The 72,089-nt window shown below is 41.8% G+C and overlaps 1 long non-coding RNA gene across 3 annotated transcripts; it reads left to right on the forward strand.

The window, feature by feature from the left end:
- The first annotated feature begins 6,302 nt into the window (after window positions 1–6,302).
- LOC114013038 (uncharacterized) lies at window positions 6,303–59,616 on the forward strand. Of its 3 annotated transcripts, none has more exons than XR_008744905.1 (4): window positions 6,303–6,644; window positions 31,143–31,192; window positions 47,936–48,098; window positions 58,529–59,616. It is a non-coding gene; the product is annotated as an uncharacterized LOC114013038 (long non-coding RNA). The 3 variants fall into 3 exon arrangements; XR_008744906.1 differs by lacking the exon at window positions 47,936–48,098 and adding an exon at window positions 7,969–8,124 and having other exon boundaries at window positions 58,529–59,615; XR_003555878.2 differs by lacking the exon at window positions 47,936–48,098 and having other exon boundaries at window positions 58,529–59,611.
- The last annotated feature ends 12,473 nt before the right edge of the window (window positions 59,617–72,089 follow it).

Below are 72,089 nucleotides of genomic sequence, written 5' to 3' on the forward strand. Positions count from 1 at the left end.
GATGTTAGCAGTGATGGGATCCCAGAAGCAGCTTCAACTACCACCAGCTGAGGGACTTTAGTGACTGGAGTATCCTTGCACATTAGCAAATGAGGCACCCACCTGAAGTGTCAGGACCTGCAGCTGTGAATATTGCATCACAAGGGAGTGAAAAGGAGACCTGTACACCCTCCTATCACCCAGTGTCACTGATTAGAGCAGACAATGATTTAGAAACAAGGTTATCTTAGTCCCTGAAGTATTATTCAGTATGGAGGCCCTGCAGCTAATGTCTACCAAAGTGTGATTTATGTAATAGGGCACAACTAGTACTCAATATGCCAAGGGCAGATTTCTGCTAACACATGTGAGGTAAAGGTAAAATATTGAAATACTGAAAAGCCCTGTGATTTTACCACAACAAACCAAAACCAGGGAGAAAATATCATATCATGACATTATCAGGAACAATCAGCAGAGATTTGTGAAGTTTATCTTCACTGACATCTGCTCCCAAGCAGCACCCTTCCTAGGTCATTTGCATTCAGTAATTATCTTACCGCTTCTTAGCTAGATTCAGAAGTTATGCAAATCAGCGTAGAGAAGATACACAATTTTATCAGGTGCTAATTAAGCACCTAGGGTTTACTCCATGGGAATTTTGGCATCAGTGCAGAAGGAACAGAATCAGACTCACTGTTTTTTGTGCTGATGACCTCTGATGAACTGCCTGTGTCAAAATCCCACATTCAGCTACAATAATTAGTATTCTAGATGATCTTTTTGGATCAAGTGTTCATCAGAATAAAATACTGTATCATGTTTCATTATTATGTTTTTAATAAAGGATAGTGTACTATACTAGGTAATACTTTTGTTTGAGACAATGTTTTAGTTGTATCAACACTGGGAGAAGCCTAGCCTCAACTACGGTTCCTAATTCCTGTTTCACCCTTCCTGGCCCCTCAGACAGGTCAGGAACTGGTGCTGGCTGACTGGGCTTGCACTCAGTTACCCACAAACTTTTGCTCTTCAGGTCTGAAGTAAAAGCATCCTTCTAACTGGTGTTAACAACAACCTATGTCAGCTCATAATCACAGACATGGTTACAACATGCGTTAAGCATTCATATTTCCAGTTCAGCACAAAGAACAATCACAGGATTTTATACAGTGAGATGCAGAGAGCTGAAACAATAGGAACACCATATGAGGCAACAGGCAGAAGGGCTTTCTCATTGCAAACGGGCATTAGAGGATTATTTGGCAAGCTGTGTATGCACAGCAAAAAAATGAGGGGAAGAAGCCAGCAGGCAGAAGGAAACAGTTTGGTCCAGGAGGGAAACAGTAAGTGTGCTCCCCAGGGAACAAAATCATGTGGGTGTAGTAAACCACCTACTGATGTTTGTTCCTCTTGTGTTGGAGAGAACTGGGACTTCTGTTTGATCTAGATGCTGGATTTATAGCTGCTCCCCTGTCTCCACCTATGACTGATCACACCTGTATAGACATGGAGCTCCAAAGTGTCTGTAGAAGAGGAAAAGAACTAAATTTCAGCATTTCTGTGCTGTCCAGACTGAATCCACTCATGGCTTCCCTTGTCTATACTTGTACAATCAATTTGTCTTTATAGTTCAGATTATCAGCATCTTGGGGAAGGAGCTGTCAGAGGTATTTTTTTAACAAGCACTATGCCTGCCCATATCACCATGCCAATAATTATAGTTCTGGATTGCTTTCTGTGGGTTGTGTGTCTCAGGCAAAAGTGAAAAGAAATAAATTAGAGGTATTATAGTAGCCGAGATCACAGATTTTGAATGAAGCTGTTGGGCACAGTAATTTAGATTTACATTTCTTAAAAATAGCTGTCAAAGTTATATGTCATTCTGTTAGCACAATGTTTAATTTATCTTTCTGCTCAGCAAGGTTGCCTGGAAACAGGGAAATAGGCTGAGAAATCCCTTTGTGAAAGTGTGGTATCACTTGAGAAATCAATATGACCACTTTATGGCTGCTATTTTTATTCAAAGATTTAGAACCTTTGAGATTAAAAAAACCCAACCAACTTGTAGTAATTTTAAATATACCTGGTACAACTAGCAACTTGGAAGTAGGACTTTGTTCAGCCCCAGCAGTCTGTCACTTTCACAATTATAGTGCACACTGGTATCTCTCCTGGCACAAGTAACAATCACATGCAAGGCAGAGCTTCTCTTGCAATATGCAAACCTAGGACTGAAGGCTGAGTGGCTTCACAGAGAGAAAGCAAGCAAATTATTTTTAATCACAGGCCATGAAATTGCAGCATGAAGTGCAGTAAAAGCATGGAAATATCTATACTTACAGTGTCTGTCCCTAGCAGACAAACTCATTCAAACAATGCTACCGAAGAGACATCCATCTAGGTTTGCTGTCAGCTCATATACTGTTCCGCATTGTGCATGGCTGAGAAGGGCAAGGAGGCAAGGAGAGACAGCAACAGAGAGATGACTGGGGCAGTTATATTAACTGGTCAAGGGGAGAAATGATCATGCAAGATTTTTCAGAAATACAGCTCCATGCTGCAAATCTCTTTATCTGCCTGTGCTGAACTCAATGCTGATGGAAAACACTTGCAAAACACGTGCATCAGTCACTGTAAAAAGCTTTTTGAGATAAACAGCTAGGTTGCAGGATTTCTTCTAATGCAGGGGATTTATCAAAGCTTTTGAATTTTTTCTTTATTGGATTATACAGAAGTTTAAGAACCCAATATACCCGTACTTGTGTGAAAAAACTTCATCTCCCTGGTTATTCCCTTGAAATTCTTGGGACACATGTACAGGTTTAAATGGACTACTTGATTAGGCTCTGTGATGCTTTGCCAGCTGCACCTTGCTACAGGTTTTGCAGACCTACAGGTGACCCCACACCTTGCACCTCCTCTGCCGTGCCCCCCCCCCAAGTTGTACTCTTCTATTTTCCACATTTCTCAGCATCTTGCCTTTGCAGCACAAAACCCGCTGAACTATGAGTACACTGAATATTAAGTTGTGAATGCAATAAGCAGAGGTGGCTGGAAAAGGTTTCAGCAGAGTCTGTTGCACCGTTGTACAGTCTGGACTTGAGACAGATGCAGGCAGAGCAAAAAAGAGTAGAAGACAGTGCCCGCTGGAAGAGCAGGGTGAAAAGTTATATTAAATAATTAATATGATGTGCTTCACCATTCTCATTCTTCAGACTGTCTGTCAGCAGGCTTGTAATTTTCCTGTTAATTTTCTGTGGGGGAAAAAAAACATCCAGGTTGATTTCTGCCAGTGATGTTGTTTGTTATCTGTGGGGACAGAGTGGGCATTCAGTATGCAAACTCAAGGGTTGCACTGGTTGCTTTTGGCTGTTTAAACATGGCATTATTTTCCTGCCACCTTACCTGGAGAATGACATTCGTTAAAGTCTGGTTCTGCTACAACCGAATTTACTCCAGGATACCCTTTGACTTTAATGATATAACAATATCCTGCAGTCATATGCTCAAATCAAATCAGTGCAGCACAGGTACTCACAGTGAAAATCAAAACAAAGCCCCAGAGTAGTTTATTCTCTACATAAATGGATTTTCCTGTCCAAAAGGTTACTTATGCAAAGAAGACATGAAAATAAAATGCATAGGTCATTTCCTGTTCTTTGTTAGATCTGAGTATGAGAAGTATCATTCACTTGTAGCCAAAAGTCCTTTTACAGTTATATATTTAACAGAAAAATCTGACACAACACAGGAAGGCCAAGAGCTGGTATCAAGCAACCTTGAGTTTTGTGGCCTTCAGCTAGAGCTAAGATGACTCAAATAACATAACATGTAATTCCAATAACCCTACAGGGATGCTGTTCAAGAGCAAATGTAAATTATTATGAACTTATGCATCCCTGGAGATTTACTCAAAGAGAATACAGAGATGATTGCCTTTGGGATGAATGAAGGCTGTAGTACTCACTGTGCTATACCCACATGAGCTTCTGTGAGCAAGACATGAAGAATGATGACAACAGAAAGCAGAGAATTGTTCTCAGGAGGGTTCCAAAAAAGCTGCTCCACAGGTGATGCATCGAAGAGGGGTGTTTCCAGGGCAACTTGATTCTATGATGCTCTTGCCACAAACATAAAGTACAGCCCTATAGATGTAGACCTTGGACTTCGGCAGTCTTTTAGTATAGTCTCTGACTGTACACTGCTGTAGCATGGTTTTCAAGAGCAGTTCATTCATAAAGAAAATTCAGCAGCACTAATATGGATACCAGTACATGCACTCTGATGGATGTGGCTTCACTACTGATGCAGTTGTTCGTAAGCTAAGGCGTGCAGGCATACAGGGGAAATTTAAGCATAGGCAGGGCAAGAAACAGACATCAGGAAATGAGTATCATGTCAACAAAACACATGGATTAGAATGTGGGATCTTTTCCAGCAAAATAACCTTAATGGTATTTCATTTACAATTTACGAGTGTGAGGATCACTCTAGGCCTGTATCTTAATAATGTATAATAGAAATGCTAGTACTTCAGGAAGTGGGGTGGGGGTGACAATTATAGTCCTGGCCACCCGAGTTCCACCTCACCCCTGATCAGCTAATACCTTTTAAAACCACACTGTATAGTCTGATTCATTTCTAAAAGCTGGTGTGACTGTATGCTGTAGTTTTACTCCCTGATAGCTCCATTCACTTCACCACAGGGTTACACTCGGAAATCAAGGAGTGCTAATGAAATCCATTCCCTTATTTTGAGACAGAGACAAGAGAAATGGCTACAAAGTAAAACTCAGTGTTTTTTCTATAGTGCCTTGTCTTTATTGCGGTCCACAAGAAGATGGTCACCCACAAAAGCGGCTTTTCAGAGGAGCATTCTAACTATTCAAGCAGAAGGCTTTATTCAGAGGGATCTTTAATTAGCAGTTGTAAAGAAATAGTGGTGTGGAAACTTGCACAAAACACACTCACTCAGGGTTATGATACTGAAAGCAAGGGAGGGACTTGAACAGGAACTTGAACAGTAGGGCAAAAAAAAGGAACGGGGTTAAGAGTAGGAAATTACTGATGAATTTTCAAGATGGCTTGGTTGAGCATTCACTGAAACTAATCTTTGTACGGCCTGCTTAGCCTTCCTAGCCCAGGCATTTTAAGTTGCACACTAGCAGGAAACAGTTTCCTGGCCTGCCTTGCATTTGCAAGTATTTGTTAAGTAGCACAACAGGTGCTTTGCTAATGGCTAAGAACTGCTAAACTTCAGTATCAGTATTAGGTTCTGAACTGATAATTTGTTGTTTGTAAATAAGATGAGGTCTAAGACCTTACTGTGAATTCTCACTGGGCCGATGTTTGCTTGGCCATGTGGCTTTGTCATGTGTGTAGACCATACAGACCACAGAGCCTAAAACTCCCTGGGGGAAAAAAAAATAATCTTACACAAAGAGAAGATGGGTTTCACTGACTTCTTAACCCTCTCTTACATACCTAAGAACAACTTGTCACTGCATTCAGAGTAATTATAGTTGGCCACGTTAACAAAAAATTGCTTTTCTACCTGAGGAAGCCCGATCAAAAAAAACGTTTCAGAGTGCAGGAAGGGTCTTCTTCCTCATTGTGCTTCACAGATACCCCCAAATCTTACTCAACACATTGCTGTAACACAACAACTCTGCAGAAACATAAACTGGTCAGGTTTGAGCTGTGTTTTTTTCACGGGAGGAGGAAAATTAACTACATTTATAGAATTTTCTTCATGTTTTCATCCTTAAAACAGGAGGGAGTCCAGAGGATCTATAAAATAACCTGGAGGGTGATTTATGTGGGGAAGTTCAGAAAGCTGGTACCTCCCTGTGCTTTTCCCCCTTGCTGTTTTATTAAGAAATAGAGAAAACCGAAGGGAAAGCCAAAGACGATGACACCACTTGTGCGGGATGCGCTGCCCTCCTCAGGCAACCTGCCTTGAAAAGCTCGCTGCTGCCTTCAGAACAACCATTACAGCGGGAAAGGCGCCACTCCAAGAAATAACATGAATTTATTTTACCTTGCCAAGACACGACTCGGGACAAAAAGCCGGCCAGCACTGCCACCAGGCCGGTGACGGCTCCTCGCCCCCTGTGAGGACACCTCTACCACAGGGCGGCGGCCTTTGCCGCTCCTCTCGCGGGCGCTAAAATGGCGGCGGGCCAGCCGCGGGGGGGAGCTGCCCTCGCGCGGGCGCCCCCCCGCCCCCCCCGCCCCCCCCCGCCCCCCCCCGCAGGGCGCAGCCCGCGCCACCACGGCGGGCGCGCGGAGGCGGGGCTGTGGAGCTGCCGGGGCGGCGGTCGCGGAGGGTGGTGGCCGTGGCAGCCGCCCCCGCCGCCCCCGCTCCCCCGCCCCTGTGAGCGCCGCTCGGAGCGGCGCCTCCGTCCTTGTGGTGCCGCAGCCACGGACGGGGAGCCTCTTGTGTGTCGGGAAAAGCGCCGCCGAGGCAGCGGTGCTTCACAGTTTGAACCCAGTGCCGTCTGAGAGTCGGTGACTGCGTTTGGCCTGGCCTCAGAAAACCGGTCGCTCCCCAGCCGCTCCCTTGCAGCAGTGAGGGGTTCGACCTGGCCTCAGGAGGGGCTTTGGTGACCCCGGTGGAGCTGCACAGGGACGTCGCTGGTGGGGCAGGTGGGAACGATGGGGTAAAAGTCACGTTAGGATGACTAAAGGGAGTGGGTGGCTTGGTGACGGTACTGAGGCCCTTCTTTTTTTACACCTGGTGGTGTGGCTGGTGTTGCTTTTTCATGCTTGAATGCAAATCTTCTCATGAGCAGGTAGAGCTGCGGGTAACGAATTGCATCACCGGTAAAGAGATGCGCTGCCTTTGCACAGCAATGCATCTCAGAGCCAGGAGAGGTCAGCTCTGTGCCCCTGTAAAAGATGCTGCCTTCAGGTTTTCCTCGGAGAGAAAGGTGAGCTTTGTATTTATGCTTGGAAAAATAATAAATAGGCCAGGGAGATGGCAAAAGGATTCCTCAACTGTTTCATTCGTGCCCCAGATATTTATCCTCCCAGCCCTTTATTACTTTTAATTTTTCTGGACTAGAAAAATCTGTAGCAACTTTTACTTCAAAGTGCAGGGTAAAGCAAATAGTGTAATACCTTGGACAAAATTTGGACCAAACGCTCACCTTGATGAGAGCTGTTGTTATTCTGTACGTATCCTCAGTTAACGCGAGGCATTTTGTCTCTTTGATATAATGCCTTAGCCTGCAGATACATCAGGAGAGGTGCTTATGGGGTGCAAAAGCTAGTATAACTTTTGTTTTTGTATCAGAGGAGCAGAGACAAGCTGAAATACAAGTGGCCACTTTCCCCCAGACTGCAGCCAAAATCAATCATGGTTTTGGACTTTTTGTTTTGTTTTTTGCCTCTTTCCTTCCTATTTATGGGGAGAAACTAATACGCCATATACAATCTAGTGTTGCAATGGCTTTCCCTTGCTGTCTTTTCTGCCTGTGATCTTGGGACCTTGGAAGGTAGTGGTGCACCTCAAATGGTATACGACTATACCCTGTGCATAACAGACAGAATCTTGAGGCACAGAAGAACCCTTATTTTGGACCTGAATTATCAGGCTAGTTGAGCCATATGAACTCAAGTTGTGCATGACACAAATGGTAAGATTTACTTGCAAAAGCACAGCCTTGCAACACTGGCAGCCACCTGCTCTTTTGCAGGCCAAAGGCCCCATGGGACTCACAAGAGACTGCAGCATGTCAGCAGACAGTCCTGCAGTCTTTTCTGGTGGACTCAGCACTTGAGGCTGCTGTAGCAAGAGATGGGAAAGTAGGAAATAGTTTTTATATCCCACTGAGCTCCATCAGATGGGATTACCGGCTGACATCTGCATCCCAACTCAATTGAGTCCAGCCAGCTGGCTGTCAGGCTGTGTCCAACGTGGGGGACAGCCAGTTTGCATGGAAGATTTTGAAGCTCCTCATGTTGTTGCTGTTTCGCCTCCAGGCCTCATCTCTGATTTCTTGCCAGAGCAGGAAGCAAAGCTTCTTCTAGCCCAGTTTTGCAGACCCAAAGAATTCAGGTGAAGATTTCTGATTTTCTCCAGAACTTTGAACTGCCTGTCATGGATTCTGGTGAAGCTACCATTAATGAAAGCTACAGGTATAAATCAAAGATGTGATTCAGAGAGTCAAGTTCTCATTTTGATGCAGTGTAAAGCATCTGTTGTGAATTCAGCACATGTAACCTCTCACTGATGCTAAAAGAAATTAAGTATGTGAAATGGAGAGGGCATGCCACATACATGAACTGAGCAAGCCAACTTATAGTCTCAGTTACACTGATGCAAATGTAAGGTAGTTCATTAACTCTTAGTGGTGTTAGGTTTATACCACTGATATACTCATTTAGTCTACTTTAATAATATATATAAAAATGTGTTTCCATTTCTTGTTAGTGGTTGATCTGAGGCTTGGGAAGCCACCACGTGAGTTTACAGAGCAATCACTACTAATCCACAGAGTGGTGCTGTTGTATTTTGGATGTACTGCAACAGAGTACAGATGTTTCTTTAGCCTGTTTAATTTAGCTAAGCTTTTGTCCAGGTGGCATTGTAACTAAGGACAGAATTTAAACAAAATACTTCACATTTCTTTTCCAGGCATTTAGCCTCTGAACAATAAGGGTTCTGTCCTAATTGCAATTTCATGTATCTGGATTAGTTTTCATGTTTTTCAACTGTGCTCTTGTCATTGTTTGCTATAAGTGAGTATTAGTGTTCTTTGACCTGGTGCAGGATGGGAGAGGGATGTCTGTCCTTCTCAGGTCTTTTGTCCCTCAGCGTATGAGGTAGTGTGGCCACAGATGACAGCTGTGGACTATGCCATATAGCAGGGCTTCCCTCAGTGTGAGGCTTAGCATACAGGACAGCCTAAGTGCAGGAGCCAGGGTAACACCGCTTGCTCACCAAGTAGTGTGTGATAGTCACAGGTGTCCTCTACTATATGCCTGAGTAGAAACAACACAGTTGATACTGGGTCAGACTTCTCTACATTATGCCACCACACGCTCTTGTCTACATTACTCCATGACAGTTTAACTCTGAGAAGAGACTATTTTGATTCCCATGCCCATAAACTCGTAGCCTTTCTGAGGTGATTGCCAGCGACTCCTATCTATACCATTTTGTGCCACTAAATAAATTGGTCTTACTCCATTAGAATTTACTGCAGTCTTGGTTATTGTGGAGAATTAGGCTACTTTTATCTGAATTGTTTATTCATCAGCTACAGGTCACAAAAGTCAGGTTCTTAACTTCTCAGACAAATCATCCCTTGCAGGCCTTTTTGCGCTTTCCTGAATTCTCTCTTCTGTCTTCTTTGACTCCTTGACTGTCGTGCCAAAAAAGCGGGAACTAACTGCTGCTTCACAAAATGATAGGTCTCTTGATTTTTTTTTTTGAGCCTCACTGGTGATCTAGCTTGAATCTTGCCTAGTTACAAAATAACAGAGGAAGTGGAGATATTTTATCTTAGCTATAAGGTACGATTTCAGACAGTTTGGATTTGAGATCTCAATTGATGTGGCCAGCCCTATGGGAATGGCTTTGACCTGGTTTCTAACCAGTGCTCCCTTGGATAGTTTAAAATAATTAGAAGATATTTGTGTAAATGTACTCTGATGGATACATAATATATTATACTGGGGAAAAATAATTGCAATTCGACGAAGGATAAAGGATGAAATGAGACTAGCTCTGCTAAGAACAGAGATAGTTTATCCTTGTTTGAGAAATCAAGAGCAGATTCTGTACAGAGAATCTATATCGTTTCACAGGAGAATTGTCTTGTTTAATGTCTGCATGTGCAGCTTTAATACATAAGAGGCTTTCAGGGTATATTGCAAAACATTGATGAAAATAGAACACATTGCTAATAGAACACTTGGTTAATGTGGATGATGGTCTGGTAATCTCTTATCTCTGCATGCAGCATATACAAGGCTTAATTCATAAAGGCTGATTCTGTCATTCTTTCTCTGCTTAAACTTATTTTAATATATACTTCCATATCCAATTCTTGACCGTTTTACCTATGTAGCTTAAAGTGTGTGTCACAGATTTATTACAACACGCATTACAGAAATTTTGTCAGCAGCAAGTTGTGAAAAAGCTTTATTTTGAACAGTAGTTTCTTTAGCTACATGCTCGCAAGATGCCTGCCACTGCTCCGTGAGATGCTGTTTTCAGTTGCCAGAAAGTTCACAGCTTTCAGAGGAAACATTTTCCATGTTATGTATCTGCTTTGGGCTGATATGTATCTATACAGTTTAAGCTCAAATAGTTCTGCCATTTCTGGGAACGTGTACAGGAAGATAAACAAATTCTTTGTTGTTGTTGAGAAGACCTGTGTGCTTTGTAGAAAAGTTTTTGATGTGATGGGGAGATTGCTCTTTTGCCAGCTGGTGCTTTTTCTAGCCTGCACAAACATACCTCTGTCTGGCCAGGCTGCAACTTTTGAAAAACTTGATTTGTAGGTGCTCAGTAAAAGATTTTCCAGAGCACAGAGATAGATTTAGCCTAGATATCTTGCTTGTAGGATGCTACATCCTCTCTCACTCCTTTCCAGCTGCCCTGTACACCAGTCCCACAGAATGGCAGGGAATACTTATTTCAGGATGAGCATTTTTCAGTATTTGTTCCCACTGTGTATGTGGAGGGCCTCTTCCAGGTTAGGTATTAGAAGAGGTGGTAGACTGGGGCAGGGACAACCCTCACCACTGTTTGAGAAAGGGAGAGCTTCAAGGCAAAGCAGCATAAAGAGCTTGTTAACCACTTGCCCAGGTAGAAAATGCTTCCTACCAGAACTTGCAATAGAATGTGGGACTTCCAGTCAGCATCTTCCTCCACAGCCAGGAAACAGCTTTGAAATCCACTGGCAAAATATGTTTCATATTTTCCTTCACTGACTAATCCAGTTTAAGGTTAACAATTCACATGAATAAGCAAGTGCTCATTTAGCTCAAACTAAGTATCTGTATAGCCTGGAATTTCTGCTTTTTCAGTAAAAAAGTAAAGTTAATAACATTAAAATAAATTTAATGCTCTGAAGTTAAGCACTCCAGATTTGTGATGTGAAGTCATTAGTCTCCTTGCCTTATTTCCTATGAGTCCTCCAGATTCTATAACAAATAATCCAGGGATTCTGGAGACAGCAGTGTTATTTACTGGATAGCTTTCCTACGCTCTCAGACTGTCTGTTCTCCACAAGCATTTTGCAGAGGCTGTTTGGAAAAATAGGACGTACTCATGTACTTAAAAACAGCAGGATAGCATATGCACAAAGGGGCCAAGTTTCAACAACCATAGTATTCTTAGCTCCTAACTGAAGTTTTAGACCGCACAGTGATTTTGCTTAGCTTAATACAGCTTCAGAAAGGGAGAAGCTGTAAGATTAACTGAAGAAACCAAAACACTGAAACAGGATAAATCTTACCTTGTTTGAAGAGAAAGTAAGCCAAGTATCAGAGCCTTCTTAGCTGGGGAAATGGTGAGATTTGAACAGTTTTCTGCCTTTAAATGTTTATTCAGTTTCCTGTAAGTTCCATTTTGTTTTCTTTTTCCCTTGGTTGCATATCATGAACTCAACAGTTGCAATTTTACAGAAAGTTAAGGACCGAATTGTTTGTAAGTACTTAAGTTTAGGAAATGGCCAGTGCAAAAAAGCGTGCATCTGTTTCAAGTGACAACAAGGCATTTGGCACTGACCAGTTCCTGGAGGTTTGGGGCTACAGTTTTTGCAGACACAACTCCATTGACTCCCCTGAATAAGCCAAATACACTCCAACTGTTTTTACTTGCTTTCCCTTCATGATGGAATTTGGCGTGCCTGTGTCTCTGTTCCTGTGGGGCTCTGACACATACTGGTGCGAAGCCCAAGGATTGCAGGTGTAGAGTGTTGTACATAATTGAGCAGGGTTAAACAGTGACAGCAATTCTCTGTAAGCTGTTACATTTCTTAATTTTATGGTCATCTCTTGAATTGGGTAAATATATCTATGATTGTGTTCCATGTAGCCTTTTAACAAAGACGTAAAGAAAGAACTATTTTCTGGCCTTTTAAGCATTCCCACTTTCCCATTCCTAAACACTACTCGGAATCAGTGAGAGTATCTTTGGAACCATTTAATCTATGCAGCAATTAGGCTTTGTTATTAGTGAATGGCTAAATTTACATGCCCACCAGCATTCTTTTTAACACTGGTAGCCTGAATTAGAGAAAGCCTGACAGTTCTGCAATGTAAAACTCATGGTTTAGTGTCCCCCTTCTAAAGAAAAAGGCCCCATGGCCTCTTCTTCCTTGTGCGCCTTTTCTGTCTGCATGTTAGCCAGGTGACATTTGTTTGAAAACAGAGTCCTTTGGGGAAAATTCCCATTTTTGCATAGGACAGGACAGCAAATAAGGAAGTGGCTGGAGATCAGTCTGTTTTGCTTCACTGTTTTTCACAAATTGTTAATTCTTTTTTTGGATGATTTTGCATAAGTATTAACATTTGCTGTGGAAATTTAGTGAGCTTGTCTGAGGATAAAGGGCAATACTCTGTATGTTCTGCTTTGTTGGTTTTTTTGCAGAAGAATGTGCCCAGTTACGTATCGGGTAGATTCACCTATGAGACTGTCTCATGGTACCCGTTGCATTTCCCTGTGGCAGTCTGGACCTTCTCTACTTTGGATTTGTAATAAAGGCAGGTGGTGTCACTGTCACACACTCTTTCTCAGGTCTCTTCCGGGACAGAGGAAGTAACCTTGGAGGTGCACTGGGGAAACAGTGATGTAGTGCAATTTAATTTTCTTGAAGGCAGAGGCCTTTTGTTTCAATGAAGGTAGAAATGGCTCTGAAAACATCTAGAGGGGAATTGGGATAGGATTTAGTTTCTGAAGAATGTGTGAAGACATGCAGTTGCTTTCAGAAGGTAATGGGCTTTCTGAGAAAGCAGTATTTCAGGATTGTGTTTGTTTTGTCTGGCTGGGTTAAGAACTTGATGCCTAAAAGGGGAAAAGGAAGAAGTATTCAACAGGAGCTCAGCTGAAGGATGCATGAGGATAAAGGAAGTCATGCAGAGGAGATGCAGTCAATAACTTTTTTTTTTTTTTTGGTGACAAATTGATATGCTCTTACACTTACTGGGATCCCACCTTCTCCTTGCCAATTGCCAGGACTTGTGTGTGGGCTCTTTCCATGCTGTCAGTTACCATACTTCATTAATGACCCTTAAGAGTCTAACATTAACACCTGTTTGTGGTAATTTCCTGTCACTGTTTACTCTCCCAGATGGTACAAATACAATATGCCCAGTGTGTTAGGCATTTGTCAGTAATATACTCTCTGCCAGCTAAATGCCATTCATTTTGAATTTGACAGTCATTTCATAGCCTGAAGAGTCTGTCCTCTAAGTCAAAAGCAGAAATCGTAGACAGATCTTAGATTCTCACAGTAAATAGGAAAGAAAGAGCCCAATTGTTTGTCCTTCGTCGTACAGTTTATTTTCTTGTACCAAAAGGGTAGAACTGAGGAAAAGCAGCAACTTAAAATCTAAATGAGTGCGTAAGACTGAGACGGGTGGCTGCAGTGCAGTTGGATAGGGTGCACTCATGTGATCCTGAACCTGTTATTTCATGAACAGAAGAAAATATGTGACTTTGTTCTGATGACTGAAAGCCACAGATATTGGAAGATTTTGCTGCAGAGAAGAATGTGGTTTCCACATCTTGAATTAAGTCTTGCTGTTGCCTTGGGAAGATATTTAAAGAAGCAACCAGAAGGCTGATAAACAGTGTTTCTGGAGTGCTCTGAGAAGTCATCCAACACTGGCCAAAATATTCTGTGTGTCATGCATGGCTTTGATTTCCAGCTCTCCTGGAGCAGGGAACATTTTTTTTTTTTTCTAGCACTGTAATGTACCATGTCCATTTCCACTTCTAGGAAAATGTTTTATATTGATACCAATAAGAAAACCATATTGATGCCAACTATCTTGGCTTTATCAGAAATAAAAAAAGTTACAGACACACACATTTGTGAATTTTGAGCCCAATAGGCAAAAGTCTAAAAGATGATTAAGTGAATACCTCTGCTAACCCATAGACCAGTTGTTCACTACAATCATTACTATCTAAATTGCTACATCCTGCACAGGAAAGGTCAAATCGGGTGCTCGTGCCAATGGAGAGCATATAGACACATTCTTCCAGGTCAGATGGTGTTATTTAGAGGCTGAATCCCTGACAGCTGTGCCTCAATAACAGAGATGGTGGTAAAGCATTTATCTCTTTTCCACACAGGCAAATATCCAAAGCTCATTATTTTACAGGACCAAGCAAAACAAAGCCCTTGTGGAGCTGTGAATGCATTCAATTATTGTTGAGGTCTTTAACATGGTGCATGTCTGGCTGTTGTGTGTGTGTATAAATGCTAAAGTCAATTAAGAATGCAAGCCATTTTTTAGCTAAATAATCAGGACAATTTAAGAGGCAGATTTTGAGTACTGTTTCTTTGCTCATAAAACCTTACACATCTGAGCGAATATAATCTTACTCACTCATCAGCTTCTGCCAGGAGATGATGGATAATTTGTCAGTAATCCCCTCAAACCTGGACACTGGGTTCTTGTAAGTAAAAAAGTTCTGAGAGGAGATAAAGAGCAAGGCAAAATCTGCAGCTTGAGAAAAGCCCCTGAGGAGTCAGCAACTGAGGGATCAATGAGAGGCCATCTCCCCCCCAGGCTATTAGAGCAGAGAAGGTTTTTTAATACAAGGAATCTATATCACAAATAGGTAATAGTCCATTTTACATTTCAGTGCTGCACCAACATTATCCCCAACATGCTGGGGAAGGTAGCTTATGAGTAAGGGGACCCAACTGAGCAACCATTGCCTTTGTTCTCTTTGTCATATTGGAGTCTCATATCTTGGAAACAATCTTCAGGCTTTTGTGGATGTGGAATATGGCTGCAGTATGCCATGGAGCAAACTTATGATTAAAGATTTTACTGTAGGTCTTACCAGCCTTGATATCCAAAACTTCTGTCAGTTTGTATGAAAAGCAACCCCTTCCTTTTTTTTTTTTTTTTTTTTGGTTTTATGTGTTGGCAAAGTCATGCATTGCAACACTGTAGTGGCCACAGTGCACTGCTTAAGAAGATGAAAGGAGTCAAAAAGACAAAGAGAGACAGAAAAGCTCGGGGGTATCTGGCTTCAATGGTAATGATTATGATCTGAAGCTTCTTTTGTTCCCTGCATCCCTCCCTTTGATGCCCTTCAGTGAGGTGGGTATGATAAGAGAGATTACCTCTAAATTCAGATAGTTTTTGCATGCTGTTTTATGTGTGCTTCTACAATCACCACTGGATACCTTTAACAACAATGGGCAGCAAAGAGCAGGGAGGAGATAAAAACACACCTAGGACATGCTTTGGGTTTTGGAATTGCCAAACAGCTGACTCAAAAGTTGACTTTTTCAATCCAGCCAGCCAGTAAAGGCTGGTTTATTTTGGAAGTGGCCTTCTTCTTCACTGTAACTCCCCACTGATAACTGAGGTTTAGTTTCCAATATCAGAAGATGTTTGTTTTTCTGGTTGTATGGTAAAGAGCAAGACTGAGTTTTGAGGCCCAGGCTCAGATTCAAAGGGTCAGAGTGGCTCCCTATGTATGAAGAAGCTGAGGTTTCTAGCATTGCTGGAGGGGGCTATGCAGTCCAGAGCAAGCCTCCCTCATCACAAATGTTGGGTAACAACTACTAGAACATATTTAATGCTCTTGAAAGCTTTGTTCAGTATGGGACTTAAAAACTGGAATCCTTCAGCAGTGCCTGGGCCACAAATTTTCTGAACAGCTCAAGGATGGTTTCTGCAGTACTGGCAGCCCTGCAAGCTCAAGCAGGGTGCTGGAGAGCCTGCTGTGTTCTTTCTACCTCCTTTATCACTATCAGTCATAAAAACTAAGTAGTTGGGAATTAGATGACAATTTAAGTGCTGATAAATATTGAGGAATAATGGAATATGTCTGGCTTCTCTTAAAACTGTGATGAGATGGCTGAGATAACAGGATTAAGTGTGTATTTGCATGTGTGTGTATGTATATGTATTCACAAAACAACAGGACTAAAAGTATAGGCGGAAATAAATGCATTTGTGAGAGATATTTCTCTCTTTTCAACTTGCGTTAGCATTTAGAAGTGCATACAGAACGACCTTTACAGGTGTGCTTGATCAATCTGTTCTCTACCTCAAACAAATCTCTTACCTGACTTTGGAAAAAGTACACCAAATCTCATAGGGGCACAGAGCCTGAGCAGAAAAATTTGGAACCATGTCTGCTATTCATTCTTTTGAGCAATATTCATAGAGAGCTATGGAAACTGTGTGGGATTCTAAATCTTCCTCTACAAGTTGACCAACAAATAATAAATGAGACATTCTTGTGTCAATAGTGGAGAGCTCGCTCTCTCTGTCTCTCAGGCATGCTGTTGTCAATGTGTGCTCAGGGCAGTCTGCATGACAGTTGTTAATATTAGGAAGAAAGCTCAGAGCACTGTCTGTAGTCTTGGGCAGATGGAGCATCCTAAAAGATGCTTTACTTCAGTCCAGGCAGTATTTAGCCTGGACATTAGTTTGTGAGCTTAGTGTCAAGAACACATCTCAGTACAGAACTAGAATTTTCCAGATGTCAAAGCCCATTTGCACAAGTTTGAATCCTTTTTATTTTTAAACACTGCTCCATTGCTTTCTTGCTCTATATGATACCTTTTTTATTGGCAGCAAATGTGATCACTTTGAATACACTGTTATATATAGTTTTAATTACGTCTTTGTACTTTGATTTATGTGAATAACACGTTCAGCATGATCCTGTGTCACAGACTATCATCAAAATAGATTTCCCTCTAGAGAGTCTTTGGCTTGGCTATAACAACAGATATTTTTTCTCAAAAATATTAAGGAGATTCATTAAAGACAAGGCTAGAAAGGAGAGAGAAGTTCCTCAGTTTTCAGTGCAGGTAGACCACTAAAAGTTTCGGAGTAGGTTTCTCTTAATACTGATGAAGGTTTAATTCTTGAACAAGAATTGCTATTCTGTCTGACTCTAAAAGAACTTGCATTACTGTTCCTGAGCCATATGCTGTCTTTACAGCCTGTATGCGCTTTTGTGTATGTGTATACCTGCTGCTACCAAATTGCACTGCCCCAAAAGCAGCCTATACTCTATAGCAGTATATGCTATGAAATTCAGGTGGAACATTCCCAGCTACTGGGAGGTTGCTTCTGGTCAGAGAGTGTTCCTTGCCATGGATTTGGCCTATTCCAGCTAGTGGTGGCCACAGGCTGTTCCTGAACACAGCTCAGCAACTCAAAAGGCCTAGGCCTAGGGACCGTTTCCACCAGACTGTGCATATGTACTTGAATTCTGCAGAATTGGGCTGTTCTGTTCCCGTTCAGTGCCTGGGAATGGCACTGGGTGTGTACGATTTAGCCCAAAATGATACATTCACAGTCAGGCTCGATACGACTAACTGCCCCTATACGTGAAGAGGTAAGAGCCTTATGACTGCTGTTAATTGTAATCATAACTTTGTCTGCCACGGTATGTCCCTGATACTCCTTTTTCCCATATTCAAATGCACAAACCAGGGGAAGACTCCTAAGGAAGACAAGGGTTGTTTTTGCCTGGGCTGCAGCATTGTTCTGTACCTTGGCTGTTCACAGAGCATTTCCGAGCATAAGCAGCTCGTTCAGGTGCAGGCTGCACACTGCACTTGTGCATTTGGAGTTAACCCAACCTGCCTATTCTGGCATTGTGATACAGAATAAAGAAAAGGCAACCCATGTCATTATACAGAATATCAACTATTGCCAGCAGCGTCAGCTGAATATCCAACATTGACCAGATTTCTGAAGGGCTGAACACCTGATAAGCCCTTTTTTATGTAAATGCCTGCTAGTGGACTCTCAGGCCTTTCAGGCTGTAAATTTGGTTCCTCAGACCTGGTCTTTGTGCATCTGTTTTTGAAAATCTGTGTTTTCTGGGTGTGGTTTGTTTAAAATAAAACGCTTTTCTTCCTTAAGATGCTTCCTAGAGCTGTGGGGTAACCCTCCTTTTTCTGCTTTCTGCCTGGAATTTATCTGAGATTACAGCCTAGAGAAGGTCTTTAGTAGGGCTGCTCATGCCAAGGAAATGATTAATAAAGGGCTGATAAATTCTTTACAAAGACCTGATCCCTGTAGATCACAGGGTGACTGTCTTCATAGGCATGATGGTGTACTCAGGAGTCATGGTAGAGACAACTGCCTTCTTTATCCATCCTTTTCTTCTCTGAAATCTTCAAGACTTCATACTGCTGTTAATCTCTTGTTAGTCAGAATTATAACTTTCAAGTTATTACTGCCCTTGTTGGTGAGATCTTCCCAGGCATTATTGAACTGGGTTTTGGGATGGACAAGGAAATAGGCACTAACATCTTGCCTGCATCTCTGTTTTAGCTGGTTCTGTAAAGTCTCAGTGCATGGAGTTAACCAGTGTCCCCATCAAAGTGTTTTATCTCCAAAACTTTCTCACCTACACAAGATTCTTCACTGGTGAATCTCAGGTATCTCAGATATGACTGAGACTGGAAAAAAACATTCCTCAATAAAGGAAATAATCACCTTAACTACAAAAGAACTAGTGCCTCCTTATACCATTTACAAGTTTTTCCGTGCCAAAGCTCCATGAAGATTTCAAAGAGAAACAGACCTTTTTCACAGAGACATCTTCTGTCCAAAAATGAAGTTAAACAATGAGACCTTTTAAAATGAATTGGTATTCACTGAAATTAATTTATTCCCTTGGGAGAAAGGCCAATCAGCTAAAGGATTTTTTTTGTCTGTATGTAAAAATGAAGATAGTAAAGTCTAATTTGCTTTGCAGGAATGATGTGCCTTTAATTATCCCTGTGGGTATTTTTTCTGTTATTTTGCGAGTGAAATTTGTCATCTGGTGTGTTGTTCTTCTTGATACTTGCTTAAAAATAATCTAAGAGATATGGAAACTGTGGTATAAATTATTCTTCGTTTTCGCACAACTGAACTGAATAACTTTTAGTATAGATTGGTATTTTTTCTGCCTTCTTTCCTATTAAAACTCAATGTTAAATAGCTGTTTGACTTGCCTGCGTGGTGCTTCTACTTCATTTCAAGACACTTAATCTGTGTTTAGTTATTCCTAGGGAAGGAAGGCATTTTTTCCTGAAATCTGTAGGAACAGACTTATGCCATTTTTTGATGTAAGACAATTTATACAAGTTGTGGATTTGCTGTAGTGGGGAGGGTTTTGTTATTATGATATTTGGTCCATAGCTTGTTTTTAGGTTATTCAGCATTCTGTGCTCATTATTTTTTTATGGTGGGTCTGGTGCTTTTTTGAGGCATTTTTTCATCCAGTGCTTTGAATATTTTATCTTGACTGAAATTTCTCATTCCACCCCCATATTCTGATTTCCTTCTTCACTGATTTTTTGGCTCTGATAGCATTTCGACATAGGGTTTTTTTTCTCTTCCTTTTTAGGTTTCTCTGTTTTTCTTCAAAATTCCAGCTTCCCATTTGGTATGCTTTAATATTTCTCTGTTTCATTCCCTCCATGTACTGCGGGTTTTGGTTTTTTTTTTTATTTACTTGTGAAAACTTTAGAAGATATTAAGATCTTAACCATCTTTTTGTCCATTTTCCAGATGGTCTGTAGTGACTCTGAAAGTTATGTTGGAGTTAACACATGCCCTGCAAAAACAGACATTTGAAGCTTGCTCATTTCTCTTTAGATGGAACATCTTTCACTGGCTATTTATATTTTTCAGTTTATATTTGCATTCACGAACTCCAATTTTGTTGAAGTTCAGCAGTTCATCCTGCAAGACATGCTACAAGCATTTAATTTCTTATCACAAAAGCTGTGTGTAATGATTTCATAGTTTTTATTGAAAAAATAAGTTATTACTTTTTTTTTGTGTTGCAGTAGGGAGTAAGCTAAATGACAGACATATGACACATGGTTCACAGGACAAAGTCTTCTTTTGTGTCCCTTCTGGACTGATAATCCATCATGGCTAGTATTTAATTATTTCTGTGCAAAGATGTAAGTGGCTTCACTGTCTGAAATGCAGGCTTGGGAGTACTGTGTTTCTGATGAAAGAGATTTTGGACCAAATTTGACCTGTTTGGACTTTTTAATGGTTATGGGGGGGTGTTAATTGCAAAAAGACATACAGTATGTTCTGTGAAGAGTCTTTTCTTTCCACATGACCTGCTCATCTATAAATAAGAAGATTAAATAAATTACAGGGAAGCGAATCTTTGAGATCTGTAGGATTAGAAGAAGATTGGCCATCGACTTCAAAGAGAACTAAGTGCTTTTGAACGTCTTGCCTTTGACATTATTTTTGTGAATGTTTGCATAGCTGGACAATGGTCAATATGCTATAAATCTCTGACAGCAGAGACTGACCCAAATTCTATTCCTTTCTGAGGGGACGTTCACAGATTTAATTTTATTAGCAGAGAAGCTAGATTCCGTTCTCTGAACTAAGTCTATCAAGGTCTGGAAAACCTTGTGAAATGTTTGTAATTTTCCAGAAGTAATTTTAGAAAGCTATATGGGAAACCATTATAAACTATTAAAAAAAAATGACGATTCAGAGATGTCTGTTGTGGCTTAACCCAGAACTATTTGAGACACCATAGCTCCAGTGAGTAGGTTTTGTGTAAACTTTTGTGCTGTTTAGTGGCTGATGACTCCTCTTGGCTTGTATTTTACTGAATTTTTAACCTCTGCACTACACTGGCAAAGGGAATGGTTATTTCTCCATTAATCATTGCCTAACAGTGAAAAGGCCATCTGGGCATTTGGAAATGACACAGTAAATTCTTGACCCTCACAGCAGAGCTCCCAGGGACTTTAGAGATGCCATGGCCATGCAGATGAGTCAACTCCTATACTGTAGGGCAGCATCTCGATGTGGACTCAATACTTACAACACCCAAGATGACTGTCATTCTGCTGTGACTATCAGCATCTGCTCTGTGGCCGCTACCCAGGCATTGGCTCTAGAGAGAGAGAGTTCTTCCTCTTACTTTGGCCCTTTTTACCCGGTACAAGTGGTACATCATTAGAGCTTCTCCCTGTTACCTTCATCACACAGAAACTGTTCATTTGACAATGAAATACTGCCTTCTGGAGCACAAGGAAAACTCCAGATGAGTGGAAAAATTCTTCCTCTTCCTGCATGTGAGGTCTGAAAAGCACCTAGCACTGAGACCATGTTCCAGAACGGGGATTGGTATTCAGTTAATTTGCTGCAGGCTGCTCAGTACTTTATTGGTGTGACTAGGTGTCAGTGAGGGACTCTGCTCCTGACACAGCAACCTCATGTGTTCAGAGGCCTAGCACCTTTATGTTTTTCCAGCAAAGCCAATGGAGAGCTTTTGTGAGGGGAACTTTGCTGAGCACACAGACAGCTCCTGATGTGGCAGGGAGGACAGGAAGCTCTGCCCTAGAAGATGGAATATTCAATCTGCTTGGTGCTCTTTGTTTGCTGAGGTATCATGCTTGACATTTCCCTCTCTCATACCTGATTTGCAGGTTATACCTGGAAGGCTAGCATCAGCAGACTTGATTTTCATGTAAAGTTTACATACTCTTCTTATCACCTTGGATATTACTTCACTTCCTTATCTTGGATGTGCTTGGTACATGAGGGTATCTGACCTCCCTTCTGCTTCCCTCCTCCTGCTTTCCTTTCTTGGTAGCTGCAGCTGTAATTTCTGCATTTTCTTTTCATAAAAGACTCTTCTCATTTAATTTCTTCTTTTTCAGTTCTATTGTAGTTTGTACAGGTTTCTGCTTGCCTGGAAAGTTGTACCTGAAATCTTAGCTGTCCCTACAGGTAGTGTGGGTCTTGGACTATTTATGCATTCCCAATGTATATAAACCCTACATTTACATCTGACCTAATTATTCATAGTATCATGGGGTAGAGAAATTGGAGGGGAGGGAAAGTCATAGTCTCCTGTCTACTTTTTCCAATAACTCTGTTTGTTGCCATGTATTCCTACTTGTCTAGTTTTAAGTGGCTCTTTCATGTGGTCAGTATATAACCTGATTTAATGAGTTTCACTTTTTGGAAAGTTTTAAGAGGTTTTCCTGATAAAAAGCTCGACTTTTCCTTTCTCACTTTTTCTCTTTACCTATTTTTTGCATTCTCCAAAATATGGTTTCTAGTATTACACTTAAACTCTTCCAGTGTTTTTGTAGGTATCCTTTATATGCTGCTGTCTCTTAGCCAAGATAGTCATGTTTCATTCTTTTACTGCTTCTTTACATGTCAATCATTTAATCCCAAATCCTTTCTGTAGCTGTTTATAATGTCCCTGTGACACGTAAATTATTTTTGTGTATGGAAAGACTGCTGTACTGGCGATACAAACAAGCCCCTCAGCTTGTTTACTATCATTATACTGAAAGACCAGTGTCAGTTTAAGAGCTGTGCAATAGGGCTCTGTGTTTTCAGTATCTGAAAATTGTGGCCCTGAGCTTATATTATTTTTATGTCAAAACTTCCCTGAGTTCCCTTGGATTTTTATGTCTGTAAAGGAGGCTTACTTTGTCTTTACTGTCGGAGCTTACATATATTACAGGGCCAGAAGAGACTGCTCTGATCCTTCTCATAATCCCCTCATTTAATATATTCAAGGATCACACTTGCTGACCATAGTGTTGTATTGGAATGCTACATTCACTTGAGTAGCTATCAGGAGCTCAAATCTTCTTTAAGTGCTGCTTCCAAAGTACACTCCCCCTCCTCTCAGTATGGTCCCTGCCTCATTTTATTTGTAGATGGATGAACCTACAGGTGGCTATATTGAATTAAACATTGTGTTTTCCATGTTCCTTCCCAAGTGATCCAAATTCAGTGGCAACATGATCTCATCATTATCTTGTGTTAGCCCAAATTTTGTTTCAGTGCCATATTTTACTGCTAGGCTTCTTTGTATTTTTTTCCCAGTAACGTTAACAGTTTGTGCAAAAACCTATTGCAAAAACCATACTTTGGGTTACGCTGACACTTTATTACATGCTTCCTAGTTCGGCTGTTCCTTCATAAGTGTAATATAAATTTGGCATCAGCTTTGGTGCCAACAATGTAGTGGTAGTGTGCCCCCAGAGGCTGGCACTCCCTTTTCTTCACAATCAGATACTGGGAATCACCAGCCCAGTGCAATGGAGGTGCTACTTACCACCACTGCTCCACCCAGCTGCCCCAGCACAACACCCACTGACCTTTCTCTGGCTACCCAGGACACCCATTTGCCAGTGCTCTTTTGCAGAAATTTGGTTTCGTCCAGTCCTCTGGAATTTCCATTGTATTTTAAAACATCTCAATATGTGAGCATAAACACTTCATCCAAACCTTTTGTACAGAGTTTGGATGCAAGTTTTCCATACCTGTTTTTGGTTTTGTTTTTCAAAAATGGCTTGTTTTAGTAGCTGTTTAACCTCCCCTTGTCTTTTTGGGGTTTTTTTGGTGATTTTGTGTGTGTGTGTGTGTGTGTGTGTGTGTGTGTGAAATGGAAAGTATTTCCTTGTGATAAAGGAGAAATTTGTCTCTGGCTTTTTCTTAGTTATAAGATGAAGTTATACTGCATATTTCTGGGGTTTGTGTGTTACTAACAATAACTAACTTTTTTGTCTGGGTCTGGAATGCCTCTGTTACTGGGATTCCTTTGACTCTTAGCACTCTTAGAAATCTTACTGTCCTTGAACTCTCCATGCCACTGATTTATTTTGTGTCTTTTTGTCGTGGAAATTTCTATAAACCTGACTTGTAATTTAGTTTCCTACCTATCAACTTCCTACGTATTTACAGTGGAATTTGTGCACTTTATTTTGAATGTTAAGAAGAAAGAAAACTTTTTAGGCAAAATACTTTAATGCTGTTTTTCTTAACCTTCTAACTGAAGGTTGCCTTCACTGCCAGCTTCCTCTGCCCATGAGGAACAATTCTGACAACATTCATTTGTGTAGAGTAAGCTTATTAATCTCTGGCACCACATCTTCTCCTTCCCCCCCTTTCCTTCCCCCCCTTTCCTTCCCCCCCTTTCCTTCCCCCCCTTTCCTTCCCCCCCTTTCCTTCCCCCCCTTTCCTTCCCCCCCCTTTCCTTCCCCCCCTTTCCTTCCCCCCCTTTCCTCCCTCCCCCTATTCCTAGTGAACTTGAACATCAGATAACAAATAGACCACTAAGTGGGATCACTCCTGGTTTTGGTGCTTTTTTTTCTCCTTGTTTGAGCTTCATTATTTCTCCTAACTTCTTGTCAGCATGAGCATCAGTAAGGAGATAGGCACAGCAGGAAGCAGGGGTTGTGCCATAGGGATTATGCTCCAGGGGATGCTGCATGCTGTTTTCCAATATGATTAATCAGGTGAAATGCACAGAGCTTTATAGTCTGAAGAAATCTGTTTTGAAAGGAGGTCTATTTGGTTACGACTGAGTTTGGAAGCTGAGGATTTCCCCTTCCTCCACAGGAAGAGATTTCAACAATTAAAGGACAAGGGGGAAATACTTATAAGTAATACTAAGGCATGAAAGTGGGAAAGGTAGGCAGGCTCAGCAATCAGGCTTTAATTTTTATGCTGCAGATCTGGGGAGGGGGGGAGTATGGTAGGGCTTTTGTAGCTTAAGGCAAATACAGACTGCAAATTGCCCTGGGCAGAGCTCTAGTGTTGGTAGTGATGGAGGACTTGGCTTTTGGAAGGCAGTAGCATCACCCGCAAGCCCCACTGTACCCAGAAACCTGCCGGCCAAATGTGGCCACGGGGAGTCATGGTCACGGTGTGCAGGAGGAGAGGTGCATTGGTCCCACTCCATATGAGAAGTCCCCAGCATAGGGTTGAGGTTGGTTTGTTAGTTGGTTTTCAAAGGTGATGAGCGTGAGTAAAACAAACTGTGGCACTGTGATGACATGGGGCTTACAAAACACACACCATGGCAGCAGTGGTTGTCCCTCCTGTGGATTAGGATTTCATTTAGGAGGTCTTTATGTAGTTAGGCAGCATAGTCTAGTGGCACTTTGCAGGGCTGAAGTAACTTCCTGGAGAAATCAAAACACTGGGAAGCCATGTTGGGAAATAGGGCATCAAGAGGCCCTGTAGGAGATGCAGACATGCCTGCCTCCAGTTGTCTTTCTGCTATTATGATCTTGGAGGGTCTCTGTGCAAGAAGAGCCCATGCTGGGGTCAGGATATGCTGTGATTTACCTGGGAAGTGCCTGTGGTGTTTTCATTCCCAGTGCCACTGCACAACAGCGTAGGCTATCCTGGGAGCCATCCACCAGAAAGGTTTGTTATTAAACACAATTTAATTGATTCTTTATTTGAAGGACTGGAATAAGGGCATTTCCAGGAGTCAGGAACAGCTCAACAAGAAGGATTAGTAGTGTCCTATCATTATTTGTTTTAGCATATGTGGAAGTGAAAAATAAAAATTCTTGCATGTGGCCCAGTTTAATTTTAGGTCAGAGAAAGCTCTATATCCTTCCAATTTGGCTATTTTAATTGTATTATGAAAATACCCTGCAGGTTTGGCCACTTTATGACCAGATCAACTTTATTATAAAGTATGTCATTCATTTAAGGATTTTTTTTTTTTAAAGGGAGAAATATGGAAATGAACAGCTCTGCTTTCTTTAGCTCTCTAAAGTACAAAACCATTTTTATTTTAAATTTGTAAAAAGAATTCTTTCTCTCGTATGGGACCCTCTCTGCCAAACCAGGCACCTCAGCACAGTTACAGACATAAACCTATAAACCTTTCCAAATGATTCTAGGTAGCTTGAAATGAGGTCATGTGGGTGCCATGTCTTTCATTATGGAACTTTGTAGGAAAAATACTGATGGGAAAGAAAAAATCTTCTGTTTTGAGAGGAAATGCCTTTATATATATACTGACAAGAGTAGAAGGGGCCAATGAGAAAATAGAAATTATTAATAGTTTTTAATAAGTATTTACATGTATTTTAGCAGGACTGTACAAATATAAACCAAGTTGCTTTGCCACCTGCAAATAAATCGTCTGGCTTTATTTTTAATACCTATGGGTAGATAGCACAGGGAATATTGCTGCTTATGTGTATCCTAATACATGGAAATATTTTCATTGCTGTGTTCATTTGAAAACTGTAATTGTGCTGGAAAAAAAATTATTGGGCAGACTGAGGTAGCACATGTATGATTATTTCTAACATGCCTAAAACTTTTGGGATCCTGGTTCCTAAACAGACCAGTGTACCTGGTGGATTCTGTTTGGTTTTCTTGGGGTTTTGTTTGTTTATTAATAGGGGACTGGAAGGTGTATTGGATGTAAACCATCAATGCAAGTAGCTCTTCAGCGAACTTTTCCATTAGTTCGTCAAAAAAGTTCATGGTTTTGTAGTGGTATGATTTTTAAAAGATTTGGCTCTGTTCAGTGATTAATGTGAAACAGCTGGTCCTGTCTTACCTTTGTCTTCTAAGGTTCTTATCAGTGGGGAAGTGACAGTAAATCATGGTATCAACTCAGTGCAATTAGAAGTTCTTTGTCAAGATTTATACACCTACTCACAGACTTTCTGTGCAAAGAGGACCTTGTCTCTCAGTGATACCTGCAAGAGATTTCCGAAAGTGAAGCAGCCTTCAGTGCACTAGAAAGCTCAGTTGGGAAGCAGGTAATGGTCCAGCAATACTGACTTAAAAACTGCTGAATCTGCTTCCGTCATAGCAAACTGCTGGGTAATACATTAGCCGATGTGGTCTTCACTAACCATGTAGTGCTGGTTTTTTTCTTTTTTTGTGAGAGAGGTCCTATGTATATACAGTCATGAGCATGAAACTGTGTCCACAGAACCAACAGAGAAGTCTGCACCGTTGGGTCCAGCAGAACTTGGATCTGGTCATCAGAGGCTGCTGGTGTCAGCTAATAGTATGCATGCAAGGAACAAAATTGTGCCTACATGATTGGTTCGATAGTTTGTTTCAAGTGCAACTCACAAGTGGTTCTGAGGCAAGCAGTAGGACAATGGTAAAGCAAATAATACATCAAGATATACAAATACTAAGACTGATGTAAGTGTTCCCAAGTCTCAATGGCTGCATTTGTGGTTATTTGACGCTGACATAGAGGACGATGTACAGTCAGACCAGAATACTTACATTGGGCAAGTCAAGTCATTTTGAGAAGTCATTCTGTCTAAGTCATCCTGAAGGCTTCATGATTAAAATATGAATCAAGACACAAGTCTCCAAATGTTCTAGATAGCACTTGGGAGGGAGAATTAGCATATACATTCTGTATGGGAAATGGAAAATGTAGTTATTTAAATCAGGCATAAACAATGTTCTGGGTGGCTTCAGTTTTGCAGAAGTATCATGCCTGGGATTTTGTATTTCATCTTAGGTCATAAGGCAACTCCTCACCTAGTGGAGATCAAAAGTGTTCCACTGTGATCAGTAGAAGGATCACAGATTTCACCAGCTCATGATGTCAGCTTGAACACCTACTGAGGAGATGGTTTGGCCCACCACTGTTTGAAACAGACATGGGTAAATACATTTTTCAAAAGTGCCTTTTATTTGCACAAGTGAGAGATGGGTGTTTTGAGTTCTTTCCAATTATAGGTCTAAAGTGTAAAAGCCCCTGCGTTACCATTTCTGATTTTGACTTTTCCATTCACAAGAGAAAGACTGAGCTCTCTGAGGATATGCTAACACATGGAGACCAATTATTTGCTCTCGTTTTAGCTGTACAGGCTATCAAAAAGTAAAATAACACAACACACCCTGGCTTCAAGGCATGTGAAGTAAAACATGTGCCCAGTACTTTATACACAAAGTGAAGAAAATGTTTCACGAGAAAGGCAGTACTTTAGTATTTGACACTGGTAAATAAACATTGTGGTAACTTTGACCAAAAAAGACTGTATTTTTTCAGTCACATGTGATGAATATTATTCTTTTATGAGACTGTTTCACTAACGCTGCACCACATATGATACTCCAGAATAATTAGCCAGTGAGGCGTATTTTAAGTGAGATGAAGGAAGGGCAGCATGACAGTGTAAATACCCAAGCTTGTAAGTGTGCTGTGTGTGTTCTGTACAATGGCTATTTCTGAGGTCCAAGGCCAGCAGTCCTCGCTGTGAGCAGAGTACTCTGCGTGCTGGAGGACTTGGAGGCAAAACTGCTGTCTCCTAAGATTCTACAGGTGTCTGAGAGGAGGGCTGGGGCAAGTGCATTACACAAAGGTGGAACAAGACTTTCCTCTGTTCCTGGAAACTTCTCTGCCCCACCTCCATCAGGGCTTGGGGAAACTTAAAGGTCCAGGGTGAGAACCCAGAGGGGTTTGCCAAGAACTAGGCAGGCCTGCAGTTGAGATGGATCAATAGCCTACACCAGTGACTATGAACTGGTGCTTGGACATTGGAAGTAGGATGGCTAATCAGAGATTCTAGCCACCAGGAAGCTGCAGAAACATGTACCTGTGTTGCCACATCAATGTAATAGGCACAAGACTGGGTTGGAGTATCTAGACAAACTGCTGTCACCTCTGCAGCTCCCTTTGATGTGCAGAGAATTAAATGCCTGTCATTCAGCAGGGTTTTCAAGCAGCCTTATCATGAAGTGCAGCTCTAATGCTAGACCAGGGTCGTTCTCCTTTCCTGGGCTCCCTGTTCTCCCTCTCCCTCCTCCTCTTCTCTCCCTACTTCCTGTGCAAGGTCTGGCAATGAGATGGTGCAGCTGCTGGCAGCTCCAGTGGCTGGGGAGGAAAGATTTGGGGCTTCACCTTTGAAAGCCCAGGACTGTAATTCAGAAGAACCTTCTTTTCTCCCTTGCTTGAAGCCAACCAGCTTATTCTATTCAGAGAAAATTATATTGTATTTTTTAATTGAAAAAATCTTTGCTGACCAAATGGGTTTGCCGGTGTTCTGCTAGCTCCAGTAACACCACCATGTGGAAAGCGATCAGCCCTGGAGTTCCAATAATATGTGGAGCTGTAGCTTTGCTTTGCAAGCGGACAGGGTTGTAATAGTGTCTGCTGAAACTGTTCCTGCCAAAACAAACACCAGGAGAAATCTCTTTTCCGTGTACCAAAGTCTCACTTTAGCATTTGCTAGGGAACACATTTTACTTTTCCGGTCTTATCTTCTGCCTGTGTCAGACAAATATGGCACTGCAGATAGGTAACTATCAGTCAACATCTTGGTCTGGAGGTCTGCCTGACAAGTTGTGGGCTGCAATCATCTATGCAGTTTTCTCTGTATGTTTGGGGAGGGCTTTACTCTTTCGTTTCAGCGCTTTTATAAGAGCTCAGGGCTGGGGCCTGCATTTTTCTGCAGTAAGCTCACAAAGCTGGATTCCCCTCGGACTTGCAAACCTTGGCCACATTCATATTTTACATGAGCCACTGCGCAGCTGATTATTCTGGTGTTTATTTTTCTTGATTTGAAATAATTCTTATTTCCTTCTGAGGAAACTTTGCCTGTTAATGACTGCTAGCTGTAACATGCTGGCAACTATCCTCAGGTCTTCTCCCATGCCTCCGTCTCACCTCATCCATCACCTCCAGACATGAGGTCAGAGGTTGCCGTTAAGTGGGGGAAAAATCATGCTTTTGAGGAATTGAATTGTTTTGCTTAAAAAATTTGTCCTGAGGTTAGCTATTCAAGCCTCCTTGGCTCAAGTGGTCTTCTCTCCCATAGGAACAGAGATCCCAAATTTCCCAGCGGTGAGGTCATAGCTTTGGGCATACTGATACCAAAAGCACATGCTATATCATACTGACTGACAATAATTAGGAGATGCTCTGTGCAGTTGTGTCACTGTATTTATCCTTGTGTCTTTGGGGTGGGGAGGTGTGTGTGTATCTCTGTGTGTAGTTACAAATGTCTGTGAAAGTGAGATGAAGAATCTGCATCCAGATCTGTCCCTCGCTGCTACATGGGTTTGCCCCTCCAAAGCTGTACCCAGAGCCTGGATCCCAGGAGGAACTGGAGAGGTTCTTCCCCCCACCAAGACAGGGGAGTAGCTGGGAGCAACACCAAGCTAACAGTAGGTTTCAGATGTATGAGAAAGACTTTTCCCATAAATTGAAGCAGGCTCAGGCTGTTTTGGAGATTCACATGTGGTTAGAAGTGTTGGTAGGCAACATCTAGGATGCAATGAAAAAATGCAGACTTATGATATTTGCATTTCAGTCTTGTGGAGCAAAGTGGTTTGATTGCTTTTGACTAAAGCTGACCTGTTTTGCTGGTTTGACTAGGCTAGCTGGCCTTCTCAACTTCTGGGTTATCATCAGCCTCAGGAAGTGGAAAATAACATGAGTGTACACCATATTTAGCTGTTTAATTTATCAGTCATTCCCAGGAAATGCTGTCATCCATGCAGACGGGTAAGTATAGCATGGAAGCATGGATTTAGGCCATGGTGTCTTAATTTCCCCCAGATCTTTTACTTTATTGGGAACAGGAAATTCCCTGAGTTACCTTTCAATCATAAATAATATAAAATTTCAAAATGCTTTATTGAGTTCCAAACTCAAAGTACCATTCTCATTTGACTATGCAATTTGTAGCTGAAGCTTACTTGTGAGCCCACCAGCCCTAGGTTTCAAGGAATTTACCTTTAGGAAAAGCTCCCAGTCTTTCTAGGAGATAGAGAGAGCATTTTACATCCATGCAAAACACCAGATTATTTGGGATGCTAACCAGCAACCTTTGCCTGAGTAGCCATCACTCCTAAGTGATGAATGGTCACTTCGCTTTGATTTGACTTGCCAATTAAGACCTTGGTGACTATCCTATATTATTTGAGAATATACACATGAGCCTTCTTGAAACATAAGGGACTCCTGTGTTGTCTCCAAGTCTTTGATAAGAATTCAAATTTACCATCCACTACTGTAATGGAAAAAAACACTTGTAATGCCTGATAGGATAATAGAAATCCTGCCATGATCTGGTATTATTTAATCGGACTGTGAAGACAAGTCCTTCATTCCCATTTCTGCCTTCTCTCTCTAGTTCTTCATGTGGTATATGTAGTAATTCTTTTTTCTTCTCCATTTGCAGCTAGATGAAATGTTTCTTGATCACTGCTAAGCTGCTCGTGTCCAACATAGGTAATTATTTATATTTAATATTATTTGTTTTCACCTAAATATTGGAAGACAATCTGAATCAAACTAGACATTGCCACCTAAATATCAAATACACATCAAACTTTCTACCTCCTGTAGTCTGCTCACATCATGAAATGCTTTCTTTTGTCATAAGTCATGCCGCTCTCTCTGATGGCTTGGTGCTTGATTTATGAAAATCCACATAGTTCTAAAGTGTTACAAAGGAGACATCATGTCAATAGCTACGTGCAACGCAACAAACACTTGGAAGTCAAACATGTACTAACAGATGACATATACAGGTGTTGAACACTCAGCAGATGGTGGCCAGCTTCTGATTCCACTGAAGTTTTTGTTTTCCTTCACTAAAATTGGAATTTAACACAAATAATCTTTTAAATTTTCAAAGGAATGGAAGGTTTTCTCAAGTTGAAATGCAGGTAACAGAGAACAGGCTGATAATATTTATACAAGCTGTCAAGTTAAAGGAATTTTTTATCTAGAATTATTTTTTTTTAATGTGCTGGGCAATTTTTGCCTACCTTTGGGTTGACAGAGTGGCCTGGAGAAGGTGAAGAAGGCCTATTAGGTTTTCCATGGATAATCAGTTGCAGAAATATTTTTAAACGAAACAGATCCCTTCAGGATATGAGGTGGAAATTACAATACATTATTTTTGTTGACTGGAATTACCTCTTTAATTACCTCTTTAATATGGCTTCTTAAAAGAAAAGTTTGAAGAAGCACTCTGTGTTATTGGAAATCTCATGATTGCATGAGGAGAATGCTGGAGTATTCCTATGGTACTTTGATATAATCCTAGTAAATGATCCAAGTGTTGAAATTCAGTGCGGAATGGTGGCTTTTTCAAAACCTTACCATGTGTTTCAGCCCTCCTGGCAAGCACAGCATTATCTGATGGTGTGTTGCTTGCTAAGGAATGGAAAAAGACAAGAGAAAAGAGAATGTGGGCTTTGTATGAGCTATGGTATTTGAACTAAAGCTGTAGCTGAATAGAAGCTTGCCTATAAGTTTACAAACATACAATTAAGAGCCTTACTGTTGTCTAAATCCTTTTCCTTGCCTTATAATTTAATGGTAAAAAGCATTACTGTTATTTTTGGACTTTCATAATAGATCTAGTAGCCACAGAGAGAGCCGAATGTCGTTCAATTATTTGTGAAACAAGTTATGCCCCTCTGCAAACTTCACTGTGTAATTTGCACTGGCTTTGCAGTTTACAAGAATGCACACACTGGTTTAAATACTCCCCTCTCCCTGGAATTAGAAGATGAAGTGGCAGAACTGCCATGCAAGTGGCTATGATTTTAGTGCAACAGTTGCAGCTCATTTTATCTCCCAAAGTCAGAAATAATTTGTCACAACAGTCTTCCATTTCAATCAGCAGTCTGTGCCTCTAATGAATAAAACATGGCTGTCAGAATTAAAAGGAATAGAGTTACGGTAACACACTCTGAGCACTGTTGAGTGCGATTCAATAAAATTATGGATTTCTCCCCATTTATGACTTGCGGTTCATTTTGTTTAACAAATACAGTAGTCAGTTTTTTGTTACACTGGTTGTCTACCCAAAGCAGACAGCCTTTGAATAGTCCCCCTTGACATTTTCATTTGGTTTCTGTGTGTTTGCATGCTGGTTTTATATGTATTTTTCTGGTTGCACAGTATAGATACCATTCAGCAGCACAGCCACAGTTGCCACTGGACAGCTTCATCATTTCTGCTTATGTCTGCATTTGCCTCAGCCTCACCCAGCTGAAAAATGCATTCTGTTTCTCCAAATGATGGTGTTTGGAAATCTGGCCAGGGCTTTCTACAGCGCCAGGCAAATCTCGAAGCTGACCCTGAAAACTTGCTGTTATCAGTTCGTATCAGATGGAAACAGATCAGCTTTGCCCTAATTAATTGTTCTACACAATGGTGGTGAGATTTAAGAAGATATATGCAACCACTTTGAGTTGATCATACTAGTATCAATTCAGTTGAGCATGAAAGGGGAAGGCTCATCTGGAACAAAATGGTGTCCATTAAGACCAGTAAAGTGAAGTTTTTATGCCAAAGGAAATTACCTCACAGTAGGTAAATTTCTGCCTCATTCCATGGGAGGGTGCAACAGGGTGATGGTGTGCCCTTCCAGTCTCTGGTACAGGGCTGGCTCTCGTCCCTGTGAGGTTCCCAGCTAACCTGGGGGAGTAAGGCTGTGTTGGAGAAAAGACCCTTTCTACTCCTCACACCCTGGCATCCTTGCAAACTCATCTGGACAAATGCAATGGAGATGTTATGACTTGGATCCTGCACCAGGGTTCATGGGTTACAGGGATAAACCTGTCCTGAGGAGGACACTGATCCTCCAGAGCTTCAAATCTGTCCATTAGCTTTGCTTTCTTCCTACCTCACTCCTCACTGCTCAGCTGCGTACGAGTGCCTCCAGGATCCCAGCTTCTGGGCCTCTGCCTGGATTCCTGTGCCTTAGAAAAGTCCGTGTAGGGAGCCAAAGCCTCTGCTAAAAATCATCTTCCCTGTGGATCTGCTTGCTGTGAAGGACTGTGTAGAATGCATGCTGTGACAATATTTATGAAAGAGTATTAAACAAGTGAAAAGTAAAGGCATGAATGCCTGTTTGCATATGTGTAGGAAAGAAAGAAGGCATTGGTGTTGGCATCCCTCATTTGAAGTATTGCCATGGCCTGTGTTCAGCTGATGCTCTGCAATGCCTTCCCGTTGACCTGAAGCACTAATGCCAGCTGAATATCTAGCCCAGCTCTCAAACCTTTTTTTTGTGTTTCCGCTACCAGTGCATAAAAAAACCTTCCTGTAAATGGTGGCACCAGCACACAGCATAGTGGGCATATGGGCAGTCCAGTTTTCAGCACGCATCGGTACACACTGTTGACAACTGCATCACATGTGGAAAAGGGGGCTGAAAGAGAGAGGCAAAGAGGTTTCTCAGACACAGAATAGAACTTTCTGGTGTTTTGCCTTCTCCCCTTGTTTAGTTTCCATTTGCTGTCAAGGAAAGTGCTGACATTACTCCAGGAGGACTTGTTTCCAGTTGTGCCTGTGCTGATCGACAAGATTGAAGCAGGTCAGCTAAGCTTTATCATGTCCTTCAACAGTGTCTGTAATGAGGCAGGGGGAACACACTGGGAATTCAAGGAGCAGAGGTTTTTATCTGTCTCTTTGATGCTTGATTGGCAGTAATACAGGAAAATAAAAAGCTATATAAACAGAAAGTACTAGGGTGGTTATACCACACCGTAATGCTACTTTGTGCTGGTGCTACAGATTTGCATGAGGCACTTACAGCATTAAAAAGAAAACAAACATGGAGGGGAGCATTTATAACATGCTTCATTTTCTATGAAAGCAAATAGTAAGCAGGCAAAACCATTGCTGACAGGATTAAAAACATGCTGGTAGCATCATCTGAGTTGCTTTGAAATGCCTGGGGAATCAGGCATATAAAATGGAACGTGTCATCTTGGGTCCTCTTTAGGTCTGCTTCTCCCTTTCAGACTAATTGTGCTCGGGACAGCCAGCCAGACCTGCTGTGGCTTTTTGGACTGTTAGTCTGTCTGCTCTCTCTTTTTCTTCTAGGTGCTGATGCTTGGTGTGGTTCCCTCTGTTTTTTTACTTATTTCTGAGGACTTAATACACACCTACAGAAGAACAGGGCAGCCCTGAAAACAAAAGTGTGTGGTATTTGTTTTTCAGCGTTACAAGCATTGCTTTCTGCATTGTGGGTGTGGGTGGCATCACTGTTTGCACAGGTCCTTTGACTTTTTTTTATATACTTAATTATCCATCCTCCCTTTGTGAATCTACAGGGGAAAACTGTTTCGTGGTTTGTGGTATAAAAGAAAAATGGTGTAGGAGTCCTACAGTACTGGTTTGATATATACTAGAAAGGTTTTAGTTTTATTAGGGATCTTAAATAGGGATCCTGTGAGTCGTCTATTTTATATCTTTCTTTTTTACGTACAGATAGTGTGAATACCACTGAAATAAATTTTGAAAAAAAACCCCAACAGCTATGCTGTGGTTAATTTTCCTCCCCACTATATCTGTATGACCATGGATAAATGGGTTTGTCACTTGTTTTAAAAAAAATCTGCAGAATTCAAGGAAAGAATGGTAGGGGAAATAATTTTCAGGGGACTTTTCACTTTAAGCCTGGGCATGTGTATAGAAAATGCTGTGTAATGTAATCACTGTATCTTAAAATACTCAGTAATCAGTAGTTGGAGCAGAGAACATAGCTCAAATGCTCTTCAAATGCAAGCAGAGGAATAGCTAAAAACCAGCATGCTCCATCACAATCACATTTAGGAAAATGCTTTTCCATGTGTGGCTCACCATGTTCTTAAAATAGAGGACGCATGACTTCCTAACATTTCCTCTCACAGTTGGGACAAGCACCTGGCTGTGGGTAACCGTGGAGAAGGGAAGGTAACATAGATGGAAAAAGGAGAACACTGTGGAGACATGCCAGATGCAATGACCTTATTTACTTTTTTTCTCCAATTTCTTTCTTTGGGCTACAGCCACCTCTTGCAATCTGCTGCTAAGGGACTCAGAACAGCAACAGCAGGAAATTCCTCCAGGCTTTCCTCTTGCTGTGGTTGCTGGTGCTCCTTCTTACCCAGAGACTGGTGCTGTGCACCAGCTCTGTGCTCCCAGGTAGTGGTGGACTAAAAAGAAGCATTGCCACATGGAGAAAGCTTTCATGTGGAGCAGCCCTCTATCTGGGTGACATCAGTTGCCAACTAAGGGTCACTGCAGTTTGTTACTCATTACATTGGCTCCCCGTGAAATATGAAGTTGTAGTCAATGTGTCCGTGTTAATCTCCAGGATTGTCAGGACTTGGCAGAGCCGGCCGAGGCAGTGCCTGCCTCCTGGGAGTGATGTCCTGGAACAGCTGCTTTCCCCAGAAACTATGAAGATGTCACTTTTGAGGTTGATGGTGGAAGTGAGGGGAAGACGGGGGCTTTTGTGGCTTTCAAGATGTCCTGGCTCCCATGTGGGAAGGTTGGAAAGGCTGGGACCTCACAATGCATGGTGCAGCATGGACCCCCTGGCTCATGGACACAGCCCACCATAAGAAGGGGCCTGATGGAGACAGAGGTGAAAGGAAGAGTGGTGTAGAGAATTCAAGAAAAGGAAGGGAATTTAAATATTTGTGAAAGATGGGTATCCTATGTAGCCAGTTTGGAAGAGAAGTTTCTACATTTTATGTTACTGCATTGTATTTTGGTATTTACAAAAGGATCTGGTTTTCAAAAGTGCTAAAAGCTCTGGTTTGATACAATGATGTCAAACCTTCAAAGTTTAACATCAGGCACACCCTTTGGAAAAGCTCAGTTTTGCTCTTAATTGTGTAGCTCAACCAGTGTCAGAAAACACTCTTTGGAGCAGTTTGTATCTTCGGAGGCATTCAGCTACTCTCGGTTCTTTTTTATTAGTAGGTGGATTCAGGGAAGAAATTCTCAAGTTAGTGGAGTCAGGGCTCAGCTTTCATTTGTTTTCCTTATGCACTATTCTTCCACTGACAGAAAACGCTTGTTGCTATGTGAAGACCTATTGCACAGAAATTTGAGCTTTGTCCTGTTAAGAGTTGGAAAGCTGATGCATTGCAGATACATCATCGAACCAAGTGTGTTACTGAAGAGTTAAACCCTTGTTTTGTGTGCTTCAGCTGAAAAAAAGGACCAAGTGGCTTTTATTAATAATATGGATTTAATTATGGATCTGAGAGTTGGGAAAAAAGTAATAAAGGAAAATATTTTGGATGAAAACCAAATGCACCTAAAAAGTTTTTACATTGTTAAGATCCTGAGGGAAAACAGAGACATGAGATATCATCATGGGGAGAGACGCTTGTGGCAAGTCAGGAACAAATATGGAAACACATACGTAAAATATCTGTTAGACATGAAGTAAATGTGTCTCCATTGTGAGTAGGTATTTGAGCTCAAGGCAAGGACTGTCTCTTACTTTGTTTTTGACCATGAGCAAAAATTATGGGGACCTGATTTACCATTTCCAGGTGGGGTCTTAAAGACAGCTCTAATGTAAGTAATGAGTAATATTAATAACTCCTGAATGTGAATCTGCAGCCCTTGGTCACAGGAGAAGCATTCCTGACTTCTGAAAAGGTTTGTTGGCCATCTGTGGACAATCTAGACATCTGGTTGTGCTCCAAGAAGATCAAGTAGAAAACCAGGTCCCCTGTTCTGCATTTAATTACTGCTAAGAAGTTGAGTGCATTGTGATGCAACCTTTGCAAATGCCACTGGTGATTAGGCTATTGCAATACTATTTAAATATTGCAATATGATGCTCCATCTTAGATTTAACTGGGAAGTACCAATGCAGGATTTGGCAGCTTGGTTTTGGGTTTGCTTCTAGGATGCATTTCTTGAGGAGCTTGTGATGTAAATGCTTAGCTGTTCATTCTGCAAGTTACTGGGTAGAGTTTTCCTTTTAAATAGCCTGAGACCTATCTCTTGGCCAGCAACCCCTCCTTTCTGTGCTGGAGTGCCATGGCAGAGGAATGAAGGATGTAGACTCATTTGGAAGTACCGGAAGAGGTTAAAACAAGAGGACTTTCCCATGAAGATACCAGCCTTGGCCCTTGTTCCCGTCTCTGGATTTGGAAAACTCTAGTTTATTGAACTTAAATATGTGTTCAAAGGCCTGTTGATTTCTCAGTTTTTTGAGAGAGTAGAAAAATTTACCAGTGGAGCACACTCAACAAAACTGCTGGGTGCTTGAGTAATCACCAATTTCACAGAATTATAGAATGGTATGTGTTGGAAGGGATGTTAAGGATCATCTAGTTCCAACCTCCCTGTCATGGGAAGGGTCATCTTTCATGAGATCAGGTTGCTCAAAGCCCCATCCAGTCTGGCCTTGAACACTTCCAGGGATGGGGCATCCACAGCTTCCCTGGGCAACCTGTTCCAGTGTCTAGCCACTCTCACAATAAAGAATTTCATCCTAATATCTAATTTAAAACTAGCTTCTGTCGGTTTAAAGTCATTAGTCCTGTCTTATCACTATAAACCCTTGTAAAAAGTACCCCTTTAGGTACTGGAAGGCTGCTATGAGGTCTCCTTGGAGCCTTCTCCAGGCTGAGCAACCCCAACTCTCTCAGCCTGTCTTCATAAGAGAGGTGCTCCAGCCTCTGTTCATCTTTGTGGCCCGTTTCTGCACTTACTCCAACAGGCCTGTGTCCTTCTTATGTTGGGGGCCCCAGAGCTGAACGCGGTGCTCCAGGTGGGATCTCACAAGAGCAGAGTAGAGGGGGAGAATCACCTCCCTCAACCTGCTGGTTACGCTTCTTTTGATGCAGCCCAGGATATGGTTGGCTTTCTGGGCTGCAAGTGCACATTGTTGGGCTGTGTTGAGCTTTTTGTCCACCAACAGCCCCAAGTCCTTCTTGCTAGGGTTGCTCCCAATGCATTCTCTGCCCAGCCTGTATTTGTGCTTGGGTTTGCCCTGACCCAGGAGCAGGATCTTGCACTTGACCATGTTGAACTTCATGTGGTTTACTTGGACCAACCTCTCAAGCCTCTCAAGTACCCTGTGGATGGCATCCCTTTCCTCCAGTGTGTCAACTGCACCACACAGCTTGGTGTCATCAGCAAACTTGCTGAGGGTGCACTCAATCCCCCTGTTCATGTCACTGACAAAGATGTTAAACAGTGCTGATCCTAGTACCAACCCCTAAGGAATGCCATCACTGGTCTCTACTTGGACATTGAGCTGTTGACCACAACTCTTTGAGTGTGACTGAGAGGACCATCCATCAAATCCATGTCTCTCCAGTTTAGACAAGGATGTTGTGCAGGACAGTGTCAAAAGCTTTGCACAAGCCCAGGTAGATGATGTCAGTTGTTTTTCCCTGATCTGTTAATGCTGTAACCCTGTCATAGAAGGCCACTGAATTTGTTAGGCACAATTTTCCTTTAGTGAAGCCATTTTATTTGTCACTAATCATCTCCTTATTTTCCATGTGTCTTAGCATAATTTCCAGGAGGATCTGCTCCATGATCTTGCTGGGCACAGAGGTTATATTGACTGACCTGTAGTTCCCTAAGTCTTCCTTATTTCCATTTTTAAAATTGGGGGGGTATGTTTCCCCTTTTACAGTCTGTGGGAACTTCACCTGACTGTGATGATTTCTCAGATATGACACATAGTGGCTTAGCCTCCAGTTCTGTCAGGATCTGTGGATGCATCTGATCAGGTCCCATGGAATTGTGCACCTTCAGGTTCCTCAGATGGTCTCACACCTGATCTTCTCCTACAGTGGGCAGTCTTTCTTTCTCCCAGTCCCTCACTTTGCCTTCTGTGACTTGGGCCATGTGGCTGGAGCACTTGCTGGTGAAGATCAAGATGAAAAAGTCATTAAGTACCTCAGCCTTCTCCATGTCCCAGGTAATCCAGTCTCCTGTTTCCTTCAGGAGAGGGCCCATTTTTTCCCTAATCTTCCTTTTATCACTGATATACCTATAGAAGCTTTTCTTCCTCTCCTTGATGTCACTCACCAGATTCGATTCTGTCAGGTCTTCAGCTTTCCTAATCTGATCCCTGGCTGCTTGGACAGTTTATCCGTATTCCTCCCAGGCTACCTGTCCTTGCTTTCACCGTCTGTAGTGTTCCTTCTTGTGTTTTATTTTGTCCAGGATCATCTTGTTCAACCATGCAGGTCTCCTGGTGTTTTTGCCTGACTTTGTCTTTGTTGGGACACATCACTGCTGTGCTTGGAAGAGGTGATCCTTGAATATCAACCAGCTGTCTTGGGCACCTCTTCCCTCCCGGGCTCCATCCCATGGTACTCTACCAAGCAGCTCCCTGAAGAGGCCAAAGTCAGCTCTTCCGAAGTTCAGGTTAGTGATCTTGCTGTGCATCCTCCTTGCTGCCCTAAGGATCTGGAACTCCACCATTTCATGGTCACCGCAGCCAAGGCTGCCCTTGAGCTTCATATTCCCCACTAGCCTCTCTTTGCTGGTGAGAACAAGGTCAATATGGGAAGGGTCAACATGGACTTTGAAAAAGGAAGCTTGGCTGTACAAACCTGATAGCATTCTCAAAAAAGGCTTAGAGATATGTGGATAAGAGTCATCACATTGGCTGATTATTGTTAGCTTTCCAGAGTCTTTTGACAGACTTTTCCACCAAAAACTTTTGAGGAACCTAATACAAGACAGAAGATTCTTACATGGATAAAGGGTAAGAATTGGAACATATGAATAAATCACCAGTTCTTGGAGCTGAGTGAGATCATCAGGGGGATTAAACGGCAATCTGTCATGCAATCTTTTATGTTCAGTGAGCACTGACATGAGAAAATTTGCTGATGAAACTGAATTACTCAAACCAGCAAAGATGAAAGACATCTGTGTAGAGTTGTAGAATGATCTGCCGGGTCACATTCAAGGTAGATAAGAATGAAGTGAGACAAACAGGGGCAAAACCAGTCTTAAATTAACCTGTTAAATGGCAGTTTCTTAGGTGGTGATAACAACTCCGGACTGAGATTGTGGGTATACAACAGGTGCATGACAATATCAGCTCAATACTCAATAGAGGTCAACGAAGTATACAAAATAGTAGCAGTTACTAAGGGAGAAAACAAAACAGAGAGCATAATTTTGCCATTCACTTAGATCTGGAAGGGTCTCAATTGTTTTAGTTCTTTCATATTGGGAAAGGTGCCGCAGAACTGGAAATAAGCCAGAGAAGGCCAGCAAGGGTTCAGAGAATCTTTCTAATGAGCTGTTGCTAATGATGTTAGGGACACCCCATGAGGTCAGTGGAGTGGGTCTGGCCTGGCATGCCAGGCCTTTCCCAGGCTCCGCTGAGGCTATGGCTAGGGCTAACGCCTGCCTTTTTTTTTTTTTTTTTTTCCTTTCTCAGATTTGTCCCATAGCACATTTCATAGCACAGTGAAAGACACTGGTTTTTAAGGGATGTGAGGACAAGGCTGTAAAAATAAAAAGAAGTAATTTTGTTGAAAGTATCCACTGCACTATGTAGTGGCAGAATTAACCTTCCTCTAAAGAGGTCCATATTCTCTTTTTCAAAATCTTGTTTAAAAGCTAGTTTTCCACATCACTTCTCAGCCACAATCTCACTACTGTAAGCAAATTGCATGTAAAGCCTAGGAGTAGTGTGTGAACCACATTTTACACTGGATTGCATGTCTTCCTTACAAACCAGCAAGCTCCAGTTGCAGAAGTGAAGTTTTATGTCTCATCTTGGAGTAGAAAAAGGGAAAAGCTCAGGGCAATCAGCCATGTCTGGTGAACAGGAGGGACAGAGGAGGGAGAGCCATTTTCGAGGTAAAATGCCATCAGTTATACTGCCAAGATCTAAGGTCCCAGATGCAGAGGAAATACATTTCCCACTCCTCTTTTTTTTAAAATCTTGCAGCCTCTCTCTTTTGTTTTTTTAAATTGATTTTTGGCATAACATCACCCCTGGAATCCTGCCATTTACTGCTTTAAAAATTTCTCTTGAAGAGCAGGAGGGAGGCAGGGAGAAAGCAAAGCGTAGGGAGGGGAGTATGTAAACCTAATGGAGCTGATTGCAAGGGTATTAACATTTTTTCTGCAAAAATAATCTACAATTTATTTTTGTGATAAGTCCATTTTTGTCAGGCCGTGTGGGAGGGAAGATGATGACTGTTCAGTAGAGATTACTGGCTATTTCAGAGGAGCAACAGGACAGCTAGGCAGAAGTAAACATACTGGTATTTTATGGAGTTTCCTTAGAAGAAGGCTGTCAGTGTAACACGATCATTCCTTAAATCTTTAAAGCATGAAATGTTTATAGTTTTAAAAAGATGCAACCATAGAAACGTAGGTATATTAGAGTAAAATTCTTCTTGTTTTGAGCTGAACGGTTTCTCATATGCTGAGGAAAGGGCATGGACAGCACCCTCATTGTCCCCAAGCAAATTGCACCATCTGGTCTGCATTTGTCCCTGACAGTGATTTGGGCCAGGTCTCTAGCCAGTTTTCATTATTGTCCCCTGTACCTTGGGTCAGCTGGAATTGGAATAGCTTCTCCCTGCCAGCTTCCTCCATTTCCCACACACCTGCTGCCACCCTCATTTGGTGCCAAGCAGCAGCCCTGTGCAAGCTGGGTGACCGTCTGCAGCAAGATGGGGACTGGTGCAGGCTCATGCGGCACTCTTTCCTGGAGAATGCAGAGTAAAGAAAAATTATGGGAGCCCCTTTCTATGCCTGTGGCTCACTGCAAGTTTGAAAAGGATAGATATAAAGCAATACATGTCCAGTAGAGATGTTTCTGGTCATTGATTCTGCTTCAGTGGGGAGCCCTTGGAAGGGTGGGCATGTTTTGGCACCTTACCAATAAAAGCCAGGGGCATGCATGCCAGTCGTTGGGATATAGTAGTGGTGGTGATGTGCTGCAGTATTAACAGTCAGGAATGAATAAGAGTGCCATCATCAGTTGCTGCTCTGTGCTTACCTGGAGGTAGAGTCCACCCTTCCCCATGCCCTGCTTTCACATTGCAGGGCTCTGCTGACTGCCGGCCAGGGCCTTGGCAGCTGCCTACGCTGTCGTGCTGCTCTTTGTCCAGCTCATCATTTTCCTCTCCTAAAAAACAATGTACTTACAATTAATACTGGTAGATGCGGGCTTCCTCTTTTTTATTTCCTGTTGTAATTGGTTCATTCAGCTTTTCCCCAGCTGGTTTCAGCTGAAGCCCCAGTTGGGGTAGCCAGCTTCCAGGTGCTTGGAGAGGAAATGCAGAGTTTACCTTTGTGTAGCACTGAGTAACAAGATATGTGCCCTATGGTCCATATTTTGGGAGGGAAGAGGAAAAGTGGGGGGTGGGTGGGAAGGGAAGGGAGGCCAAAAATGATTCTTGTGTAAAGGATATACGTGTTTTTTGTCTAAATATACTGAACCATGCATATCCTGATATTCTCAAGCAGGATGTCTTTAAGTGGATACTGACAGCTGATTTATGCTTGGTACTGAGTTGTTTTTGAAGGGACATATGTGTAAAAGAAAATGTGAAAGATATTATGGCAAAATATAAAAGGAACTGTTGTTTTCATAAATGATCACATGGTTTTAAAATTTAAACATGTCCTTGCAATGTTGGAAAACTTAGCGACAACATCACGCTGTTGCACAAGACCTACTAAAATAACACCAGCAAGAAACAGAAGTAAAACTTACTCTTCGCAATGTCCTGCAGAAGGGGAAAGGAGAAAACAGGCTGTCACACAGTGCAGCCTCTGCTCAAAGCAGGCTCCACCACATTCACCTGGTTCAATCACACTGTCTATCTGAAGGAGCCAAAGGGTATTTTTTATGAAGTGATGGCTAAAATGTAATTTTAAACAGCACCACACTGCAGGCTGTGAAGCAGCACAATCCTCCCTTGGAGGTCAGTCATTGGGCAGGTGTAGACTCTTCATAGGTAGCAAAAATAGGTCACTGCTTATCTCACTTGTGTCTGGTTGCTAATGCTACTGAAGATGTAGCAGTCAGTGCTGGTAATGGTGAATGAGGACTACCCTTTTGTGCAATGAAGTCTTCTGTAAATTCACGTTACCTACCTGGACTGCAGGGTGACAAGCTTCCAACAGCCACAAGTAGTGCAACATGGGAAAAGCACATCAGCATAGTGAAACTGGTGGTGTAGAGGCCCACTGGCTCTCTGTCTGTGGGATTTTGCTTTGGGCAAGGTGTAGAGGAGTGGCTGGAGTACATTAGGTGACCTCCTGGCGTGCATCTGCTGATCTGCTTTCCCCAAAAGAAACCAGTTGGTGCCCTCTGGGGTTGCTCTTGCCGTGGTGAATCAAGGGGTGGGAAGTGGCAGTGCTCTCCTGGCTCTATATAAAAAACTAGTGTTAAAAGGCACCAGATGTTCAACTTAACAGGTCCCAAGGGCAGAGGAGTCCCTGAATCACAGCTGCCCCCATGCCACCCTGTTCCCCTTCAGTCCCTAGTGTTCACGCACTGTGGAGCCCATCCCCACAGCACTGCGAAGAGCTGTCTGGCCCCCGGCAAAAAATAGTGACATTTACTTCACAACTGCCTTTTTCTATACATATGCAGCCTCTGCCTTATCTCTGAGGCATTTTTTAAATTCCCAACATTGTAACACGCTCTCTTGCTCTCCCAGGCATCTCACATAACCGTGTGCCTCCCTGCCATGCAGTGCTAAGGAACTAGTTACTGTATGTCTGAGGGAAAGTCTGGAATAATCTTAATTTTCTATTTAAAAAGCAGCTGCCTGTTGCAGCAATTGTCCTAAGGAATGCTTTATAGTTGATCTGCGTCCTGATGTGTGTAATATTACTGAGGACAGGATAAGCCAGATCTGGAGGTCTGTGACTAATACCGTATTGTGAGAGACTTCCACCTTTTCTTTTGCAGCAGACAGAAAGTGTGTGTCACTGGAGAAGGCAAGGCTTTCAATTAAGCTCACCAAGTGTGTATTTACATATTAGGATCATACCAGATGTTCTTCAGAAAATTGAATATTTAGGGGTTTTTTTTACACAGATCTATTAAGGGATCAGAAAATACTGGCATCATTAAAACAGGCAAGGAAACATTTATAAGGCTGTCAAAAAGCATTGCAGCCTCAGATAAATCCTCTGTCCCAGATCCCTCTTTCCTGTAACTCAGGGGGATGCGAAGGACTGTGAAGCAATGGAAGAATCAAGACAGCTGCTGTACAAGGGTGAAATCAAGGGGCAGTGTTTCACCTTTAAAAGAGCTTGGGCAATGAAGTTGGGAATGATGTCCTTCAGTCATTCTTACCATTCAGGTGGCACAGGGACCAGGCACCTTTGGAGTTTCCTACTGATCCTTTGGGTTTGTGATGACTCTAGTGAGGTAAACACAGATGTGTTAAGTCACATCAGCTGAAAATCGGGCCCTAAAGTTTAAAAATTGATACTGGGTTAAAAAGCTGATTCTAAAATCTTTGATATTACAAAAAAGAGAGAGAGAGAGAAACAAAGAAAGGAAAAGGTTGCTTGTGAAGGAACTTCTGCTGCAGGCAGAGGTTCCAGGAGTAAGATCTCTAGGTAATAATTGCATTTTTCTATTCTTTTAACATTGTATTTGTGAATAAAACTTGATTAATTAAGCCTTGCTTTTCATATTGGCTCTTTGTAAATGGTAATCTCTTTTAAAGAAAAGGGTATAAAGGGTATAATAGCTGACTTAACATAGTATTGCACCTTTGTGCTTTATAGTATTCTTCTTGTAAAAATCTGCTTTGTGTTGGATCTGTTGTGAGACAGGGTGGTGCAGAAGATTGTCAGGAAAAATTTTAGATGCTACATGGAGCAGAAAAAGCCCTAGTAGCCCCTATACAGTGAAACTGGAATGTGGAGATTGTTATACTGGATTATGTCTGTCATCCATCTAGTCTAGCATCCCACATCTGAGAGCTGTCACTGCCAGATGCTTCAGATGAAAATGTAAGAAATTCACAGACAAGAAATTGTCTTGATTACTGGTAGTTACAGTTTTGCTTAAGCTCTGGAAAGTATGTTTTAATACCTCTTCCAAAATGCTTACCCTTGATGTTTTCAAAGTCTATATAAGCATCTAACCCTTTCTGAAAGTTGTTACATTTAGTATTTTAGGGTCTGTCTATGGGAACAGATCCCATTAATTATTCCCATCTTGTATGAACATTTTTTTCAGTACCATTCTGGTCATTCAATTTCATATAAACCTTCTTGTGAGGGAAGATAAAGAACAGAAGCTCTTTACCCAGTTTCTTCCTATAAGCCAGTGTTCCGTGTACATTTTATAATGCCCTGCTTTTTGTCAACACTATGAGATGAAAACTCTGAACCTTAAACTAGAAGAGAAAAAAAAACCAGGAAGGGAAAATTGCTCCTATTTCTGCTGGGCTGAACTATTCAAAGCACAAAGAGAAATATTTAAGTATTCTTCTGGAATAGAGCTTAAATCAGTGAAAGTGAGTCTTGGCTCCATAGCAGTCTTAAAATCCTATAAATTTGGCTTGCATATTTTTTTTTCTTTTTGAGAAACTGACAATACAGTAAACTTCCTGTTGATTGAAACATGATAGAACAACATTTTGTTTTGGCTTTGCTTCTTATGTAAAAAATGCAAAATAAATTGAATTTGGAGGGGAGAAGAGTTACTGCAGTCCAGAATCTTTGATGTTTCATTAAAAGGAATGTTAGAATTGGGTCTTTCACATTTTTTTGAGAATGAAAAAAAATGTCTAGGTGGGGGAGCCAAAATCAGTGCATATGTTTTTTATACGCTCAGAAGTTTCTTAACCTGCCTTGCACAGATATACACATGAGAGAATGTAGAAGAGTGAAGAGAGAATGAGATGCGTGTGAAAAATTTCATGAGCTAAAGTGTTCTTGATATACTGGCAGATTATTCCTAGAGCATCAAGCTGTTTAAAACACAGCTGTTTGAGGAATTGCCACTGCCACATACAGTTAAATTATAATGCTTACTACTCCTGTGTTTTGAAAAAGTTTTTTGTTGTTTGGTGGGAGGAAAGGAGGTTGGGGATTTTTATTTTTGGCAGGTTGCCTTTGCAGTGAATAGAATAACAAAGAAATTAGGAAAAGTAACAAAACAAAAGCAGTCAGCAAGACAGAACTGAGTAACTAAAAGCTTAGATGCTTCTATTTTTTATCTGCCATGTTTCTTGAAATCATGTAAACTATTGTAAACTGCTTTTTCACTGGTTATGCAAACAGCTCAGTAAAACTCATGCGGTTCATACTGGATCTGCAGATGTTCTGGAAGTCAAACTCTCAAAGTTTTGTTGTTAACACTCTGGTGAATATTAAGGTTCATTTGAAAGATACATGGTACAATGGCACTGGCTGCACCAGACATCTCCTGGAATCATGGTGAAGCCATCCATGCAGATGCTAACACTGCTTCTGGAGACAGAAAAATTAGATCTCTGAAGGTGCTGAAAGTCTGATATGTCCAGACAAGAACATTTGAAATCTGGGAAATGAGGTACACTCCTAGAAGCCTGTAATTAGGTTTCTCCATGTTGTTTGTACCGGTGTGAACTAAAATTTAACCCATTTTTATTGCCTGTATTTCAGCTTAGGCTACACTTGATCAAACGTGGGGTAACTTTCATCCAAGTATGGGTGCTGCCAGGGAATAAAACCATATTTCTTCTGCAGACTCTACTGACCCATGCAATATTCAGTAATGCTTTTGTAAGCATATAACGAATGCAGATCAAGAAAGAAAGTATTCTGACTTCAGTTTTTTAAAAAACATCTCTGTCACACTAAGAAAGCAGGTTAAAAAAGTGTTTACTTCATACCTCCTCCCTCAGGTTATTGTTGTATTAAACAAACTTTGGCTACAAGGAGCATTCATATTAAAAAATGGGAAGCTTTACAATATGGTAAATAATAGATTCATCAGGGTATCAAGAATATTTTAAATGAAGTAAATAGTTAACTTCATTTTTGCGCACTCTGGAAAGGATATTTAAACTGTTTTGACACGTCCAGACGCTCATTTTAGAATCATAGTCTTTCCAGACATTACTCAATCCACCTGACATTGGAGAAGTAGGATTTGTCACCAGTTCCTGATCTAATGTGTTTTCATGCTGAATTGAGAAACTCTTAGCTCTATTAATGTTGAGTCGTTCATACTAAAAATATATTTTTTTTCCACAGCCCAGTCTATGCCAGTAGACTTTACTCAAGGGAGAACGTGCAACCTGATACAAATGGGAGAGGTTGGGAGTGGAGCCACTGAGGATTCCCTCCATCAGTGATTTCTAACCACTCTGCCATGAGTATAACATCAGTGTTTCAGATATTTATGCTTTTGTCTTCGGTAAGAAGCAATTTTCCATGCTGGTTTAGAGGAATTCATTAGAGGTTATTAGTGAGTACAGATTGCATTCCTGCCATCCTGCAAAACTGCACAACTGTGCTCTTTTAACAAATAATATTTAAAGTGATTTATATCAGACCCGTTTAAGGCAACTTTTGATTTCCAGGAAGTCAGACCTTGTGTTACTATGGAAAAAGTTTCCTTAGATGTGTTGCAGAGTCACAGAGCAGCTGAGGCTGGCAGGCATTTCTAGAGTTTGTCTTGTACAACCCCCTCTGCTGATGCAGGGTCAGCCAGAGCAGGCTGCTTGGGGCCTCCTCCAGATCAATTTTGGTATTTTCAAGACTGGGATGTCACAACCCCTCTGTGAAACCTATGCCAGTGTTTAAACACCCTCATGATAAGGAAGTGGGGCTATTTTTTAATTTTGTGTAATTTCCTGCACTTCAGTTCGCAACCATCACCTCTTGTCCTGTCACTGCATATCGCTGAGCTCCATCTCCTTTAATTCCTCACCTCAGATGTGTATATATGGTGCTAAATCCCCCTGACTCATCACTTAGCCAGGCTTTTTGTGAAGCTCCCTCCTCTCAGAATCCTGCAGTCCACCCAGACCATCTCATAGCTGCTGTAGCCAAGGCTGCTGCTAACCTTCACATTCCCAACCAGCTCTCCCTTCCTGTGAGCATGAGGTTCAGCAGAGCATCTCCGTCTATTGGCACCTCAATCACCTGTGCCAGGAAGTCGACACTAAATGCACTCCAGAAACCTTCTGGATTACTTGTGCCCCATTGCATTACTCTCCTGAATGTTACTGGGGTGGCTTATGTTCCCCATAAGGACAATGGCCTGAAGACAAGAGGCTTCTTCCAGTTGACCAAAAAATGTCTCGTTCTTTTCATGACTAGGCAGTCTGTAGCAGACATCCACCACAACATTGCCAGCATTGTTTTACTCTCTAATTCCAATATGAACTCTCTGTTGGTGACTGTGTACCATCACCTCTCTTGCCTGTCGTTCCCGTTTAAAGCTCTCCACTCCAGGCTGGTCTGCCTGTATTATTTGTTGGGTGGATTTTACCTTGGTTCTGCTGATTGAAGAAAACACTGTGTGAATGTATGGGCATATGTAGGAAGAGGTATACCTCCTTATCCTCTGCTCTCTCTGCAACAAAATGTTGCAGGGGCATTCTTAAGTATTTCACCTTTTCATGGCTTGGACAAGTCCCCTCCAGTTTAATCTCCTTAATCTTAATTTACTTTTGCAACCACTTCCTGCTGCAGAAAAGTTCTCTTCCTTCTCTAACACTGAAAAAATCTATTCTTTTGCCCCTGCAGGAAATCAAAATAACTATGCTTTTGTAGACCTAGCTGCTGTGCTCAGCTTGGCTCAGCCATGGCTGTCATGAACCATCTGCTATACTGTTGGTGGAGTGAGAGCCACATGCTCCACTCCAAGGCAGGGATGAGCATACAGTCAACAACAACAGCAACAGCAAAAAATCAGAGAAACCTCAGATGATGTTGGGGAGTGCTATTTGACTTGTTAGAGGATATCTGCATGGGAGGCTGGCAGCTGCCCTCCACTTCCTTTAATATGATTTTGGGTCTGGCTGGTGTACCCTGTGCCTAGCTGAGGTTTCAGCCCTGAGCACGGGGGCTCAGAGGGACCTCTGCAAGGACGTGGTAGGGAAGGAGGGCTGCACGAAGCAGAGGCTTGCATGAATGGCAAAATGATTGCAAATGTGTGTGTATGGTGTTCACCATTGTTTTAATTTGGCTTTTGTTACTGCAACTTCTTTTCATTCACAGTGCTTTTCCACGGTCAGCACTGCAGCTGCCAACAGTCATTCCTGCAAAATTCTTCTGATTATGGTCAGTGTCAGCAAATACAGTGTCTACAGCCCTTCTATAGCATTTCCAAAAATGTATTAGCCTGGACAGAGAACTAATGGGTCAAAAATGAAAAAATGGTCTGAATGTCAGTCTGAAAAAGCAAAACCCTTGCAACCTACTGTTTCATTCCACTCAGCAAAAGCTGCTCACGGTAAAGCGACTGAATCCTTTCCCTGCATAGAGCGTGTTATTAGTTTTCTTTAAAACTACAACCTTAGTCATAGATCACACTCCTGCCTGCCTCCCGCAGTTGTGGTGGTAGGGAGGATTTGTGGTATATCACAAGATACTGAAATGGGGGAAAAAGAGGGCCTGTTAAAGGTGATGCTGACAAGGTGAGTTCATGTTAGACAGCCAATATTATATTTTGCAGAGCTGTAGCTCTCACCTGCATTTGGCTCCCACAGCGTTTTTCGAGCAGGCAGGTGATGCCTGTCCCTGCTGTGTCAACAGAGACCAGGGAGTGGGGAAGACAGGCAGGAGAGTGCTGGTCCCATCCCCATCCAAGAGGGGTTTGGGCTCTTGCTGTAATAAAGAAAACTCTCCAACAGCAGAGCTTCTCCAACCCAGAAAATCCTGATAAACAGTGAGTAAGAAAGAGGACAGGTGGGAAAGAGAATAAACTCCCATGATTACATTACCTGCTGCTTAGCCTGCAGGCTGTAATCAGTGCATCTCGTGTCTCAGGCTGGTACTGCTGGACAGGCTGCAAGGGACAGCAGTGACTGGTGTAGGAGGGAGGCAGGGCAGCTGGGGTGAGGCAGGCATCAGCAAGCAGGGAGGAGATGGGGAGTGGACAGGGCCAGGGGGTGATGGTGAGAAAGGGGATGGGAGGCATTGATTGGCCTCTGTGGGAGCAGGGGCACAGGCTTGCACACAAGTGATGGTAGGTGACTCAGCATGCGGATCCACCTGGGAGACCTGAACTGGTCTGAAACCAGGCCCTGAGTTTTCACATCTTTGTACTATGGTGCACTGTGATATACACTGATGTTCAGCCCCTCCATGGCGTTTAACCTATGGATCTCAAAGCACACACTTAACCAAGGTACCAAGGCCCAGTTGTCCCAATTATCAAATAAAGGATGAAGGGAGGCAGAACAGCTTATCTCCAGGGCAGAGCTGGGGTTCAGCCTCCTGCTGCCTTAACTACAGCAAGGCACAGCTCTGTGGCTATGGTCACTCAGGAGCTCAGGACTAGACCTCAAAGATATAACCACTTCTTTCTTGTACTTATGTCCTGTTCCTTCACTGCTCTGCTGGCAGCTGCTCTTGGCCAGGGTTGGAGGGAGGTGGTTGGGCTAGTTCAGCACACTTGCAGGAGATGTGTCCTTGGGTCCTCATACTCTAAGTCTGAGTGATTTTACACTCACAGAGGAGACATCTATACCGCTGTTGTCAGCTTAAGCAGGTCTACTGCTTGCCGTGTTCATTCCCAGAAGCCCTGCCCTGATGCAGTCCATGAGGCTGGTGGTGCCAGGCACAAGGATTCACACTCAGCACATCCACCAGTGACTCTGGGACAGTAGGAACCCTGTTTTCAGTACAGTATCTATCTTTGCAAATGATCTCTACTTGCCATGAAATAACTGATTCTTCACATCAAGGAAAACCAGGGTGTGAAGCAAAACATGGCAGCCTGCATCCCATTACTATCATGTGCAAGGGTTTCAGACACACATGAGAAACCATCTCCAGTCCACCAACTACAGTTAGTCCAACATATCACGTTTCAACCCTTCTCTCTCCCATCTGCTATCAAGTTGTATTTATTTTTGCGGGATGATATGCTACTGTGCCTCCCACCTGTGCTGCAAGCTGGGGACAGCTAAACAAAAAGAATGAGATTCAGTGAAAAGAAGTGTCCTCCCACCCATGAACACTCTTTCCTTCCTCTTGGGTCCTCATATGGTTTCAAAAAACCCTCATAGCTTCCTCCATCCTCTTTACATCATATGAGCACCTCCTGGAGATTCAAAGAGACAAACTGTTTGTCAGTGTAGGTCAGCATAGGGAAGGCAAGACTCATAGAAAGTTTAAATATTTTTATTAATGTAAAAAAAGGAAACCTAATCCACCTTACTTTTATTTGTCCTGTTTCTGTTAATGAAAACATATTGCAGTATGTTTCACTGTTCTTTTCATCAGATACTCTTCAGGTGCCTGTGTAACACAGCGGGACCAGTGCCTTTTTACCATCACGCTGAGTAGTGCATCGATGTACGCTAGAAGGGGATCCTTCCCTGAAAGAGCTTGCTCACAAATATGGCAGAAGGTGGTGGGCAGCAACTTTGTCACCCTCCAGTTACAAATGGGGACCTGAGATACAGCGAGAGTCACCCAAGAAAGGGATTTTATCCTATTGTCCTGAGATCCCATGCCAGCAGCTCCAATGAAGGACCACCCTGTCTCCCATTGCCAACTGTTGCCTTTCCTTTCCTGGGCCAGGGTTCCCTCCAGGTCTATAGGCCATAAATACCTGGTGGCCTCGGTGCCTGGGGTAAAAGCAGCTCTGGGACTGCACTGAATTACAGTGGGTTGAGAACCCCAGGACCATGAACTAATGTCACCCTGATGGTTTCACATCCGCATACACCTCCATATTCAACACCTTTTGAGATTTGTGGCCTGTAACTATATATACATTAAATACCCTCTGCCAGTAATCCCACTTCTCCCCTGCTTGCGGTGTCTGTTCCCACCCAACCAAAATTAATATCCCCAGTAGCAGGAACCTGAATGATTATCACTGCAAGAGCAATTAAGACACTCGGTTGCCTTTGCTAGAGTAAGCCCCTCTAAAGACATGAGTAAGCAGAAGACAGATACATGGCAGATGTTTATATATATGCACACATGCACATATACACACTCTCCCTCTCTAATTTCTTGACACATGGAGAGCAGCTACACATGCAGCATGCTTTGTATTGTACGTTAACTTCAAACATAGCCCAAATCAGCCATGGAAATGGCAGCAATTATGGAAAGCTGAAACCAAACAAACTGCAGCAACCTAATAGTTTCAATGGCAGAAAAAATCCCCACATCGCCCAGCTGCAGGAGCTGATAGGAAGACAAGCCTCAAGGCAGCTTATGGTTTCCTGGCTGTCATCAGCTAGCAGCTTGGATACTTGATATAATGAATAATCAGTGTTTGAACTGATGGAAGTGACCTTAAAACATGCTGGGGAGGGAGAAGTTTTCACAGTGTGCACTGGGCAGTGGAAACTGTGGTTTGAATACATTTACATGGTAAACGTTTGTACTATGGGGTGAAATTAAAGCAGGGAGAAAAAAAAGGTTGTAGTCACTATTTTTGTCACAATATGTAGTCACATATTGCCAAGATATGGAGAGAGAGAGAGATGAAACCAGAGGACCTCTGTAGATTACAGTAGCAGTTTAAGTAGATGTACATTGCAAGTTATCTTTCTCCTGAGGCCTGTGTTCATTACACAGGTAGCAAAACAAGCTGGTGAGAAGCAGGAGGGAAGGTCTTCAGCGGGCAACTGAGTAAAAGCATTGAAGTTATCCTCTTAGCAGCGCATGACCAGCACAGGGAGCAAGGCTATTCCTTCCTTCCTTCTCTCCCAGAGGGGATGTCAGAGACCTGCCTGATGTTGTGATGGCAGGCCAGGGCTATCCACCTCCACTTGCCTTCTTGTTCACACTGCTTGGTGCTTTGGCAGTGACAGTGGGCAGCTTTCAGTGACCGCTCTCGGGACACAACATGGGGTTCAGCCTGTGGGCAGAAAGCCTGGGAGGAGCCCAGGGGTGTCTTTGTGGGGGGCTGAAGGGAGAGGGCTGGCTGGCTTTCCAGGCTGCCTCTGCATCTGCTGCCAGCATCCAGCTTGTGAGGAACCTGGCAGGACTGCGCTCACCTTTTGCCAAGATTTCTCTGAAATTGTATTCCTGAGTTGTCTGTCCTTTTCAGCTGGCCTGGTCACTCTCCAAAAGCCAGGCCTTAGAGGGAAAAAAATAAACCCATCGTGCAGATGTTACAGCTGGGACAGTTAGCATGCAACAGAGGCTTTTCTAGAATTGAAGAGGCATAAAGAGGCAAAAGAAATGAGGTACTGGCTTGGGGAAGGACTTTTGTCATGCAGCTCTGCTCTTTTCCCCAGAACTTCTGCCTTTTAATTAAAGAAACAACCTCTTGGGAAATTTGGAACATGGACAGTTTTTTTGCTAAGAGACCACCAGTCGCTTTTCCCTCTTCTGCCTCCTTAGTTTAGGTTGAATTTAAAGGAAATAACTTGAGGTTTGGAAACAAATATCTCTAGAGAGCAGCTCAGTACTATGGTATGGAATAAAGCCAATAGCTGTAGAGATCATCTTATTTGAACCGAGGTAGGTAAAGAAAAGCCAGGGAAACCAAACCAAACCTTTTCTATATGCACTGCTAGTGGCCTATTTTTCTACAACATTGTGTTTTACAATGCAGTACACAGCCACATCAAAGGGATCTAATGTTAGCAGATAAATACAGCCAAGTTTTTAGAGTACTCTGCACTCAGTCTGCAGGCTCGTGGACACAGCTGCCCCACTGTGTGCCCTGCTACCTGCTGCCTGTTTTACTCCTCTGTGATTTGGGTGTTTTACTCCTCAGGCAAGAAGCGAACATGTACCTCACAGTTACCATGAGGCTAGCAAGCTAGTAGGCCTTTACCAAGGTACCTTGAAGCAGCTGGTGCTGTATAAAATTTGCACTTCTGTTTGCCCAAATGTAGCTTGTTCATGTGCCTGACCACTCTGGCAAAAACATCACTTTACAGGGACAGAAGGGTCTTATTCCTGGTGAGGAATAATGAAGAAAGTAGAGGTCTGCACTGGTACTGGGAGATACTGTGTTTTGCAGAGGCATACAACTGCAGAGTTTCTTTTTCCTTTTCTGCTCTCATCACAGATGCACTGCATCATCATCAAAATGCTTCCTAGCCATACCTAGTGGTAACGTTAGAGTCTGTGATGTGGGGCAGGGAAGTTGAGACATCAAAGCCCTCTTCAAATCCCCAAACCGCAGCAGAAGTCGCTGCACCAGTGGAGAGCCATGTTGCTCCATGTCTCTCTCCACTTTCAGCCTGACCAGTCTTGGTTGGGTTAAAAACACAGCCTGAACTCTGTGCCCATCAGACACTCTTAAGTGAGAGTATCTTCACATTGACAGCAGTGGTGGTGATTGATTTGATGAGGACCACAGACCCATTGCAAATGGACTGCATCTGCACTTGCCAAACCTTTGGCCATTGAATTATACACTGTGGTCACGAAGGACCTGATTTACAGGGAGGCTCTGAATGGACCAATCTGCAAAGCTGGTCTGCCTGGTGATTTTAAAGGACTAAAAAAACATTTGAGTCAGCAAAAGAGGAATACACACAAGCAAAATTCCTCTCTGCTCCCCTGGTTTGCCTTAATGACTATTTTACCTCTGTATGGTTGCCCTTGACTTTCTCTGTAAGTAGCGTTCTGTCAGAAAGAAGATGACGTGTTCACTCAAACAGTTGCAAATGGATAAGAAAAGAGAAATCCATATATTCTTCACTTTCTTAAGCCCATCTGCTCAAACATAGCAATGCCCTGGTATAAGGGAGCTTGGTCATTCTGCATCTGGCAGGTAAAAATAATAAAACTAAAATGCCCTGCACAGATGTCTGTAAAAAGTAAACAAAGCAGAAGGATGCAACATGTGTTTACAGTGCAAAAATGTAGAAGGAAGAGCAACTCTCTTCTTGGCCTAGCCTCCTTATCCAGAGGAACAAGGCTGCAGATGCTTTTGCAGGGACATACTGTGCCAGAGGAGACAGCGAGTGACGCTGGGGAAGCTGAACACTCGTTATCTTAATGATGCACCAAGCGTGGAACATTTGAAAAATAGATGTAGTCTTTGGAAAAACCACAGAACAGATGAAAATATATATGCTCATCTTCCAATCTGGTCAAAAGACACAAATCATTCCAAGCACTTCTTCAAAAGTGCTCTTTTTCTCCATAAAATAGAATGCTGCAATTCTTCTGAAAAGCACACAGGAAAACCAAGTGTTACCAGAATGCTATTTTTGTGAAAGCAAGCTTGTTGCTTACTTTACTAAAATCTCATGTTTTCACAAAAATTGTGAGCTTGGCAGGTCTTTCATGAAGTAAATATTTACCTTTCTTACCACAAAATGTCAACACTGCTTTGGGCCTGTTACCTGGATGCTAGTTCATTTTTATTATCTCGGTCAATTTCAAAAGCTAAGAAATGACCACAGTTTAGAACTAAATCTGGTAATAAAAATGAATTAATTGACATATATGTCCAGGCAACACACAGTAGTCTTCAACACCGAATTACCAGTAGGCTCATAATTCTGTCATTAAGCCCATAAGTATATAAATAGGCATCTAAATATTTCTTTTAATTCCAAAGCATAGGATAAGGCACTAATTTTAAGTGTCCAGTTTTATTAGTGCAGACTTTATTGGATCATCAGTCAGGTGAAGCAATCAACATTAAAAGAAAAGTGTCTGGCAAGCACTCCTGTGAGTAAGCGTGCAGTAGCTGTGATTTGTGGTCACAGGGGTCATCTAATAAGATGCAAAGACATGGAAGCCAGAGATATGCTGAGATCAACTACAAGTTTAGTGAATTTTAACAGGAATAACTATTATCCTCCAATTCCTATGAGCAGCAAATCACCTCGGCTTCACTGCTTATTGCCTTTGATGCTGATAATTCTCCTGGTAAAAACATCTAGGCAGCCAGTCAGAAGGCAGAAATGATAACATGTGATTTAGGTGATGGGCTGCTCACTTGAATAACAAAAAGGGAGCAGATTAAATTAACATTTTCCAAATAGCTTGAAGCATGAACATAATTCTGCCAAAGCATTTGGTGCATACTTGCAAGTAATACATTCAGGGAAAGGCAGGACTGGTTTGTAAAGTAATTTGCTAAGGAGAAAAAAAAAGCCTAAGCAACAAGTTTATAATGTAATTTAGGGGCTTAATGATGCAGATAAGTATCTAGTGGGAGATTTATGCCTGTGCGCTTTTGAAAAATCCAGAAGGATGTCCAATTTACAACTTCAGGTTGCTAAATACCTTTAAGCTTTGGTCTTAGTTTCAAAATAAGTATACCTTTGGCACAAATACCTTGACCTGGGTGAGTGTATATCTGCATAATTCTTGCCAGTCCATACAGGTGTGGGCTGCAATGTGACACACATTCTGCAGCAGATGGGCACATGTCCTACAATTATAGAAACACCACAGTAAAAGATGAAAAATAGTTTGCCAGAAAAAATAATTCAATCCCTCCAAAACAGCACTGGGGATGTGAATTGGAGGGGGAATCTGTATCCCCTTATAACTTGTAGCATTGCACAGAAAAGGCTTGAAATTGTGGCAGGGCTATATGTCAAGGGGGAAAAAAGGAAAACATTTTGTATGCTGTTTAAAAAAAAATAACAGCAAAATTTATGGTTTTGCAAGAGGAAAACTAGGAGATAAGTAGATCCAGTTGTGTGGATGTGCTAAAAAAACTGAAGGGGTGCAAGGAGATCGTCACTAGAAGAATATTTCCTGGATCCTGATTATTTCAACATTGCTTCAGCTAGTCTTTGACACGCAGCTGAGGTAACCTGAATCATGTAATTTAAAATTAAAATGAGTGTCTATGCAGACGTTCATACCTCTGCTGACTGGACCATCACACAGAAGCAAGCCAACACAAAAAGATCCAAACATTTCCTTTCTCTAATAGTTAACCCTTTAACAGCAGTTTTTTTCAGAAAGGCACTTATGTAACACAGATTTCGTGTAAGGGCTTCAAGGTAGATCACATATACTTTTCCAGCCTCCTGGGAATTTGTGGTTTTGTGGTTTTTCTGTTTGGTTGGTTGGTTGGATTTGTGTTTAATTTATTTAATTATAAGAAACCTTTCTCCTGCAACAGAAATAGGGTTTTTCCAGAACCACCTTTCCTGGAGAGCTGGTCCCTGCCCTGATAAAGTCTGCTAACATCCTCTGGGCTGAATGGGCCACTTCTTCCTCCTGTTCAGTGCCAGAGTCATCCAGTGTGATCGATAAGGGGCTGGGTTCTGGGCTGGAGGTGCATTTGCAGCATGCCAACATCTGGAAGTCATTCCCAGCTGGAGTGGACCATGAACACACTAGGCAGACAGGATCCTATAATGTCTCTCCTGTCTCAGCCTCAGCTGCCTCCAATGGCCAGATGATGAGAGCACTGATGACTGCAGGCATGTGCTTTTTTGTTGCTGATTTCTTGTGTGCTCTGCAGACAGCGAGTGGGAACATCACGGGGACAGGGCAGAGATGGAGCATTTTGCTGGTGTGCTGTGATAACTGCCAACTGCAGCACTATGATGACCCTCTTTTTCTCCCATCTGTTACAGCAACTTGTTGCCTGTTTTCATTAGGGCCTTCTGCTTGGGAAACAACTTTGACCTAGAGCATGTTTACAAGAGGAGCATCAGCTAACACTGTCTAGCCAAGTGGAGTTACTTTCTAAATGTTTTTCTTTTCCAGCTACATTTGGAATAAGAGCAGCATCCCTTAACTCACCAAACAGTGTGAAGTTATTACACCAGCTTAAACTCCACACATCATTGGAAACTCTTGCCAAGGTTCATATAAATACGTGTTTCCCCATCCATGTCTGTGCTGTCCCATTGGACCAGAGCTGCAAACACAGGAAGTGCGTTGGCCGCAGCAGCTCGAGTTCCACCGCATACACAGCAGAGCTGCCTGATGAGCCAGTAGCCCTCAAACACAATGAAACATTTTTCTCACAGTTCCTCCAGGAGAGGGAGGGCTTGGGATATGCCTTCTGGATGTCATCATGGAACAGTGACAGTCTTGAGAGCAGCACTGAAAAAAAATATTACCCAGCAGGTTTTGAAGGCTGCAGTTTGGTGGCATGCCAAGAAATCATTGCATCTTAAAATTAAGGTTCATGACCCTTGTGACCACAGCCACTGGACACATCACCAAATTCAACATCCTTCTCCCCTCAAATATCCTGCAGGAGCCCCCACCTCTACTCCTTCTGCCCCATGCAATGACCTCACAGTTGTGCCTATGATGGTGTGTAAGTGCAGCCCTGGAGCCAAAGCCAGGGCCCATCACCTCAACAGCCCACTGCACCAGCTTTGGGGATATCTCTGGGGCCACCCTAGCATACCACAGGGGAGCAACAGGAAAAAAACCCAGGTACTTCCTGCGATCTTCATCCAGATGCTTTGCACAGACAGATGGATGCCTTGTACCAGGTACCTGGAGCATACCTCACAAGCTCCAGCTCTCCACTGGAGCTTGCACAGTGACATGGAGTGCTGCAAGACTATGTAACCCATTTAAAACATAGAGCACCAGAGAAATGCAGCCCCAAAGGCAAAGTGCTGGAGAAAGGAGTGAGAGGGACCAGCTGGAGTCATAGCAAGGAGCTTAGAAATTGGCCTGCTTTATTTTCATACAACTTCTAAATGTTCAGTTTTTTTAAAGTCTGCATCCTAATTTCCCTGAAAATGGATGTGTGCATATTATGTTAGCTTTTTAAATGATTAAAGGTTTTTTTACATGCAATAATCTGCTGATCTCTTTTGGTTAACTAGTTATATATTTACTGATATTTCCAAGATATGTGGCTGGGTTATAGTAGGTTGAATGAGATTTTTGATGGTTTGAAATACTGAAGTTGAAATGTACGTGGGTATACCAGCTAGCAGCCGTGTGATAATAAATTAAAATATCATATGTTTCTGATCTAAATATCTACCTTTCAGCATTAGCTTACATCATTTTTCTTTTCTGCTTAGAGAAAAAAGAAAGGTAATATTAGACTGAAGCTGCTCCAGAAACTCTTTTGTCAGCTTTTAAACAGATCATTATTCCACATTCATTATTTTAAATTCCTTCTGAACTTAGATTATACATAAATAATAGAAAAATAACTTTCTCTCTCCAAAAAACACTCTGGCATGAAACTCTCATAAACTTCCTAGAGTGTGCATGAGCAATAGCAGATAACATTTACTAAAAGAAAGATTTTAAATGTCTTAGAAATTCTATTATACAATTTCATTGGCAATAGAAATAGGCAAATGCTTTTTAATGTTCTACTTTATCTAGTAATGCAGAAATCAAAGGTATAAATCAAAATAATATGTCTCACTATGGTGTGTTGACATATGCTGTTATTTTAGATATTTACTTCAGCCACTTTGCTTATTAGAACAAGGGTTTTAGGACAGTTTTTGAACTAAATTCCCGTAATCTTAGTTTACTAGTGTTAGGAACCTAGATAAACCTGTCTAGTTATGTTTTAAAGCAGAGGTCTTTTTCTTTCTGCCAAAGCGAAGGTTTGTATGTCTTATTCCCTTTTGATGCTTCCTCCTCGGACAATGTCAGATTGATACAAGCCTGCATGTCTGATCTATGGATGTGCTTGTACTCCTATTTTTAGACACTGATAAACAAAAAGTATTGGCTCATAAATATCTATGTCCAAAAACATATACTAAACTTGCTTTATTTAAATAATTTTAGTAATTCAAAAAAGGATTTCATAACATGTGATTGAATGCTATTGACTGGCTAAAGGATTCTTAGGTCTAAGTTTTTAAATTGCTTGCTGAAGGGGTTGTCCAAGCTTTTATTTAAGATGAGCAGCAAGCAAGAGGTCTAGTTTTAGCATTTCAAGATTTTGGAGGACTGAAAAAGATTTTTAGCCTAAAGCTTGTTTATTTAGAGCCCAGTGGAACTGAAGTCAGTAAAAATGTGGTAGTATATATAACCCAATGATTTCAATGGCTACATCTTGGATGCAGCATGGAAATTGTGGCTTGGTACTTGAAGCTACTCCTGTAATGTTCCCACTTTTTTAAAAGGAGATGTTCTAACATTCAGACTATTCAGAAGAAAAGGACGGCTATTGCGGAGCAAGTGGAAAAGAAAATATGTTTCGGGCATTGGAACAGGCTGCCCAGGGAAGTGGTTGGGTCACCATCCCTGGAGATGTGGCACTTGGGGACATGGTTTAGCAGTGGACTTGGCAGTGCTAGGTTTGTAGTTAGACTCCTAAAGATCTTTTCCAACCTAAATTATTCTAATTCTATAATTCACAGAATTTGGAATTTGCGGGAAAATGAGCATCAGAAAAGATGAGACAGTGAGAAAGTGGCATCAGAAAGTCCAATGAAAAGTTTTGTTTGTTTGCATCATGGCAGTGCCTATATGTGTGGTGTTTTTTTCATAGATTTTCTTGGATTCTCAGTGTTTTGCGGAGTATTTGAGCTAGGTTTAGAAGAGGTTTACTTGTGCTCATTTAGCCTGCACAGTGAAGGATCCTCCTGAAAAACAGTAGTCTCTGCTATCCACCAAGGGAGGCTCAGGAAGGTGAGGAAAGGATGCTGAATGCCTGGGAAAAGCTGGATTCATTATGTGAAACCATTACACACAAAAATGGGACTTGAAATTATGAAGGAAGAGAGATCAAGTGCCTGTAAACAGGGTTGGGTCATGAATAAAGAAGTAAGAGAGAGGTCTGCTTAGCTCGGGCTGCTGTTCCTGTTCAGCCAGTGCAACTGAGCAAGGACAAGGGGATGGAGGGGCTAGCAACAGCAGCTGTACCCTCATAGCATTTTAATACAGCTGATCTCTTGCAAACAGCTTCAAGGCTGGCTTGTGTGCCATACAAGCGCTACAAGGATTGCATTGAATTTGAAACCATCTGGTTCTTTGCTACACCTCTTTGCCTGGTACAGACAAGCTCTTAAAATTCAGCAGCTGTCTCAACATATTTTCACAAACCACTTTTCCAGTCTGTTTGTCTGTCCTCACGTAGTCTGTCTAAAGTGCACGGCAGCAGCTGATGAAAAGAATGGTTAAGGGCAGGAACAAAGGCATAGTTTGTCACGTGAAGCCAAGCAATTATTAAAGCTTTTGTGGATGAGGGTGACGAGCTACCTGTGTTTAAAAGACACTTAAAAGAGTGTTAATGCTGAACCTTCAGGCAAAAAGAACTTGTTTGACAAAGATATTACCTCTAATACAATGAATAAGCAGAGATTTAACACTAAAATGCCATTGACTGAGGTCTTTGGTTTACAGAATGATATATTTTTGGTCCCATAATCCTTCTTTCAAGTTTAACAGCAACCGCAGAATGGTATTATGGAATTAAAATTAATTTGTGTTTTTCGGATCTAGTATAAAGCCAACAAATTTCTCTGCTGTCCCTTTGAGTGGGTACAGATTATATTCTATAGAAAGTACATCAGGCTTAAGGAAGTGTTGTGAATTCTGATACTTCTTCATCCTCATGCTGAAATTTGTCTTTGTATGTTGAGTTACCTGAATCCTTTTTCAACTGATTCCACTGTGAAGTGAAAGCTCTCATCATAAGACAGGGATTCAGATTCTTCAGTGAAACACTGCATGTACGGATGTTATCAGCCAAGGCGGGGGAGGATGGGTCTATCTCTATGGTGATACAATCAGCATTATTTCACTGCATTGCACTGTCAATAATCTATTGAGCAGCAGTTGTAGGCTAAGCTAAGTTGTAAGGGTTGGCAAACATTTTTAGCTCTCTGAGCAAGTGACTAAGTTTTCTGTATTTCCCTAAGTTTTAATGTGCCAGCCTCAGCAGCCAATCCCTAGTGAGCATTTCCAGCATGTTGGATAGGTTGAGTATGGTCTGTGTAGGGTGATAAAGCTCCATCAAATGAGCAACCCAGGCAAGAGGAAAAAAAACCCACTCTTAGGATAGATGTGAGCTTGAAGATGATTCAATGTTTTTAACTATTTTTTTTTTAAGAATCAGGAAGAAGGTTGCTTTTCTCCCTGTGAAGGTTTGGGAACATGTGAAGATGTTACAGTTGTCACGCCAAGGGTGATGAGAAGCATCTGCATGGCAGAAGAAGGATCACAAAACAAGGCTCTATTGTAACACACAGGTCAGTTAACTTGGCAGTTGTTATCTGGGTCATTTTTAAAGCAAACAATAACTTCTCACAGGGAAAGGTGTATCTATGGTAATGTAAATTCTACACAAATGTCGTGTATATTATAAGCTATAAAAAAAATAATAATGGATGAATCTTTCAAGACCTACTCTGACTCTCCCAAATCTGCTGTCATTGCTATTAGTAGCAAACTCTTCTGGACCTCATGAAGAGGAGAAGAAGGAAATAGCTCTGCTCAGCACAGGAACTATCCATGCATCCTGCCCCTCACCAACTATTACATTGCCATTTGAAGCAGTTTTTGCAGATGGGATTTCTGCTGGCTGACAACACGGTTTCTGTGATTAATACTGCTAGGAGTTCTGCTCCACCTTGGCACCTGGCTGTCCCTACCGCTTTCGGTGCTAGCCTGCTTGCTTAAGCAGGTTCAGTTTTTCCAGCACTTTGCTGGTGGCAGCTGATGTTTTGCCTGCAGAAGTTTGAACTTTTGCTAACGGTGCTGGAGCTTGCCCTGTGTTTGCACTGACTGGAAATTTCCAGGCTGTAGATAGACCTTTGCAGGCCCCAGACAGCTGCAGCTCATAACTGTAGCTGCAGTTGTTGCTGGTCTGGCTTGTAGCTGGCAAGGAGAAGGATATTAAAATCCCATAAAGATACTATCAAATTAGAAAATACTGTACAGTGTGCTATTGTTTCTTTTAAGGATGAAGAAACCAGATGAGAAAGGACTTAAGCTCCCTTTGTGCATATATGCAGGGCGGAAAGAAATTACATTTAACTGACCCCTTGATGATAGGACTTGATATTTGACTATATTTAATCATGTATGGAAAAGACAGTTGCACTTTTCAACAGCTGCTCTTACTCTGAGCTTCAAGGGGCTAACAAAAAGATTAGGACTGAGCAGGCATTTACTCCCTTTCTCTCCCTCCCCCACAAAACCTGCATTTTTCATGACTTTTGGAGTTCCAGGGGGAAAACAAAACCGTTCTTTGCTGCTTTCAAAACTTTACTGCCATTTCAATAATGTCATGGCAGTATAGGTGGGAGCAGATGGCTGAGAAAGAAAGCAGGCCCTGCAGGTGTGAAAGCATACCCCACCAGCTTTGGGACCCCTCATTGATGGGGCTCATCTTTGGTCATCCTCCCACCCTGGAGGAAAGGTTTTGCTGAATTCCCAGGTTAGGTTCTGGATAGCAGCATGATTTTTTATTCTGTTTTGAAGAGTTTCATCCCATTTTCAGGAAGACAACTGACCATAGCATTGCCATTGCCAATACCTGGCAAAGCTTTTAGCGGCCACAGTGCACAGAGGGCAGGAGGGGATGATTAATGGACTGAACTCCCCCCAGCCCATAAAGGAGGCTCTTTCTGAATGGGGTCACATCCTGGTGTCAGAGTGCTCTGATCTGCCCAGATGTGCCAAAACTCGGCGGGATGTTTGGGATGTGGTAAGTGTAGGGACTCACTTTCCAATCTAAACATGCTGGGGGATAATTTCTGATTTCAATTTGAGCTTTTTGTTCCTGATAATTCCCCCAAACATGTCTTCACTTCAGAATGTGCCTGACAGATTTAGAAATACAAAAGAAAATTTGGGGTATAAACTTTACCAGAATATGTTTGATGCTACTATCAGTATTTTAATTAAAATGTAAATTAAATAATTACTTCTCTTGTCCTGTTTTAACAGTAATCTTCAAGATGCATTAAGTATAACTGAATGCTAGCATTTAAAATTACTAAAATTTAAAACTAGTCTTCTGGATGGGAAAAAGGTAGAGTGCTCTAACAACTGCTTCCATACTTTGCACATGTGAAGGCATTAATTTTAAATGTCCAGATCAGAAGGTGTTGTATGACATGACCCACTATTAATGAAAATCACCTTTCTGAAAACAGGTTATTGAAAGTATTAGTCTAGGCATTTAAGAATCCAGCTTAATAAGGAGATGCAATTTGCACAACACCTAAACTGCAAATGCAAGGAATGGTGTCTGGTTTCACTTGCTAGGTGCACGTGTCATTCACGTTAATGTTAACATTAATTGTGCGTGGGGAGTATCCCTTTTAATTTTAAGCTTCAAAATGAGGAAAAGGAAGGAAGCAGCTCAAATTCCTTTCCCACAGTAATACTGAGAAGGCCCAATGCTTAGTGAAATGGAGCAGCCAGCCTGTCAGCCTTACATCCTCTAGGTAAAGCTATAGCACGTTCAGGCTCCAGTTCTTGCTGGAACTCACAGACTTGCTGTATTGCAAGCATTAAATCAGTGTGCCATTTGTTAAATTAGTTAAATGCTATTATTTAAATGATCAGTGAGAACATTTGTCTACACACATGGGTTATTCAGAGACACAACATCACTTATTCTGATTACAACTGGGAATGCTTACTGTGTAAAGGCATAGGCACAAGACATTTGCTCCTTTGATAAATAAACTTTCTGATGTAACTAGTGCTCATAGTTATGCATGGAAAACAGATGCAGTTGCCTACTTCACATCCATGTAGATACTGATATGCAGTGAAATGACTTGATATGAAAAGTGTGGTCAAGAAGCCTCCCAGTGATATTCCCATGCAAATATTTTTGTGCATATCTACATGTATTCAGATGCACACTGGCATTTTGTTCCAGACTCTGTAATTACTTTTGTGATTAGGTTTTTGTGTAAACCACAACTCGGTCTTCAACCTTTCAGAAATGCACTTTCATTTATACTTTTATAATTATGAGATTTTCATAGTTGTAAATAAAGTTCAGGGAGATTAGGAATAAAGGAACATTTAATGATCTTAAAACAAACTGGCAAAATGATATTGGTTAAAGAAATATCTTTTGACAGCAATGCATATTTCAGTTCTGGTGCTGATTATCACAGGAAGTTCTTGAGGCCAGAAGCATGCCAAGACCATTTAAAAAGACTGGATATTAATGCAGATAAAAAATACCCCAAACGGTCATAGTTCATTGTTGCCAAAATATTGGAAGAGTGTTTGACCTCATGTTACCCAGCTTAAAACAGTCTTTCTTGTAAGAGCAGAAGGTGGGGCCTGTGTCAAAAAGATGCAATCTAAAACTAACCATGTCTGGTTGCTTTCCACATTATCTGCTAGGAAAACACGTTTGTTCTCGTTTGAACAGCTTCCCTGACTGCCCCTATAATTTTGCTTTTCCTGCTGCTTTTCCTTCAAACACAGAAATTCCGTTCCTGAAGGAAAGACCTTTCCAAAGATAAGCAATAAAGGATATTGTTATCAGTTTCATCAAATGCTCCACCACAATGCATTGTGGAGTGCAAGTTTATTTTGGTAATGCATTGGAAGCTTACTGAGTTTCTATTTATGCAGAACCTACATAAATCAGTTGTGAAAGTAAATGTTTAGAGCCAAGAAAAAGGCTTTTTTGTTGTTGTTGTTTTTTGTTGAGAACATCTTTTTAAATCTGCAGAATTTTTAATAAACTCGAATAAAGATGAACAACCCGTGTTTAGAGCCAGGTCCAAATACTAGTTCCAGTCCAGGTAATTTTGGAAGGGAGGAAAAAACATTCAAAACACTTCAGTTTAGAGCCCAAACCTGATAACTGATCATATATCTAAACTTAGTTTCCCTCTAGGGCTGGCAGGAAGAAACAGGTGCTGTGAGTAGTCAGATGACAAGGGCCTGGCCAAAAACTTAACAAGCTTTGAGGGTAGTGAGGTGTGGTGGTGAGTCCTTGCTTGCTGCCTTCTGCCTTCAGTGCATGCTAACCTAAATAAAACATTCCGACATGTGGTTCACAGGAGAAAAAATAAAAGGTTACCCTTGCCTCTCCAGGACTGTCCCTGGGGTCTTCTCCCGAAAGGGAGAAGCTCAAAGGACTTTAGGGGAGCGTGAGGACTGTTTTGCTTCCTATTTGCAAGCATCAGGGCTGCTTGTGGAATATTCTCAACAGTTTTGCAGATCAGTTCACTCAAAATTTGTCCAAGCTGTGTATAAGCCATATGAAATTATGTAAATCTCACCAGATCACACTAGAGCACCATTTTTCCATGCTGATGGAAGCACAATGAAAAACAGAGACAGGTACAGCTATTTGGTGAACGATTTTTTTCTGTGGTGAATAGCCGTATTCCCTAAGTAATGCTTTCAGTGAAAAATACAAACTAGATCTATAACTTTTAATGATTGATCTCTGCTGTCATACTAATGTTTATTTTACATATTTTTTCCTGCCCTCTTCATCACACAGAATTTTTCTTGCAAGCAAAAGGATGACGGATGTGCTTGGTCTGGGAATATCCAAAAGGCAAAAAGGTATCCCCAACTCAGCAGAATTAAAAACAAGAAAAAACCTTACTGAAATTCCAGGAGTTCAGTCAAAATTTAATTGCCATCCCTAAAACTTCCTTTATTTTTCTCACCTATTCTTTCGTGTTGCTGCTAGACATTTGTTTAGATCCAGGAGGTCAGTCTCTGGTGAACAGAAATTCCCAGCGTTAGCAGCTCTACCTTTGTTGGAGTTCTTACATTTCTATATTCACAAATTAATCCTAGTCTTGGTTTAAAAAATGAACTTTCTCATTTCTGTCCACATGACTGAACGAGAACACAGAGGAACAAAAAATTGCCCATAGATTTTATGGTTTCCATCTCTGGTTTTGATCCAAGAAGGCTGCAGTTATTCTTGCATCATGCTATTCACGTGATGATCTAAAACACAACCCAAATATATGTGAACCCATGAGTAAGTGTTGCACGCCAAGGGCTGTGTGATCACAGCCTGTTGTAAGCACAGCAAGTGGAGAAAGCAGAAACATTGCTGTCTGAGGTGGAGTCTCCTTGGCATTTCTTGTTTTCTGGAAGCAGCCTCCTCTGATCTGCTATTTCATGGGGCAGCAGGGCTAAAGGACAGACCCTTTCTGCAGTGGAATGCCTTGGAGGCTGAAAGAAAGCATCAAAAAGCACCAGAATCGATTCAGCTTTCATGTGGGCGGCTGCAGTCTTAGACCAGAGCACATCACACGGTGGAGGATGGGTAGTGCCACCTGCATCCACACAAGCTGAGCACTGCTAGTTGTTTTTGCTGATAAATGAGGCTTTTGAGTCATTTTACTGCTGTTGCTTCCCATCTCAGGTATCAACATGTGGCCTGGATATCTTGCTGCCGTGAGAAAGGCTGCAAAGCTGCAGGGTCATGTTGCTGCTGTGTGCTAGGATCACTAGAAAAAACATGATGTCATTATAAAATAAGACATGACACCAAAATATGAGGCTATGAAAGCCTGTCATTTGCAGGGCTGTAATACACACTAATGCAGTGAAAGGGAGAGCAACTTAGATGGTATGATGATAATGTGCACTTACCATATTTCTCTGGGCCGGAAAGAGACCACAACTCTTTATTTAGACAAGGGATAATAAACATCTTTGAGAGTGACTATGAAAGAAACTTTAGCTTGAGATGTCAAGTAGTCCAGCGTGCAGCAGAAAGCTGCCAACATCTGCTGAGGTGTCGTGTTTTCTTGTGCGAAAATATAACTCAGATGTAGCAGCAATCTTTGCACGAGTCACACCACTTCAGCGGAAGAACACCACCTAATGTAGCACATTGTCTGTTTACTTAAAACAAAATTAGGAACTAAGAATGTATTATTCATGGTCTTTAGTGTATCCAGAGTGTCTTGTGTGTTTCTTCAACTGCTATAAATACAGATTCAGCTTGCCACACAGAGAGCACTTCATCTGAATCTTGTCAAATGAGTACATTATTTACATTTCATCCCATATTAAAATGTGGCTTTCTCTTTTGTGTTTTTAAGTGCTGCAGCAATGCCACACCAATGCAAGGGTGGATTCCTAGCGCTGTGGTCCAGATCCTTTCCTGACTACTATGCTGTCAAATGGGAATGCCTCCCTTCTTATCACAAGTGGCATCTTTCCATGGACTTTCCATCCTCAAAACGAAAATCAGGATCAATCTTTTTGTTAAAAAAATCAGGATGTCAACCTGAATCAGCTAACCAAGTTTCCCCGTTTGTCTTCTCTTCTGCCTGCGCTCCCCTTTTTCTGCATGAGCAGTCACTTAAAGTCATGCATGTAATTATCTGACAGTTACTTCAGTAATACAAAAGTAAATTAAGTAATCCTTCTCCCTTTTTGTGACTGGAATCTTGTGTTGAGTCTATGGCTCCTTCCAGGAGTGTGGAGCATAGATATTACTACCATTTTTAGCTGCACTTGGTGACTTTTATTCCTTTTCACAGATACACAAAATGCAAAAGACTGTTTGCTTCCATCTCTTTTTATTTTTTTTTCCAAGTGTAAACTAAACAACTCCTTTTACATCTCTTGCTGGTTAGCAGCCAATGTAAATGCTTATGCTAGGAGAACAAGCCCATTTCCTGCCGTTAAGGCTTTTTTGTTTATCCTAGGGCTACTCACTGCCACCGCCTGCCCCTGACAGACTATTAACCCCTGTTTCTAGCAGGCATACCAGATGTGGGTTTCTTAAGCAAATTATTGGTTATTTCACCACATGTCGTTTTTGCAGTTAAGTGTTTCCAGCCTCTCAGAACATTCCACAGAAATAACATCACATTTTCCTCCAACCTGTTAATTAGCATAATTATTTATCAGCCTGAAAACCACAGCTTGGATTTATTAAGTAGCAGACTGATATGCACTGGACAGTGGCTCAAGAGACTTGAAAGAGTGATGAGAGGAGAGAGGCTGTGGAAGTTTGACTGAGAGGCTGTGGGAAGGCATGCTGTTTGCATTTCCCCCCCCCACCTTCTCTGAAGACCCCTGAGCTGATAAGACACATCCCTTTTTCATGCTGCAGTCAGAGGGGGTTTCAGAGTTACTTGTCTGCCAGGATCTACCCAGCTGTAACAGGGACATCTGGCTCCAGATGATCACCCCCAAGAAGAGGTGAAATGAGAAATACACACTCTCTGTTATCCCTGGCAAATAGTCCAGTCCTCCCTTTGCATCAGTTTGCTCTTTGTCCACACACCTAATCTCCCTCATTGAAAGGAAGGACAAGATTGCAACATTTATGAGGCTTCTAAGATGTAATTTCTTCAGTCAGCACATGAGATAACCAAAAGGGTCTTTGTCCAGCATTGGGCATGCAACATTCATCCTCAGGTGAAAAACCATAGCACCTTGAAGAATACGTTGCAAGCAACAGGTCCGGACTACTCATTAGACAGCAATAATAGATGAAATACATAATTGGTTGATACATTTGAAATGCTCAGGTGACTCCATTTTTCAACCTAGAAATGCAGATGTAGAAGGTTTGTCTTGGCCCTGAGCAAAGTAAGCCTCTCTTGCCCCTGGGCCCCATGTGAGTCTAGTGCTAGAATTGTTTGTGTAGGTCCCTGTATGAGGTGGATTGCACCCAACTTTTGAAAGGTTAGGCACCGTAATTTTATACCTGAATGTGTCTAGGCTGCTTTTATACCTGCAGCAAGTCCTGTACTTCTGCCAGCAGCTATACTGTGGTTTATGTGTACCTGGTAATTAATTGGATTTCATGTAAAAATTAGTAGTAGCAGTATGGAACAGGGATGGATATGTTTCTGAGTGGCTGCATTCGAGCTTAGAGCTGCACTGGAATTTTTTTTTTTATGGTTTTTTTTTTTTTTTTTTTTTTTAGTTAGACTTCAGAAAAACGTAACTTGGACAAATGAACTAGAATGTCCTGTGACCACAGTTCAAACATGCTGGGTTTCCTAAAATATGGTATCCTAAAATAAGGATATCAAATTATATTTCCAAATCTTCTGGTTCATTTGCAAGCCAATAGACACAATAGGAATTATTCAAGACTAGAAAGCCATACAGGGCAGTGATCTCCTAAGAAGCCCCTTTGTTTCAGAATTGCTAAGGATGCAGCAAACAGGTTGGTGGCTCTCTGGTATACCCCAAATAAATGTCACAGCACAGCGTGGATCAGTTGTCCACATGACACATCAGTTGTCATTATTTACCTATAAGACTAGTTGTCCACATGACACATCAGTTGTCATTATTTACCTATAAGACTAGTTGTCCACATGACACATCAGTTGTCATTATTTACCTATAAGACTTTAAAGCATAGTGCCTTAAAATGCTCTGCTTAATAAATGAGCAGACACCACTTCATTTACTTCAGGGACTGTGCGCATTAATGATAGCAGTTAACTGGCATGTTCCAAAATTGGTTTTGTTAGTATCCATCATTTGAGGTAAAGTAATCTGGGAAAACTCTATTGGAAGTTTCATGTCTTCATGAAACAGAAGGAGCTGTGCTTGCTGGTGTTGTATCTGCAGTTGGTTTTGCTTTGTCGTGTTAGTTCCTGTAGCAGCAGGCCAGATGGCAGCAGGCTGACACGAGTTTGAATAAACGGGCAAAGAAACACGTGGTCCTGTGAATGAAGAGCGCAAGGCCTGTTTCTCCAGATGCTCGGAGAGTTGCTTGATACAGTAAAACATAATGGCAGACTGACTTTTTAAGTGAGCAGCATGGGATCTTCTTTGTTGCTCAAGTGAATCACACCACAAATAGAAATGGTTCAACATAGATATCTTGGTGAAACACATTCAGGTCTTAATGTAAGACTTGTAGGTACTGAGTTTGGGCTCGTGGAGCAAATGTAAGAATGTGTATCTCCAAATGTTGAGAGAGGTGCCTTAAGGAGACTGGAGAGAAGTGAAAAATCTTACCAAATTGAGAATCTACTGGCCTTCAGTAACTGTGTTTCTCAGGTGTTCACTCATGCCTGTTTTTAAAGGAATCAGAGGTGTTTAAAAAATGGTTATAACTTTTTACTGACTTGGATGAGAAGGCGATGTCTGTCAACAAACAAGAAAGATCATATATACAATGTTCATAGAAGCCAGCTTCAAATTATTCAGCAAATTCTCTTCCACTGCTGACATTCATTCACTCTGTTGTTATTTAATATACTTTTTCCTCCTGCATGACAAAAAAAAGATGATTCTTCCTTAAATACCTTCGTTGTTATCACTAATTGCTCACTCACATTCTGTTAACCATCATAGGAAGGTAAGGGTCTCAGTGGGAACACATTCATTTAGGGACAAATTGATGACAGTTCCTCTTTTCGCTGTTTCTAGAATGACA

The sequence above is a fragment of the Falco peregrinus genome, chromosome Z (genome assembly GCF_023634155.1).
Source record: "Falco peregrinus isolate bFalPer1 chromosome Z, bFalPer1.pri, whole genome shotgun sequence".
Classification (NCBI taxonomy): Eukaryota; Metazoa; Chordata; class Aves; order Falconiformes; family Falconidae; genus Falco; species Falco peregrinus.